The 70,995-nt window shown below is 53.0% G+C and overlaps 1 protein-coding gene across 1 annotated transcript; it reads right to left on the reverse strand.

The window, feature by feature from the left end:
- Positions 1-3,749: 3,749 nt before the first annotated feature.
- On the reverse strand, positions 3,750-46,371 carry LRFN2 (leucine rich repeat and fibronectin type III domain containing 2). Its single transcript, XM_081094682.1, has 2 exons — positions 44,953-46,371; positions 3,750-7,114 (listed from the first exon to the last, which is right to left on the reverse strand). Exons 1-2 carry the CDS (start codon positions 46,350-46,352, stop codon positions 6,130-6,132), a joined length of 2,385 nt encoding a protein of 794 aa, XP_080950808.1. The 5' UTR covers positions 46,353-46,371; the 3' UTR covers positions 3,750-6,129.
- Between the last annotated feature and the right edge of the window lie 24,624 nt (positions 46,372-70,995).

Raw genomic sequence — 70,995 nt, forward strand, 5'->3', positions numbered from 1 at the left:
ATTTGGTGTAACTGAGAACTTAATTCTCTTCTTCTTGGTCATATTCCTACTCAAATGGTGAGCAAGATACCTGCAGTGACCAGGATATGCCAGGTCAGTGATGGAGGGGACAGAGGCAGGGCTCTGAGATTTTCTTCATGAGAGGGTGGAAACAGTATCAGGAAGGTCACAGCAGGTAACCACAGCTTGGGTGACATCATGGATATGGCATAAGGGAGTCCAGGGAAAGAAAACTCACCCTTGCGAAGTATATAGATGGTAGAGTCATTGCTGGGTGTGCCAGGAGCACCAACAAGCACATGTTACAGAGGAGGTGGCAAAAGAAGGGGGCGGCCATCATCACTTCACCAGACAGGCAGCTGGACAGAGAGGCTGGACAGTGGGCCGACTGGGTGTGGGCCAGATGGGTGTGGGGATCCCGTGGAGATGGGTAAAATTCCAGCTTCACCCCCTCATCCATAGGAACCAAGCCGGTAACTGCAGGATGCAGTGACTTCTCAGAAAGGAACTAGAGAATGAGGCCTTTCTGGCTCCAGCCCCAGAGAAACTCCAGCACAAGATGGTGGAGGAGAATGCTATCAGGAGCCATTCGACTGTTGGCTAAAGGGACCAGATACTCAGTTATCTCAACAAGGAAAATCAGCAACCAAGAGCTTGCCATCCAGGCCCGTTTCCCCAGAGCTGGTGAGCAGAAGAAAGGCGCCGAACACTGTCTGAGATGAACACATGGGCACGGTCACTGCGCCTGTGGGAAGAGGCTGAAAGGACCACAGGACACAGGGCGGTCAGGGGCAGGGCCAGCTTCGCTTTGGTCTGTGGGAAGCTTGTCTGTTTCCCTCCGCTAGAGGCTGCAGTAAAGGGAAACCAATGAGCCTTGTTGCAAACATGGGCTGGCTGGGAGCTGGGGAACCTTAAATGAGGTCATGGGGCTCAGAAACTACGGTCTTTGGTTTAAAGACCGAAAGCACAGATATTTACACTGTGAAGGAGGCAGTGTTCCTTCTAGACACTGGGAGAGCAATCTGGACGGGTCGGCTCCTATTGTAACACCAAGGTAGGAACCTCAGGTATTTGCCTGGGAGCAGCCTTCTTGTCACAACAGATCTTCCTGGCTGCCAGCAGCGTGTCAGGGAATGGCTGGGGACCCAGGTGTGTCATGAGAACGGTGCCCAGGTCCTGACTGCTGCCTGTTCTCCTGAATAGCGTGTCTGTCCTCCCAGCAGCGGTTTGCAGAGATCCCAGTGGCTGCAAGCACAGAGGCAGTGCCCCCAGCTCGTGAAGCCCCGAGACCTTCGCTGCGACACGCTGAGAACAGAGAATAGAAGGCTCCGAAGTGCCGGGCTGTACTCCACACCCGCAAACATCAATGCCACAGACTCCGGGAGAAAGTCACTACTCATTTTGAAAGGACTGATTCTAAGACAGCGACCTTCCTCTTACGTGGCTGGAAATTAGGTCCCTCAAAAAAACAAAAACAAAAACAGATGTGTGTGTTTTAGTTCTTTGGGAATATCGACACTATCATAATAGGAAAGTGAAAAAAACATCTCCTGTGAGGAGAGCCTGAAGGCCGTGTCATTATTAAGAACTTGGAAACCGGGGAGTGAATGGTTCAAGCAGGCTCTGAGTGTGTGCGCTACCTGCTACTGCAAAAGATCAGAGGTGGACGGCTTCTTTCCATCAGCAAAGAGGGGCTGGGTGGGAAAACACCTTTCCTGTTGGGGACAAGGAGTTTGGAGCCGGAAGAGGTGGGAGATGGGTCTGGTCATGGCAGCAAGCTGGTATGAAGCTTCCTATCATTTTGTTTCTTTGTTAATCCTCACCCAGAGATACTTTCTCCATTGATTTTTAGAGAGAGTGGAAGGTAGGGAGGGAGAAAGAGAAAGAGATTGGCTGCCTCCCACACATGCCCCGACCAGGGCCTAGAGATTGAACCTGCAACCCAGGTTTGTGTCCTTGCACAGGATTCGAACCCATGACTCTTCAGTGCATGAGCTGATTCTCCACCCACTGAGCAACACTGGCCAGGGCTGAGGCTTTCTATCTTAAGGGGATGAAGTTACAGGCTATCGGGGCAGAGGGAACAGATGAGGCTGGAAGTGGAAAGCATTAAACAAGTCCTCAGGTTAGGAGAAGGGATGGCCAGCAGAGTGGTCTGGGCAGGGCTGTCTGAAGCCTGCAGGGAGCATCCTGGCCAAGGAGGCAATGTGCTACCAGCCAAGAAGGGCCAGAGCGGCCAGTGAGGCCACAAGGAACCACTGAAGCCCTGCGGAAGTCAACACTGAGATTCTTACCAGACCTGGAGGTCAAACCAAGGGCTTCTAGGTGGGGCTATACATTTGCAGACTTCAACCAGTGTGACTTGCCATCTGTAACTGGTTGAAGGGAGGAAGAAAGGCTACCAGAGGCAGCATTGATATTGTGGACCAATCTAAGGCATTGCAGCCAGACTTACTGTGTGACCTTGGGCAAGTGACTTAACCCCTCTGAGCCTAAATCCTTTCATTTGTAAAATGGGCATAACACTTCGGTAGAGAGGCTGCAGTGAGGACTCAGTGAGGAATGCGTGTGAAACCCCAGCACGGTCCCTGAAAATGCAGGTGCTCACCAACTGTAGTTTCTTCCCAGAAGCTGGGCTTCTGCGTCCATCATTGTATGTCCAGGGCTGTGCTGTCCAATGGGGCCCGTCTGAGCCACATATGCCTTCAAAAGTGGCTGGTCTGAACTGAGACGTGGCATGAGTGCAAAACATACAAAACTTTGTGCCACAAAAGTTAAACGTCTTATTAATAACTTTGTAGTGTCCTAACCGGTTTGGCTCAGTGGATAGAGCGTCGGCCTGCGGACTCAAGGGTCCCAGGTTCGATTCCGGTCAAGGGCATGTACCTTGGTTGCGGGCACATCCCCAGTGGGGAGTGTGCAGGAGGCAGCTGATCGATGTTTCTCTCTCATCGATGTTTCTAACTCTCTATCCCTCTCCCTTCCTCTCTGTAAAAAATCAATAAAATATATTTAAAAAAATAACTTTGTAGTGATTATGTGTTGAAATGATAATATTTTGGATAGATCCAGTTAGATAACATATATAATTAAAATTAATTTCACCTGTTTCTTAAACTTGCTTTAATGTGGCCACTGGACAATGTCAGAGGCCACTGTGGCTCCCACGTCATGCCTATTGTTCAGTGCTGATGTAGACGTTAGACGAAAGCAGGGCTGGGAAGCTGTGTTCCAGAAGCTCATTTGTGTCTGCGCTTTGGGTTTGTGCTTTGGGCTGCTGTACTGATTCCCCAGTAAAAGACCCTTTGTGAGAAAGTGCCCTCCAGCTCAACCAAAATGGGTGGAAGGCACACGTGCGCCCCTAGTGGCTCAGTGTGGTGGTGGCCACGGCCCAGGAAAGAAGAGGCAGGTGGTGTGTGAGAATCCCCTTCCCAGGTGGGACAGGCAGGGCAGCTGGGGATGGGCTAGTCTATTTTAACCCGGAGCTTCACTCCACACCCCTCTACTGCTCTGTACTCCGGAGGACGGCCTCGTTCTCTCTTTTTCAGGTTTCCGTCTTATACGTGAACTTGACAGGGAGCAGGCGCCCACCCGGCAGTGACAAGCACAGGTGTGCGGGCAAATGCCACTGCGAAGCCCGTTAGAAGACGGCAGCGTTTCCCGAGAAATGGACAGCAGACACTCACAGACAAGAGATTGCTCTTTTTCTCTCCCCCAAGAAGCGTGGTTGATTGGTTGTTTTTAAAACTGTACATTTTACTGTACATTTTTTTTTTTTTTAGCAAAGGAGAAGATTGGCATTTATATTCTGACCACAGGAATGATGCTTTTCTAACCCAAGTCAGAAACATGACAGACACACGCAAGTACATATCATGTCACGACAGAGCTCGGAGCCACTGACGGGAACAGACGCCTGGTTCCCCCTCCCCGTGTCCACCGCTTTCCCTCGGGTGTCTGAACCCAAAGGCAGAAAGAAAGGTGGTGTTTGGGGTCACTTCTTCAATGGCTACATTTTGAAAGGCTGAGTGAGAAAGGTGCAGAGAAGAGAGAGAGGAGGAAACGGGGCGGGGAGGAGGGAGGTGGGGGAGGTTTCAGGTCCCCTCTGTGGGTGCCTCCATGACGGGGGATGGCCTGTGCTCTGGCACAGGGACTGGCCTGGGAAACTAACGTATGGTCTCAGGAAGAGACTGGCCTCGTCGTGAATGACCTTGTCAGGACCGGAAAGGGACTGGGGAGGGCAGAGAGTCACAGGAAGAGTGAAAACAGGAGGTAGCGGGAAGGTGAGGCGAGAGGAAAGGGAGGGAGTGGGAAGGAAGGGTGAAGGCATGGGGTTCGGAGGCTCCTGGGCTGGAGCCAGAAGGCAATCCTGCATAGACAGTCCCCATCCTCCTGTGCGCTCTGGGCTGGGGTGGGGGCCACAGCTCAGCTCCAGGCCTGGGCCCATCAGGACTTTCCAGCCCCAGACAGACTCACCCGTATGCTCTGTATGCTGTGTGGTTGGCAAGTAGAAGAAGGAGGGAGAAGGACAAGAGAGCAATGGCGGAGGCATGGGGGTGGGGGGAGAATGAGTTGGGGAGACCAGTGAGAGGTAGTGCGTTGGCAATGCGGAGAGGCCTGGAACGGAGGCCGGGAGAGAGAGATGCGGCAAGTCCTTCCGAGTCTCCGAGGGCAGTGTCTCCCCGGCCACGTCTCTGTGGGAGGGTGGGGGTGGTCCCACGTGGAGGGAGCCCATGTGCCCCTCCCATCACCATCGTGTCATTTCCACACACGGGCCCTGCTCAAAGATGGCATCGAGGGAAGGCCCCCCACCCCCGACCCTGAGCCAGCTCCTTCAGGAACAAACAGAGGACAGACTCTATTCACAGACATGCCCTGGTCAGGGTGCAGACCTGGGAACAGACCCCCCACCTCCGGGAGGAAGGCTGCCTTGGCCTCTGTGCTGGCGTGGTCCCTAGCTCACAGTGTGACCTTGGGCAAGTCCCTTCTGCTCGGGGGGCGGGGAGAAAGGGTTATGGGGATAATTGCAAGCACCTCTTCCAGCTTCAAAACCACCACACTGGGAAGGCTCGGCTCTCCCTGCAAAGCCTCTAGGGTCCCCCATGCGCAGCAGGAGCGGGAGGGGCTGCTCCACCAGCCTGTGCGCCCTGGGGCGCCGAGCTGGAGACCCCACATTTAAAGCCATGGGAGCTCATGAGTCCTTGGAACTGGAATGGCCCAGTGCAACCCAGTATTTTGTGATTTAGGGACTGAAGTCCAAAGAGAGGAAAGGACCCCCAGCCCCCAGTGTTTTCAGCTGGTTGACTCGATGGTGGCTCTGGGACCCTGACTCAGAGTGTTGGACTCAAAGTCCAGCTCCTTATGGCAACCCACCCTGCCTTCCTTACGAAGTCCTCTTGGCCCACCACATGCTCATGGGGACTTCCTGTCCCAGCTCCCACCCAAAGAGGCACAAATCCCAAAGGAACTCCAAGAGCTTATATCCCTCAGGCCCGGAGCCTCAGAACCCCGGCCCCTCTCCTGGACACGGGGAGTCTTGGAAGCCACCTGGGGTTTAAGCTGATGTGATGGATGTGGACAGTCATGTGTGAGAGCAAGGGAAGCTGGGTCAGTTATGGGGGTCACTCAACCTTCCAACTGTGGGGACGGCTGTGAATAATAAGGGGTCTCCCCCAAACACGCGTGGAACCAGCATCCGCCTCTTCTCTCCATTGGCAGTGACGGCCAATACAGGGCCCCGGCACTGACTCTCAGATGGAGAGCAAACTCCCCGTTATCTGTGTGAGTGAAGAGGGGGTGCTTGGGGAGTGGGAGAAAATAAATTAACCAATAAAAACAACACCAGAACCGGAAGCATCCAACGCGCTTGCTTATCCGCTGCATTTGTGACTGGAGAGGCGAGCGTCGGCCTTTCCAAACCCTCAGGGCTCATCTGACACTTGGTGGTCAAGTCGCTTTCCCTGAGCACACCCTGCTGGGCAGGGGGTGGGGGGCAGGCCTGGGAGGTGCTGGGGGAGTTGACAGTGAGACTCAACTGTCCCTGGATGTAAACATCACCATGGAAACCCCACAAAGACTTGCCAGTAAAGATTCCCCTTCCACCTGCAGGAGGAGGAGGACACCCCGAGCCTACACCGTGCTCTCCATCACCCACTCGGAGCTGCCAAACGTGCCCCGGGCCCCCACAAGGTCACTCTCCTCAAAGGGCAAGAGCATGCCATTGACGGAGAGGCTGCGCTTCGTCCAGATGTTCGAGACCCTCCGAGGGGGGCTGTAGCCACCCGGGGCACCCCCTCCTGCTGCCACCGCTGCAGCTGCGAAGTCCCCCATGTCGAAGGAATGGCTGCGTTTGGCCTTGCCCTCCAGGGGCAGGGGGAGCAGGCTCCTGGCCCGGGCCGCAGGTGGTCCCAGCAGCGGCTCTCGGTCTGAGTGGTGGCCCCTGGCCGGTGTCTCAGACCCTCTCCCGCCAGGAGTCCTGGAGTCCAGCAGCTCCTCCCTTCTCTGACTCTTGAGGTCCAGGGAGGCGAAGGCCCCCATCAGGCGGTCAAGGTTGGGCTTGGGGCGCGGGGCAGGGGGAGGGAGCCTCCAGGGACCCCGCCCCAGCGCCCCGGCCTCCCCGCTGCCCAGGGAGCTGGAGGAAGAGGAGTCACTGGCTCGGGCCAGGCTGGGACTGAAGTCCAGCAGCTCATTGCGCACCACCACCTTGGGCGGCCCTGGGGCCGGGGCGGGGGCCCCGCTGGGCACGCCCCCCACAGCGGGCAGCTGCGCCCCATTGGTCTGTGAGTGCACGTTGCTGACTGTGGCAGCCACCATCTTGCCGGGGGCGTCATGGTTGCAGACCTTGTAGCGCACCAGGAGGATGATGATGAAGACCAGCAGCGTGGCGACGATGATGCCGCCGATGACCAGGATCATGGTGCCGCCCAGGATCTGGCTGTGCATGGACTGGCACTGCGGGTAGTCGGCCTTGGTGAAGAACTGGGCGCAGCCCACGATGTTGGTGGCCGTGAGCGTCGTGGCCGTGTCGTCCCACATGGCCAGCACACACAGGTCGTAGCCGGTCCCGGACACCAGGTTGTTGACCACGAAGGCCTTGTTGGAAGCTGGGATCATCCTGGGGTGGGTGGGGGGCACAGAGGGCAGCGGTGGCAGGGACAGGAGAGTGGTGGGGATCAGAGGCAGAAACAGAGGGGGGTTGACACAGGTCAGTCAGAGAAGTGGGGGCGAGAGAGACAGACAGACACAGGGACACAGTATGAGGCAGCGCAGGAGATGGACAGGTGAAGAGACAGGGAAGGGAGAGGTCGGGCAGGCAGGGGAGGGGAGCATAGGACATAGTGCAGGAGTCAGATGCGAGGAGAAGGCCCCAGGTAAGAACCAGGGAAAGACAGGCCGAGTGAAGAGGGAAGTGAGGGAGTCAAGGGTAGGCGTGCCGGAGGGAGATGTCCACAGACATCAGCCGTCAACGTGGGAACCACCCCGCAGAGGTGGGAGTAAAGGCAGGGGAGTGGAAAGCAGAGGCAGGGAAGGAGTTCAGAGATGGAGGCACAGAGAAGAAAGGAGAGAGCCAGCAGAGATGAGGGAGGAAGCACAGGGAGGGCAGAGGGAGACACAGAGGCAGAGGTTAAAGGCCTGAGAAGCAGCAGAAATTAAACAAAGGGACCCTCCCTCCTGCCTCCCGCCCCAGCCCGGCTTCTGCCATGTCTGCTGCAAATATCCCCGAGGCTCCTGGGAAGGGGAGGGAGTGAGAGTCAGGCCCTGGGCCAGGCCACCTGAAGCTTGATCCCCCCTTGTCCTGTCCTTGGAGGCTCATCAACATTGACAAAGCCTCCTCTCGGGGTCCTGAGCTGTACTCAGGGGTCCCTGAACCACAGACAAGGCCCTGACCTCAGGCCAGATGGCCGTCATGCCTGGGGAGGGGAAGGTGTGCGGGACAAAGTGGGAGCCGGGCAATGTTGAAGACTAGAGGGTGATTCTGCTTCCCAGAAGGAAGGACGGTCCTCCAGCACAGCCACAGCCGGCCGGGGGCATCTGACGAGACCTGCAGAAAGAGGTGCTCTGGCCGGGAAGGCCTCCAAGGGCCCCTCCACCGTAGGGGAGGGTCTGATGAGCAGCGGTCTCCCCACAGTGGGACCCTCTACGGTAACCTGGGCCGGTCCTACCTGGACGCCAACCCTGATCGCTGAGCCCTCGTTCAGGTATCACACCTGTGCTGTTTCCAGAGAGGATGCTGTTACCCATAAACCCTCCTGCAGGAATACACATTGCCCTCAGCTGAGGCTGCCCTGTCCCTCTCTGCAGCCTTCACAGAGCCCCCTGCTCCCAGGGGCCCTCCGTTCTCCTGCCTCTGCTATTCAAGGGCTCCATCAGCAGCCGTCAACTCCTCAAACCCAGAGCCAGGCAGCTTAATTGAGACCTCAACTATGAAATTCCAGGGCTGAGAACTTCTACCAGGGAAGCCCACATCGGGGAGGGGAGCTGACAGGCAGGTATTGACATCCCGTCAGCACAGCCTGGGAGCTCTGCCTCCCTCCTCACCTGCCCAGCTGCTCTGCTGGGGACACCAAATGGAGAGCCCTTCGTCCCCCCCTCACCCTGAGCCCATAGCTGAAGAGCTAGGGGCAAAAGGGGCAGGATCCAGCCTGAGCCTGGGACATTGGGGAACCCTGTGCTCTCATGTCAGGGAAGCGGAACGGCCGAGATTCAGAGAGGCTGTGTCTTGCCCGAGGTCACACAGCTGAGCGGGTAGGGTGGGGCAATTGGGACTTGAACACCAGCTAGTAGTTCCACAGTCTGGGCTTGCTCCTCACCACAGGACAGCCATGGGCATTGTTCCTCGTCTCTGAAAGCCATCTGCCTGCGGCCTGTCAGCCACCTCCTTCCCTGGATCAGCGTTCAGCGGCCCCTGTGCCTCACACTCCTCCACCAGCAGGTCTCGGGCTTGCGGGCAATCTCTGGGCAGAGCCGCAGGAGCCCTCTGTGGCCAGTGCTATGGGCCCACTTCCTTCCCCTCGGGGTCACGTTGCAAGTTAGAGAGGCGGGAACCACCACACCCAGAACAGGGGCAAAGGCCCAGGGTGGCTGGGGGCTAGGCTGTCAGTGCCCTGTGCCCGCCATTTCACTGAGTCCCGCAGCAACTTCCTGAGGTGGCCCCTGGTGGACTCCTCCTCCTGCAGATGGAACCGACTCTGGGGTCAGGAATCAACATAACTGGCAGAGCTGGCGCTCAAGCCCAGGCAGCCTGGCTCTTGTCCACTGAGTCACCGCACTCTGCCCCTCACTGGGCACGAGCAATGTGAGAGCAGGTCCCTTGGGGATGGGGATGGGCCAGGTGTTTATTGAACCCGTTATGTGACAAGGTTTCCACATTCTGTTGCATTTATTGTTCACAACAACCTCAGGACCCAGGAGGTGATCCGCGGGCCCAGAAATCATCTCACTGTTTAAACCATCTTCTCTTAGGAAGCAGGGCCTGATACTACTACTACTACTACTACTAATACCAATACTAATACCAACACCAATACCAATTCTAATATCAATACTAATACTAACGCTAATAGCAATACCAATACTAATACCAACACCAGCACCAATACCAATATCATTTCTAATACTAATACCAATACCAATACTAATGAAGAGGAGTAATTAACACTGAGGCCTGACTCTGTGCCAGGCAATTGTCTGAGATCTTTAAGAGGATTGATACTCATTTCATCCTCCCTACAGTTGTTGGGGAGGTCGTCCTGTTACTATCCTCTCCCTTTTACAGATAAAGAACCTGGACAGAAAGGCTACGCGTCTGCCTAGTGGCACTCCAGTAAGTGGCAGAGCTGGGATCTGGGCAGGCAGCCTGCCCCCAGCACCTCTGCTCCCGACTGCTGTGCCAGGCAGCCACCGCCCTGTTCTCTGCCTCCACAGGTAACTGCGAGGGGCTCTGCCTGGCCTCTCTCCCCGCTGCCTCCCAGTCAGGGAAAGCATGCCATGATGGAGCACAGCTGGGCTGTGCCACCAATGCTGGTGTGAGAGGGCTGACCCTTGGCACCCAGGTGAAGGTTCAGGCTTGGAAAAGCCTCACACAAGAATTGGCCTAAGAAGAAAGCTGCTCCTGGTTCGTGTGTGTGTGTGTGTGTGTGTGTGTGTGCGCGCGCACGCACCCTCACGCTTGCTTACAGGAGAGTGGCAGCCAGGTGGCTCACTACAGCCTCTGGCAGTCATGTTTGCCTTCACCAATAAGGGCACTAACCAGTGATGACAGGCGCCACGTGCTAACCTTGTGCTCTGAAGTTTACATGCTTTCCTCTCCCGACAACCCTGAGGAGGGACTCGTTCCCATTTAGGGGAGGAGGGAGCTCAGCAGCTCTCACTCTCTGGGGGCCCTGGTGCAGCTGAGGCAGCTCTGGATCCACTAGATCTCAGAGCCCACACACCTAGAAGCAAGACCACTCCCTCCTCCAGGCAGCAGAAAGAACGCACTGCACGAGAGAGCCGTGTGAAACGGGCACTACTCAGACTCCAGGACCGACCGCAACTCATCTCCTGCCCATGGGGTCTTGTCCACCCCCTCATGGGCCCCACTGGACCAACCACTGAATCCCAGGCCAGGTCTGGATCCTGGATCGACCTTCCTTCCCACCCACATCCCCCCGGCCCCCTTGCTGGCAGTCCCCCTCTGGGCTTCTCCACACTCACACTTTGGCTCAGGCCTCACGTCTCTGGTCTGGATGAATGCAGCAGCCTCCTAGCCAGCTTCGCCGCCTCTGGCTGTGCCCAGCACCATCTCCTCCAGAGAGCTGCATCTGACTGAAGCGCTCCTCCAGCCGTGCCCCTCGCCCATGGAGACCCCCTCCAAGGGCTGCCCATGACCTTGAAGGCACAGCCCAAGCCCCTCAGCTGAGCGCCCACACCTGGCTTCCCACCACATTCTTTAGGGAAACATTGCAGATCGATTAGGCTTTTCAGGGCAGGAGGCCCACTCCCAGAGCGATGCTAAGACTTTACTCACAAGAGGAATCATTACCAAGGGGTGGGTGGGGGTGGGGGACCACGAGGGAATGTGCAATAACTCATGGTTGGCAGCAGCCAAGCTGTTACCCTCTCTAGGCCCAAGCATACCAGGGGAGGTCACCCAACCCAGAAAAGAGAGAGAATCATGCAGCCCCATTCTACTCAGTGCAGCCCACAGCCAGATGCTGGTCCATGAGCTGTTATTTCCTGGTTCATGAACAGACAGGACAGAAATGGAGAGTAAGCACTGGGGAAGGGTCACTGCAAGTTGACACTGATGGTGACAGCCAAGTGCATGACCCTTTTCCCTGGTAGTTTATTTCTATTATTTCCTACAAGAGCACCGGTCTGCCCTGGACTGGGGAGGCAGCTCCAGCCCTTCACTGTGAGCAGCTGGAGCAGCACCTCTCTGGGCAGCGTTTCTCAGCCAGGGCACGATTGGTACCTCGGCTGAGTGATTCTTGGTCTTGGCGGCTGTCCTGTGCACTGGAGAATGTCTCAGCATCCCGGCCCCGCCCCACAGGAGGCCAGTAGCATCTCCAGTTGTGACAACCAGAGGTGTGTCCAGGCACTGCCCCATGTCGTCTGGGGGAGAATCACCCCTGTCAGGACACATTGGGGAATTTAGACCAGGGGCAGGGGCAGCCAGGGGCAACCTCAGAGCATGGGAACCAGACCAAGAGTACCCTGACCCCACCCTCTTCCCTCCGACCACTCCTCTGCTCCTGTCCCCAGGGCTGAACCCAGCCAGAAGCCAGAGTTCATGGCTGCACACTAGTCAGCCTCCCAGGGCACCCAGCAGGGTTGAGGAGGGGAGTGGACAGAGAGGCAAGCGATGATTTCTGGCACCACCGCTGTCACAGACTCAAATCACGAGAGGCCCCTTCCCGTCACACAAACGGGTGACATTTCTGTTAGCGGAAACCATGAATTGCTATTTTAAGTTGAGTTGCTCCGATGTGTTAAATTTAATTAAGCTCACATGCTCTAAAACACAATTTAAAACTGCAACCCCAAGACTTGCCCAGGGAAAACAACATGAGCGTAAGAGGCTGCTTCTGAGTGGCTTCCCACTCCCCCCCCCCCCCCCATTAATGTTCATTTGGCATTTCTTCATTCGATTTAACACTAGCAAACACATCTACAGATGAGATCTACAGCTGATACCAGAGGTTTAAGAAGAAATCACAGCATCCTGGCCATTCTACTGCTTGCTCTCAGACCCGGCTTCCTTTCACCTTCCCCATCTGCCTGATAAGGAACTACATTTCCCAGGCCCCCTTGCCTGTGCCCAGGATCCTTTGCCCTCAGGCTTCCAGATAGAGTTGGCCAGTGGAAGTCCAGGAGGAAGACTGGAGGAGGGTAGGAAGAGGGGGGCGGGTTCCCTGCTGGCTCCTGAAACTGTTCTGTGATCCCAGTTTCTGGGGTTCTTCCTCCTTCCAAATGGATTTGGAGCTCAGGCTCTGGTCACACCATCTCCTCCATGTCCCTCCATCCTCGGCGGGAGTGGTGGGTGTTGGTGGCTTTGGGCTGCAGTGATGTCCTCAGTGCTTCACTGTCCCCCTGGCTGACCCCTCAGCAATTCCATCCCCCATACAATCCAACCCCCGCACTGAGTCCCCCCTTAGATGTAGAGGGTCCTTTTATCCCGACTGCATCCTGGGTGACACAGGAGATAAACGTTACAGGACAAGAATATTCTACCTATTGCCCTAGCCAGGTTGTTAAGTGGTTAGAGCATCGGCCTCAGAGCTAAGGGTCTGGGGTTTGATTCCAGTCAAAGCATGTACTTCCGTTGTGGGTTTGATCCCCACCCTCAGTTGGGGCACGTGAGGGAGGCGGCCAATCAATGTGTCTCTCTCTCCCTCTGCCCCCCCCCCCCCCTTCCCTCCCTTCTACTCTGTGTGAAAATCAATGGGAAAAATATCCCTGGGTGAGGATTAAAAGAAAAAGGAGACTCTGCTACCTGTTAATTTATCCTCTTCTCTCCACACTCTGGGAAAAGACTGGCGTCACTTCCTGTCAGCAGCAGCCCATCCCGGCCTAACCTGGAGGCCTTAGGAAGCAGGCTGACGCCCTCTCTGAATCCCTCCTCACTCGCCAAACCACCCCTGGAGCCTTTGCACAGAGCAGCCCCTCTTCCTGGAAACCTCTGATCTCTCCTCCACCTGGTGACCTCATCCCTCCTTCGAGGCCTGACCCCGCCCAGACCTGCTCCTGCTCTCTCCTCCCGCAGCCATTGCCTTTGGCGGGGCCCTCGTCCATGCTGTGTCTCCCATGAGGCCACGCTCTGCGCCTTATTCATCCTTGTATCTCCACTGCCAATCACGATGTCTGACTAGGAGTCACTGCTGAGCAAATATTTACCCTGCGGTTGAGCACTGAATGAAGAGCGCTGTGTTAGACCTGAAGGCCTCTAGCATGTAAGAGGTCCTCATTTCAGCACGATGGCTGGCTAATGGTGACTCCCAGGCACTGCTGTGTGGAGGTCTTCCAGAGGCGGTTTTCTGTATCCCCGAGTTCACTGCAGGGGCTCCTGACAACATTTACGGATGTGATGTGGGTGTGTGGGGTGTGTGAGTGTGGGTGTGTAGATGAATGTGTGTGTATGTGGCACAGTGTGCGGTGGTATGTCTGTGTGTCTAAGTATCATTTGAGAGCTGAGTGTGTGTGTGTGAGAGAGAGAGAGAGAGAGAGAGAGAGAGAGAGAGAGAGAGAGAATGGATGTTGTGTTCACTTATATATGGTTGGGAAGGTTCGGACCCCAGGCAATGCTAGTCCCTGCTTTGCCCCTCTCCCACCCAGTCCCCTACCCCGCCCCCCAGGCTCCCATGCCTCTCCTGACACTTCTGAGGTGACTCCCCTTGTGACCTCTTCCAGAGACACCTGCAGGCCAAGCCTGCTCCTTCCTAATTGCTACCATTAAAGGCAGTTGGGGCTCCCGGAATGGGAACAGGAGAGGTTCTAGGAGTGGCCACCCGAAGCCTGTGAGCTGACTCCCAGGTCCACTCTCCCCTCTCCTGGGCTCACTCAGACCACATTCCCAGGCTCCCTTGCAGGTTGGGGTGCCCAAGCGCTGACTCCTGGCAAGTGGATGAGTGCCGGGGTCCAACCCCAGCAGGTCCAGGGGTTCCCAAAGGCGTAGACGGAGTCGGCGAAGAAAGAATGACACAGAGACAGCGTTCAGTTGATCAGCAGCCTAGCCAGGATATCCAGCCAAGTTCTGGTCTCGATCTCCAGAGAGGTTCTGCTTAGGATCTCCAGCCAGGTTCTGTGTCCATGGTCTCTTGCTAGGTTCTCCAGCCTGGTTCTCCAGGTTCTCCAGCCAGGTTCTGTAGCCATGTTCCCTCGCTAGGTTCTCCAGCCAGGTTCTGTCCAGGTTCTCCAGCCAGGTTCAGTCACCAGGTTCTAGTCAGGTTCTCTTGCCAATTTCTGTAGTCAGGTTCAGTCCAGGATCTTTTGCCATGTTCTCTCGCTAGTTCTGTCTCTAGGTTCTGAGGCCAGTTTCTGTCCAGGATCTTTTGCCATGTTTTCTCCAGCGAAGTTCTTCTGTCTCTAGAGAACGTTCTGTGTAGGTTCTGTGCCTAGGTTCTGTCTCCCTCTCTGTCTCCTAAGTTCTGTCTGCTGTTGTCTTGTTTCAACTGTATTTATACCAGTTGATTCCAATCCTATCAATCTCTATTACAAAGGTTAGGGAGTTTCTTATCTCCATTCCAGGGAGTAAAGATTATGTAGCTTAAGCATGATTATTCGTAGTTAAAGTGATTAATTACCCGCCTGGCACTTAGTTAAGGGATTTTATTCCCTCCCTAACTTCAGGGGAAAATCCCTACTTGGGGAAACAACCTTTCTCAGAAAGGCGACCTTGGTTAAAACACATAGTGCCAAGAAGGTGAGCAAACATATTAAGAACAGTATGCCATATATGCCAGGTCCCTTGAAACAGCAAGCATGGACCGGCTCCCGGCAGATGAGGTGGCAGCAGTGTGTGTGACCTCGAGCCAGGCCTTCAGAGAGAGGGAGCGCCTGCCTCTCCTCCTCCTTCCCCCCTGCTGGCTGCACCCTGGGCGTGTGACCCCCTGGCCACGCAGAGGACAAGGCCAAGGGGGTGGAAGCCTGGTGCCCGCGTCTCAGTGAGGAAGGCTTCCTGACTGCGGGTGTCCTGCTGGCTCCTAGGACCAAGGCTCGATTCGGTTGTGCTTCAGCCTTTATGCGCTCACAGCCATTAGCCTCTTCTGACTCACAGCCCCTGCAGATAAGACAGGGAACCTGCGGAGTTTGATGCACGAGGTGAGTGACGGATAGGAGCCGATGAGTGTGTATTCGTGGAAGAAATGGATGCCTACACAAGAAACGTAGTCAGCAAATGCCACCTCTGTCATCTCAGCCCCCACCCCCTCAGCTGCCCCAGCACAGCCACTTTGCAGGGCCCTCCCCTCCCCTCCCCATCAGGGACGCACCAGAGCTGCCCACTGCCCAGGCCCGAATTTGGAGAAGGCCCGTCCAGCTCCACCCACCCCCACCCCCACTTCCCCGGCTCTGCACCCTCATTACTGGCTCTTCAAGACGCTCAGGCCTGCCAAGCTCTTCGACCGGATGAGATCTCAGGGCACATGAAAGGGCCTCATTAGACCCAGGCACGGCCCAGGCTGGCCAGCCTGCCCTTTTCCTGAGAGCCCCGGAGGGCCTGCTCGTCCCTCAGGCTGCAGGAGGCGTGCAGACCTGGCCGGTCTGCCTTGCACACAGTTTATTGAGCTCTTCCCCTGTGCTGAGTGCTTGACCCACAGGCCTCTTTGCTTCCGCACCCTGTCTCTGAGGTAGGAATAATGACCCCACTTTACAGATGAAGAAACTGAGGCCAAGGCAGGTGGCTCACCGGCCCCAGTGCATGCTGGAACGGGGCTGAGCTAAGGCTGAAAGCCAGGTCTGCCAGGCGCGGAGCTGGGTCTCCCCGAGACTGGACTGCCTTGAACTGAATGGAGAGGAATCGGGTTTTAGCAGGAAGCAGGTCTCAGCGTTAGGCTAACTGTTTGATGGCGACTACAAATATTTATCTTCCTGCGATGACAGCTAAGATGTATCGAACTCTTACTATGTCAAGCAGCTTTGAGTAATCTGCATGTATCCACTAACTTAATCCTCACGGCAAATCTACCAGGGCTGGCCTCGCCCCGCCAGCAAGCAGAGGAGCCACACTCAGCACGTGGAGATGCGGAGGCAGCGCCCAGCTCCCCTCCCACAGGCCCAGGTCAGGCCTGCAGAGGAGCTCACTCACAGGAGGGTGCTGTATGAAGGAGAGGGCGCTCCTGAGCCAAAGGAAACACACCTCTGATCCTGGAGGTCCAGACCTCGGGCTTGAGGCTGGCAACCCTGAGCCAGCTAGACACGGGACGTGGGCAGCACCGGTCCAGGCTGCGCTGGACGGCATCGCGGCTTCACCCCCACAGCAGGACATGCTTTCTGCCCCGTGAGGGTGCGGAAGTCTCTCTCAGAAGACACGTGGCAACAGTGTTAGTGAATCCCTGGCTCACAGTAGACAGGAAGTCAGGCCTCAGGGAGCCATGCTGGCAGGCTGCCCGCTCACCTCCCAGTGAGGATTCCCTGGTGACAGGTGAGGAAGTGCCTGCAGAGGCACTGCCTGTGCTCCTGCCTCAGGCTGTGACAGATCTGGTGGCCTTGGGGGTGGGGGGTGGGGGAGGGGGTTGGAAAATGGCCAGCCCTGTGTGGCTGAGACAATAGTGTGGCTCCTGCATGGAGAGGATAACGCCAGGAGGTCAGAGCGTGCGTGCTGGAACTGACCGTAGGGTTCAAGGCCCAGAACACTCACTTACCAGCTATGTGACCTTGCAAGCCACGTGGTCTCTCTGTAAGGGGAAGAGGTGACGGGCCTCCCTCACAGTCGGTGCCTGGTCCACAGTGAGTGCTGTGTGTGCCAGTGACTGCGAGTGCGGAGTCACCTCGTCCCAACGAGCAGACAGGAGTCTAGCAGGCGTGAGGGTAAATAGGATTTTAACTAGCCAGGTGGGCACACAGGTGCCTGCCCAGCTCAGGGCAGCTGGCTGTGACCTGGCTGTGTATCTGGGCCGAGGCTGCAGCCCCGGCCTCCCCCAGCCCAGGTGCTGCCCTGCCTGACTCACCAGGAAGTCTACGGCTCTTTCCATTCTCTCTGCCACCTCCATTTACAGAGCACAGGGCACTGGGCTGCGAGGGCCCGCCAGTCCCTCCCTAACAGGCTCCTCTGGCTGTCAGGACGCCATCCACCTCCAGGGGCACGCCAGGCAGCCCACCCCAGCTGCACAAACCCCTTCTGGCTCAGAATCCCCGCTCACATGGGGCGGTGGTGACAGCTGCTGCCTCCTCCAACTCCCCAACCCAACCCCATGGGGATGCCCAGAACAAGGTGTTTCTTTCTTTAACACGTGTCGGTAGTTCCCACATTGCGCGCAGCAGCTCTCTCACCCCACTGCGAGCCTTCAGTTCTCCCCAGTTACCGCTCGCATCCCCCCCATCGTTCCTCAGGCTCAGCTCCCAGCCTGTGTCTCCTCTCATCACACACCAGTGTGTCTTTGGCCCTCCTTTCTGAGGAGATCTGAGCACAGAGAACTGAGTCAGACCCCACATTCCCCCAAGCAGACATCACATTTCCGGTGAGGCCCGCGGGAAGCTGCATCCCATCTGGGCTTCCACGGAGTGGGCTGTCAATGGACACGCCCTGGGGTTGCTATCCAGCCATTTGCAACCACTCTGTTCCTTGAGGGGCATTTCCACCACAGCAGGCGGAGAGACCCAGGGGAGCTCCCCACCCAAGGCATCGCTCGCGCTCTCTCTCTCTCTCTCTTACTCCCCCCCCCCCATCCAAGTTTCCACGAATGTGGAACTTTTCTCTGTATTTAACTGTCTTTAGCTCCCAGTCCCCAAGAACTGGGTCTGCAAGTCTCAGGGGAAGGGAGTGAGCCTTGCAATCAAACAAATCTCTCTGAAGGCTGATTCTGCCCCTGACGGCCCGCGTGCCTCGGGATCATTTTCCCTCTCTCTGAACCTCAGTTTGTTCACCTGTAAAATGGGGACAGCAGTGCCAACCTCCTAGGCCGAGTGTGAGAAATAGGTATAGTGGGGTGGACACGGCGGCCCCTTCTGTTCCCCTCCCAGGCCCACTTGGTGCCCCGACGACTGTGATGATGACAATGAGAGTTGTCATTTCTCTCCTTGAGGAGCTGAGAAAAGCCTGCTCGATAACAACTCATCACTTACAGGAAAAATGCAGAAGGTGTCAGACCAATTACACTGCCCGTCGTTGGAAACAGAGGAGGATGCAGAATAAAGATTCCCCACCAGCAGCATCCAGAACACACAGAGCCCGAGTCCCTGCACCCAATGACGAACCTGACCAGACAGCTCTCCCCAGTCAGCAGATCCATAATGCCGTGAGGGCGCCACCCAGGGGCAAACTCACCTGCAGCACCAACCTCCTCAAAACGCTCTCCCAGGCTCTCCCAGCTGCACACACACTAACATGAGAACAACACAGAGATTACAGGGCCCTGCACGTGGATCACAAGCAGAGTCCAGGAGCGTCCATATCCCATAATGCCGCGTTCTGACGCACGTCACAGCATTCGGAAAACTGGAGGACGTTGTGTGAAGTGACATAAGACAGACACAAAAGGACACGCGCTGTACGTCTCCACTTACCACCCTACAAGGCACCAGGGGCCATATTCATAGAGACAGAAAGGAGGGGACGGGGAGGGGGAGGGGAGTTGGTGTGTAATGGGCACCGAGTTTCAGTTTGGGAGGATGAGAAAGTCGTGGAGATGGATGGTGGTGATGGTGCCTAACAATGTGAATGAACTTAATGCCACTGAAACACACACTTAAGAATGGTTAAAACAGTAAAATTTATGTTCTGTACATTTTAGCACAACTTTCAAAATGGCAAAAAAAGTTCATCACAAAGCAAATTCTGCCAGGCGGGCAGGATGAGCAGAGGTTGCTGGAAACACATTTGCAGCTCAGTCACCCTCAGCAGGGGCTTCTTGGTCCTGCTGCCTGTGGGCTGGGTTGGGCCTGTCAGATTGGGGCTGCGAGGCAGCACTGGGGAGGGACAGGGGGCAGGGAGGGTGGCCCCTGGCCATATGCCTGTCCTCTTGGCTGAAGAACAGGGCAGTTCCGGAGCAGAGCGTGGCACGAGTCACATGCTCAGGCAAAGAGGTTGCGGGAAATAAAGCATGAGGGTTCGCAGCATCCGCGTGGTGCCAGCTGGGCCTGGGTTCAAATTCTGCTCTGCACATGACCATCGGTGTGGCCTGGGACAGAATACTCAGCCCTCTCTGCCTCAGTTACTAGGAACTCTAGGACCTACATGTAGGACTGTTGTCAGGATTATGAGGGAACGTGTGTTAAACACTTGGCACAATGCTTGGCAATCAGTGAGAGAGCACTAGGTTTTGTTTCAGTGACAACGGTAGAGTCACAGATTATCCCTATAGAAGAAACCAGCCAGGAGGAAACGAAGTCTTCGCTCATTTCAAGGATGCGTTTTGGGGGCCTGCCTTTTCCTGCAGTCATAATCCCCTCCTCCGTCAAATCAGAAGCGCCCTGAAGAAATGAATGGGGGCAACCCCGGGTTGAATTGTGCCATGGTGACACAAGCTTACGGACTGTGCGATGTAGGTAAGTCACCGTGCATCTCTGGGCCTCTCTCAGTTTTCTCGCCTGCAGAATGGGTTAATATCGACCACAGGGCATCCTTAGGGAAATGAAATAGGATACTTGTTCAGTCATGAGTTCAGAGCTTACAGCATGTTTATGCAAGAGAAAGCAGCCATGATGACGCTTGATTTGGTGTCTGAAAGACCAGATTCAAATCCATCCGGGCCCACCATCGGCCAGCTGAGCCATTTTGAACAAGGAGATGGCCTTCTCGGATTCTCAGCTCTCTCATCTGTCCAATGGGAGTGATGACACTGCTGCCCAGTCCATAGACTGGGTGGGAAAACCTGCACAGTGTGTGTCCTTGGACACAGTATGGAGGTAAAGCATTCACAGGTGGGAACTGTCATCTTTCATAACGGGGCACTCAGCACACGCATGAATGAGGGACCAAGACACTGACGGGCACTTCCCTGAGGGCTGCTCCATGCCTCGCATCTGGAGGCGGGACCCCCGGGGAGTGGCCTGCTGACGCCTGGTGCGCTGAGCGGGTCATTTGCCTGTCGCCTCACCAGCAGACAGAGCCCTTCCCGCCAGTGGTCAGAAGGTGCCTGATCAGCACTTCTCTGGGCTGTGCTTCTGCGGATCCTCAGGGCCTCCCCGAGCCGCTGGCCAGGAAGGGACGAATCTGGACCGGGGACAGGAATGACCTCGGTGAGAGGCCTCAGGTGGGCAGTGGGGAGGCTGCTCTGTCCCATCAAGTCAGGGCTCTGACCCGATCCCAACCCTGGCGCCTGAGGGAGGGAGGACGGCGGAGCAGAGCTGTGCTCACCCTCCAAATGTCCTCAGGTCCAAGCTGAAGGGATGAGGCTCCGGGCCCGGCTCTGTCCCAGACTTGCTGTGGCCATGGGCCAATCACTTCCTTCTCCATGCTTCTGTGCCCAATTCTGACATCTGAGAATGCCACCAAAGCATCACCTGAAGGGGGGAGGGGTGACAGGAGCAAGGGGGTGCAGCAGCAGGACAGGCGGGGGGCACAGCCATCAAATGGTTGAGGGAGTTGCAGCAGCGGGTCCCCAGCCCTCAGAGCACACAGGATCTGGCACCAGAGTGACCTGGGCTCTGGGCTCAACTCCTGACACGCAAGTTCCTGGTCTCGCCTGCATGACTCAATTTCCCAGGGATTCAGTCTCATTTGTAAAAGCAGTTTGCAAACCTAACTTTCAGATGCGTGTGAGGATTAGGAATGATGCCCGCGGAGCCCTGGCACGCGACATAGGCCCAATAAGTCACAGCTGTATGGCAGGTCATTGCAGAACGCTGCTTCCTCTAATGCTGCTTCGCGCTCTAACGTTCATGAGGTGCTGCAGGGACTTAACTCTTTATTTATATCCACTCGCCTGTGGGGAAATTGGATTGTTATGCATCATTTCACTCGTTGCAGAACCCATCGACAACGTTAAGCGAGGGCTTACTGTACACGGTGAATGTTTACCTACTTTATCACCCATCATCTGCCTGCCTGTCTGTCTGTCTATTGGTCATCTATCCATCATGACCGGCATCTTTTTAGTAGGGAACACTAACACCATCCGACCCCCATCTCCTGGCAAGATCTCCTGCAGGGCAGGTGAGCTGCCTGGGGGCACCGGTCGGTCGCCTTGGGGTTCAGGGTGTCTGTGAGGCACAGGAAGTGGAGCCTCACTATGGGACTTACTTGTTAGCCAGGAGCTGCAGGTGAGGCTGGCCTGGCCTGGAGGTGCCTTGTCCTGGTTTTGACGGAGAATAACTTAAAATAGCAGTTTTACTCTCTTCCCCTTTCCTCGCCCCTCCAAGCCCGAGGACAGCCAGCTCCTGTGGGGACAACCAGCACAGGGAGGAGCCACTCCGCGCACTCAGTGTCCCTGCAGGATGGCCACGTGGGCCTGGGAGCCTAGTGTGGACGTAATCGTGTGAGCCAGTCACATGTGCGTAAACCCCATGTGAGTAAACCACGTGTGACTCAGTCACAGAGCCTCGCATGTGTGCTTTCTGGGAGTCTCTCCAGCACTTTGCTGGGGGGCGTGGATCTGAGGCCTCAGGACTGGCCTGCTCTTCTGCTCCCGGTCGGGCTGGGAGAGGCCATGCCGGAATCACAGGGAGCAGGGGTGAGGAGGACCGCCCCTGTCCCTCCCCACACAGGCAGGTGGAGGGTGAAGCCCAGCAGGAGCCACTGGCCAGCGTGTGAGTGAGTTCCGTGTGTGTGTATGAGTGAGTGCCCATTGGCCAGTGTGTGTGAGTATGAGCGGGTGCCTATTGGCCAGAGTGAGTGAGTGTAGTGTGTGTGAGTATGAGTAGAAGCAACCCTGGTGTGTGAGCAAGGCCGAGAGCAGGGTGTTGGCCGGAGGCTGTGAGTGTATGCAAGCCCTGTAATGAGGGGAGCATCTGAACGAGTCCGTGTGCTGGAGAAAATGTCCTTGCAGGGGCCTGCATGGCTGTGATCGGCCCCCCACCCCCGCCCCATCTCCTAGACTGCCCCTTGCCCTCTCTGCTGCAGCCACCCTGACCCTTGCTGCTCCTTAGACACACTCCAGCTTGGGGCCTCGCCTTGGCTGTTCCTTCTGCCTCGAATGCCCTCCCCACAGAGCTCTGCTTAGCTCACCTCCTTCAAGTCTTTGCCAAGTCTCCCCTCAGTGAGGCCTGCCCAGCCCACTGTGTAAAACTGCCATTTGCTCGCCACCCCGAGCCTGACTCCCGCTTCTGTGTCTTCTTTGCATGGGCGTATTGCCTCCCCACCCCTCTGTAATTTACTCACTCATGGGGCCCGCGCCCGTTTCCCACAGGACGAGGTTCTCCACGTTATTCTGTTCACGGATGCGTCCCGAGCTCCCAGAATGGCAGCACTTACTCATTTTGCAGCATATCTGCCTCTGGTTTCACATTTCTAACGTGGAGACGAGAATAGAAGCCATCCACTCCACCGAGTTGCTGGGCAGATTAAGCGAATGAATACTGAGAGCGCCGAGAACGGTGCCTGGCACGCAGGTCCATACTGTTGGTTGTTACTACCGCCCCCCCCCCCTCCCCGACAGCCTTGCGTGGGGATTCAGTGCGTGATCCGTGGGGAGGCCCAGCACCGGCCGGTCAGGCGGGTGGCGGTGCCTCATAAACACGTCTGACCTCACTCCCATCCCAGCCCCTCAGTTCCTGGGAAGGAACATGCCCTGACCTCCCCAGTCCTGGAACCCATCTTCCTGGATGCCCTTGGGGTTAGGAAGTTGGTAACAGGACATGTATTACTTTTTAAAAAAATCAGGAGGCCCAGTCAGTGTGGCTCAGTGGTTGAGCCTCAACCTATGAACCAGGAGGTCACGGTTTGATTCCCGGTCAGGGCACATGCCCAGGTTGTGGGCTCCGTCTCCATCAATCATTCTCTCTCATCATTAATGTCTCTATCTCTCTTTCCCTTTCCCTTCCTCCCTGAAATCAATAAATATATGTATTTAAAAAATCAGGGAGGAAGCAAGCCCCCAGCCTGCCCCACCCAGGGCTGCACAGCTTCCTGGTCCTCTAGGTAGTTAATGGAACATGACCCTGACCGATAAACATATTCTTTAGGGGGCGGGAGGTGGGGTGGGATGAGATGACTGCAGCTTGGACTGCACAGGGCTGAGCTCTGGCCTGGGACTCCAGTGCCTGATTCTCCCCCCAGCTCTGCAGCTTCCAACACCAACAGGCTGTATGACCTGGCGCAAGTTCTGTCCCCGTCTGGGTCCCTGCTCTTCCTGGGTGAGGGGCTGGGATTAGTCCATTCTAAGTTTTCTCCAGGCTCATCCATTCATCCACGAAGTCTCCATGGAGCCCCTCTTGTGTCTCAGTGCTGCCTTAGGTATGGGACACAGCAATGACCATGAGACGCAAGTTCCTGCCCCCTGAGCTGACCTTGGTGGGGAGAGTGGGGGACAGCAAATGAGAACCACATCAGTAAATTATGAAGTATGTGGAAAAGCGGGGCGCGCTACGGACAAAAAGAAAAGCATCATGGGGTGAGAGAGGGTGAACGTGCTGAGGCGTAGGAGGGCAGGCCCAGCTCTAAGTGGGGTGGTCGGGGGTAACCTCATTAAAAGGGTGACTTATTTATTTATTTATTATTTTTTAAATCCTCACCCAAATATGTTTTTTATTGACTTTAGAGAGAAGAAAGGGGAGAGGGAGGAAGAGAGAGAGAGAGAGAGAGAGAGAGAGAGAGAGAGAGAGAGAAGAAAATATGGATGTGAGAGAGAAACATCGATTAGTTGCCTCCTTTATACATCCTGAGCAGGGATCAAACCCCCACCTAGTATGTGCCCTGACTGGGAACCGAACCTGCAATCTTTTGGTATAGGTCCAGGAGGACACTCCAACCAACTGAGCCCCCCGGCCAGGCTAAAAGGGCGACATTTGAGGTGAGGGCCTACATTCTAGGAACCTGTGACTCCTGTCCCATTCCAGAGAGAGCACGTGGGGGCCCGGGGAGTCCCGGGGTCTTCCTTCGCTGCGTCCTGAGCACCCTGATCCCAGCTGCCCAGCAGGTGACGGGGCCGGAAGACAGATCAGCCATGCTCCCAGGCGTGGGGAGTATCTGCCACTGTCCTTATTCACACTCCGATATTTCACGGCTCCCGGGGCTCTGATGGAAGAAATATGGCCTCTTATTCTTCACTTTATTTAAGACTCAAGGTCAACGGCCCAGCTGTGATCTATCAGCTGCTCCCTCCACCGGACATCCGTGAGCCAGGGAGCCCGGTGGCTGTCAGAGATTCAGGTGCACCCTCCAGCCCTGCTCACCTGCCTGCCCCTCGGCATTGGGCCTGGGATCTGCTGGCCGGGCGGTGAGGGTCACGGCGGCCCTGGGGGATGGTGGCTCAGTGAGGGCAGAGACCAAGACATACAGCTCTCCTCTCTCCCCTGAACACACTCCACCCCTGGGATTGAACCCATGACCCAGGTTTCATTTCAGTCCTGGGAGCAGGCAGCCGTGGGGAGGCTGGGCAGCTAGGTTTCAAATGGCAGTGTGTAAATTAGAACGCCCAGCGCATGGCCATCAGTTTTCTCAGCGTGGGAAAGGGAGGAAAGACACGCGTCAGCCCGCCCACCTCCATGGAGTCCCGCAGGCCTGCAGGCAACCGAGCCTGCCTCTTTCAGAGAAGCCGTGGTTTTGTTCATCAGACGTTGCCTGCACTGCCGGGAGGTTCTCCCACTGTCCACTGTGACCCCTCCCCACGCACCCACTGTTTCCTCTTGCTCCCCCTTCCGTGTGGGCTGGTTCCCACTTCTGTGTCCTTACGGGGGTTCTGAGTGACAGTGGCTGACCGTGTGGTTTCCTTAATAGACGAGGCAGCTGGGAAGGGGCAGGCGGCATCTCTCTCCTCTCCATGTTGGGAGGAAGAGGAGTGGTCAAGAGCTCTCTCTGGAGCACGGCGAGCCTGGGTTTGGGATCTGGTCCTGCCACTTCCAAGCTGGGAGACCTAGTGTAGCTGACCCACCTTCCTGAACCCAGAGATTCCCACCCTGTAGAGAGGGCTTAAGAGTAACAGCTGCCTCCCCAGGGTGTGTGTGTGGCTGGTGCCCTGGGAAAACGCACAGGAAGCACTCAGACGCTAAGGTACATGACCAGTGTGTCAAGGTGCTGACCCTGGAGCCAGCCAGCCTGGCTTCAAATCCCAGGCAGGACACCCCGGGCAGCCACGTAACCAGTTTCCACCTCAGCTTCCTCATCCCCCAAATCAAAATAATAACTGCATCTTCTTGATCAGGATGCGGAAAGAATTAAATGAGTTAATAAATGGCAGCCACTCAGCGTAGAGCCTGACACGTGCTAACTTCTCAGAAAGACTGGCTCTTATCAGCATCCTCCCTAGGGTAGGAGAAACCCCCTGCATTCACTTGGCTCTTTGACCTAATTCCCATCCATTGGTTTGTGATTTATAATCCATTTACTTTCAGCCAAAGATAGGAAGTGACTTGCAACATACAAACCTGTATAAAATGAGACAAGTTTTTAAAATGTTATAGGACAGATCGCGCACACACACAAAGAATAAAGAAAGAAGAAAGTGGGAACTAAAGGCCCTGGGCCCCAGGCGGGTTAGTTGTGACATCCACGCGCTAAGTTCAGTTATAACTCCCACCTGCCCACTAGGCTGCTACGCAGTCTTGCCACTCCATCTAGGGAGCAGTGGAGGCAGGAGGCATGATGGCCTTAGAGCAGTGGTTCTCAACCTTCCTAATGCCGTGACCCTTTACAGATTGAACCTAATTAAAGCATAGTGATTAATCATAAAACAATATGTAATCATATATGTGTTTTCCGATGGTCTTAGGCGACCCCTGTGAAAGGGTCGTTCGACCTCCAAAGGGGTCGCGACCCATAGGTTGAGAACTGCTGCCTTAGAGCCATGCGAAGGGGGCCACTTTGCTAGAGGCACACTGTCTTTGCCGGACTAGGATGGCAGAGTGGACTGAGCTGCCTTCACCTGAAGGGCCCCCTCCGCCCAGGAGGGATGGCCTCAGGCCACTTTGCTCTGGCCAGGCCACACCCAGCACACTGTCCACTGATGGACCCCACATGCGCAGAGGGATGGCAAGCCTGGCACATCTGAGGCACCGGGCCAGGAGATGCACCATAGGACACACCCTTTTCTGCTCCAGAGAGAAGCATAGCAGCCCTGTGCATGCAGCGCCTCTCACATCTCTCCACTGATTAAGCTCCTTCTCTACCTTCCGAGTCACCTCCTCCAGGAAGACTTCCCTGATCTTCTGGTCTAGGTCAGGCCCCAGGACCTCTCTCTCTCTCTCTCTCTCTCTCTCTCTCTCTCTCTCTCTCTCTCACACACACACACACACACACACACACACACCACTTATCACAGCTGCAGGTACTGAATCATTCACTAGTCAAGTACATTTCACTAGTCAAGCACATAGCCCTTTAAAGTCTGCCTCCCCGGGAAATGGGAGCTGCAGGAGGCCAGGCCTGTCCTGTTCAGGGCCATCTTCCCTGAGTGGCCCCGCCCTGACATTATAAACATAAAATAAATACCTCCTGAATGACTAAAGGTGAAAGGCAAGAATGGAGGAAGGCAGGAAGGGAGGATGTTGAATATGGAAAAAATATACAGCATTAGATGAGCCATGAGAATCATCTGCGAAAATTACATGGCCACACTATGGAAGAAGAATTTGGCTTCTTCCTGAAGAGAGGGAAGGCAGAATTGAAGGGAGGGGGTGGAGCCAGATGGATCTGGGCTCTGTGATAAGGAAACCTTCTCAGCGAGAGCACCCAGCATGGTGTAGGCTCTGGGAAAACAGGAGGGGGAGTGTCTTGTGTCTGGAAGTTATCTCCACATGGGGCCAGTCGGCATCGCAGGGAAGGCGGTGGGGGTGATGGGTAAGAGGTGTGTGGGCATCATAAGATTCACAAAGAAAGGAGAGGGCGGGCCTGGGTGACCTGGATCTGTCTCTTTCTCACTCCTGATCTTTTTTTCAATCTGAGAGAGTAGCAAGAAGGGGGCCCATTTTAAAGATCGAAGAACAGAGTCCAAGAGCTTTGTGATGAGTGAAATAGCTGGACTGGTCCCAAGACCTTGGCTTCCCCTCCCTCTCCCTGAGCTCTCTCAAGCCCTTGGCCATGTCAACACAGGGGAACTGGGCTTGGAGACAGACTTGCGGCCCCTTCCTAACCCCTCCCTCCTGACTTGGGGACCTTCCTTATGTGCTCCATCATGTATACCCTCTGTTGGACAGTCCCAGAGGAAACCACTTCGGCAGCTCCCTGGTCTCTACCCATGACAGATGCAAAGAACTGCACCTGTAATGGTAGAATCTCAGGCCCTCTAATCCTCTGGGAAGGAAGTACTAGGGCTGGAGTCCTGGCCCTAGGGCCCCTCTAGGCAGGATGGCGGAGAGCGGGTGTGGGTGTGAACCTGGGCCTGGGTGCTTTCCCAGTATCAGGGAGGCAGCTGCCACCCACTCTGGCTGCACGGCAAGCATCCTTCCAGGCCCTGCCGAGCCACCCCAGGAATTTTAAATGTCCCCCTTGGTCCACTCAGACCTTGTTTTGAGTGACAGTCAAAGCCACCTTGAGAGCAGCCGTTGGCACTGTCTCACACACAGTGGCATTTGAAGGGCGGGAAAAATCTCTGTGTTCAATGCCAGCTGCTGCCACCGTCTCAGCTTCTAGGTCCTGCCTCCATGCCAGGGCCTCGGCAGCTTTGTCACCTGCCTGCCCACATGGAGAGAGAGAGAGAGAGAGAGAGAGAGAGAGAGAGAGAGAGAGAGAGAGAGAGAGAAAGAGAGACGAGAGACTGCAGGTCACCAAGCCCACGAACACCAGCCACTCTCACACCCACTGCCACCTCCGTCGTCATGGCCACGGGCAGCAAACACACTGAGAGTCACAGGGGAAGGAAACACCGCAGCACATGTCTAATGAGCTCGTTAAACAAGAGCATAAATAACTGCTCCCATCAGAGTAAGAGGGCTTGGGGCAGAGTGTGGGGCCTGACTGAGGAGCGGGGCCATGATGGGTGGCAGGTGCTGCGCTGAGAGGGAGATGGACCTCCTCTCCACTCCTGGCTGTGGGCTGTGGGCTTCTCGAGCCAGACAGATGCAGGTCTAAACATTCTGCCGGCAAAACCTTCACCGGCTGCTTTGATCTTTACCTGAGTCCTGCCTGCTCCTCACAGGCCCCGCCCTGACCTTCTTCTGCTCCTGCTCTCATAATGAGCCTGAGGGGGAAGATTAGAGGGGCCCTCTCCCACTTTATGGATGTGGACAGGAAGGAGCAGGAGGGTCTCCATAGGTAAGACCCCTGCAACCCCCTGTAACTGGTCTCCCTGCTTCCACTCCTCTGCCCCTGCAGTCTGTTCTTCATCCAGAGCCAGAATCTTCCTTTTGAGCACATCCTGCCACTCTCCTGTGTTCAACCTCCTACTAGCCCCCATTGCATTCAGGATAAAATCCAAGGCCTCCTCATGGCCTACAGGGCCCTGCACGATCCAGCCCTGTCCATTATTCGACCCTCATTTCCTGATATTTTCCTCCAGATGCACTGGATTCCTTGCTGCTTCTCCAACAAGAGCAGCCTGTGTCTACCCCAGGGCCTTTGCACATGCTTCTTCCCCTGCCTGGCTCTTTCTTTCATTCCATCCAATGTCACTCCTCAGAGGGGCCATCCCTGACCACAGATATAAAACAGTAGACCTCCCCTCCCCCTAGTCTCTGTCTCCTTACACTAATTATTTGTTATACGTAGTGTACATTTTAAAATGAGAAACCCTCTCCCTAGTAAGAATGTAAGCTCCTTGAAGGCAAGGGCTTTGCCTATCTTATTCTAACCCTAGGTTTTGGACCAGAGCCTATCCCAAAGCAAACACTCAATACATATTTGTCGACTGGGTAAATGAAAACCTAGCTACCAAAAGTCAAAGTGTGGTCGGCGCCTAAGAGCATCCGGTTCCAAATCCAGAGTTTTTTCCTCCACAGATGACGCCTGCCCTCATAACTCGACCCTGACGCCCCACGGCCACAGAGGGAAGCACTGGCTGCCAGCTCCATTCCCAACACCTCCAAGCTGTGGGGCCTCCTGAGTCACGGCACCCACCCCCACCCCCATGGCTCAGAGTCCATATCTGTCCAGTCCCAACACCTCACAGGGTTGACTTGCCAACTAGGAGAACACACAGAATGCTTTTAAAGCAATAACTGAGGTGTAGGAAGGGCTCTGTGAGTATAGCTATTTAATTTGACATTCAAAGCCACCCACAGGCTGCCCTCGCCCATCCTCTCTGAGCAAGACTCCTATCATTTCCCTAGACCAGAGGTTCTCAAAGTGTGGTCCCCAGACAGACAGTATCTGCTCAGCGATGAGAACAGCAGCAACTCAGACCCCACGCCACACAGACAGAGCCAGCAACCCAGGCATCTGTGCGCTAACAAGCCCGCCAGGTTGCAGGTCATGCTCAGGCCTGAGCGCCACACCCGAGAGGTAGCCTTTCCACCAGGTAAGCCAGGTGTGGCAGAGAGCTGGTGGGCCTGCTTCTTCACTCCCTGTAATAAAACGGTACCAGATGCCATAAAGGGGACTGATGGGGTGAGCGGTACATGCCCTGCCCCTTAACTTCGGGCTTGGCCATGTCACTCACTTGGGCAACTGGGAGTTAGCGACATGATGCCAGCAGAGGCCTGGCATCGGCTTGTTCAGTTGGGCTCACCCTCCTACCTTCCTGCTGTCACCAATGGAAGAACATACTCCGCATAGCCACGCCCCTCTGTCTAGGCTCCGAATGAGAAGCACAGAGAAGATCTAAACCAACCTGTAGCCCGGAGCCCAGCCCAGCCCAGCCCAGCCCAGCCCAGCCCAGCCGAGTCCAGTTGAACTCCAACCAACCTGCAGACCCACAAATAAGAAAATTAAATATCAGTGGCTGTGAGCTACCTAGATCTCGAGGTTGCTTGTCATGCAGCATTATTGTGGCAGGTCCCGACCAGGCCTGTTCCTTTCTGCCTCTGCCTCTTTCTTCTGCCCAATGCAGCCACCTCTTCCTCTGCCTTCCAAACCCCACTGGCACGCAGGACACAGCTTATAGTCCACCCAACCTGGGCCAGGAAGCCCCAGAGCATGCCCCTCCTGCCCAGGCCTGTGAATTAGCTTCACTCAGCCTATGAAAAAGCTCACCTGAGTGGAGTTCACCAAACAATTCATTTACATTTTAACCTTTTAGGTGGCTAATTACTCAACTGAAAAGCCCTTTAACTTACTACTCTCACTAGCTAATTAGCTAGTTAGAGGTTAAGTGTTAAATAGTTCCCTGTGATGTTTAATTTCCGACCACTTATCTTCTTTTCCATGCATTGGAAGTTGCTGCCCACATCTGGATCCGTTCTCCCACCCACGGCATCAGCCCCACAGCCACAGAGCAAGTCGGAGCCCATCCCCACAGCCCGCCCCAGCTCAAAATAGCTCTCCTTCGTAAATAGTTAATGAGCGCATCCATCCATATCACACTCCTCTGTGGCCCTGCTCTCACCCTGGGCTCGCCCATCCCTCTGTGGTTTTGTATGAGTCTGCCCACCTACCCTCCACCCCGGAGACAATGAAGATGATGGACTTTAATTGACTTCACGTCCTGAACCCTTCTGTCACCCACCGGGTGCCCAGTGCCATCGCAGGCTTAATTGGCAACAACTAACACATCCCTCTTGGCTGCTCTGTGCCTCCAGAGGTGAGAACAGAGCCCTGGGTGAGGCAGAGGAGCAGCCTGGAACGGCATCCTTCCCCGCTGGCCTTGGTGCCAGGCTTGGACTGTGCGGCAGGTGCCAAGAAATGTTATGACTGACGCTTTTGCCACAGCTCAGTGGTAGCTGCACACCTGCAACGTCCATCCTCCTCCCCTACCTTCCAGCGGAGCACTAATTGTACTTGAGGAGGCAACACGCCTGAACAAACGACCCCGTCTCAGCCTCCAGTGCAGCTGGAGGAAGTGCAGGGAGAGGGAAGCGGACCCTGGGAGGCGCCTGAAGGGGCTGGCCCATCTGGAAGGCTGGGCCTGGTTCAGTCTGGGTTCCCCAGAGGCAGACCTTGAGACGAGGATTCCAGGACCAGTGTTTGATGTGGGGAGGTGAACTCAGGACCCGCTGGTAAGGGCATGGGGACAGAAACCCATACCAGCTGTTTTGCTAAGCCAGTTGCCATTGTGGGCAAATGGGGTTCAATTCCCCTGGGATCCTCTGGGAAACAGCACAGAACATGGCTCATTGTCCTCCTCTTTCTTCCCCGCAAGGGGAGGAAGGGGGAGTATTAACCCTCCATCTTCCTCTGTCATAGGCTGGGGCTGCTCCTGGGGACATCAAGTCCTCCTGTGGGTTGGGCAACCCAGAAAACGTCCCCGACTGGGAGTAGTGAGCCCCACTTAACGACGGTGCAGTTGACCTGCAGAAGGAGCCTTGGTCCCTCAAGTCCACGGAGAAATCATACCAGCCCTGAATTACCTCCCTCTGGGGTTGTGTCACATGACAGAAACCTACCCCCAGACGTGGCTAAGGTTTGTAGTCAGATCTCTGCTGCTAGAAACACCTCACACGTTATAGGCAGGACAGTTATCATTACCCCCATTCTGCAGGTAAGAAGCCTGAGGCTCAGAGACGCAAAGGACAGGGAGGTAACAGCAGCTCCTGTCTGGAGCCCCTGATTCCATCCTCCTTGTACAGGTCTGCCTTGGAGCTACTGTGGGCTTGGTTCCAGACCATTGCAATAAACCGAGTTGCACGGGTTTTTTTGGTTGGACTCAACATCTTCCAAACTTCTGTTACTGTTAATATTTCCGCCTCTTCCCATGATTCACACATGGGCTCAATGGCATCTAGAATGGTAATTTCTTCCAGAGGTTTTCAATTTACTTTGCTCAGATCCATCAGAGGAATCACTATCTGTGGCAGCTGTAGCCGTACGAAATGTATTTCTTAAATAAGAAGACTTGAAAATCAAAATTACTCCTTGATCCATAGGCTGCGGAATGGATGTTGTGTTAGCAGGCATGAAAACAACATTCATCTCATTGAACATCTCCATCGGAGCTCTTGGCTGCATTGTCAATGAGCAGTAATATTTTGCAAGGAATCTTTTTTTCTGAGTACTAGGTCTCCACAGTGGGTTTAAAATATTCAGGAAACCATGTTGTAAACAGATGTGCTGTCATCCAGGCTTTGTTGTGCCATCTATAGAGCACAGGCAGAGTAGATTTAGCATAATTCTAAGGGCCCTATGGATTTCAGATGGTCAATGAGTATTGGCTTCAACTTAAAGTCAGCAGGTGCATTAGTCTCTAACAAGAGAGTCAGCCTGTCCTTTGAAGCTTTGAGGCCCGGCATGGACCTCTCCTCTCTGGCTAGGAAAGTCCCAGATGGAAGTCCGGTAGTACTGGGGTTCTTGTTTCAGCATCTAAGAAGGGTTCAGCAATCTGGAGAAGGCTGTGAGTAGATTAAATAGGTTTCCAGAGATGAAATATAGTTTTGAAAGGCATTTGGGGGTCAGAGGAGCTTAGCTTAAAAGAAACTAAGATCTAATTTTTAAGGTCTAAGTTCTCAAGATCTCCTCATCCCAGGACCCCATGCTTTTTATTAACACAAATTGTCCTGAGGCGAGGTGGAGATATACACTTCAAAGGGTATACATAAGCATTGTCAGAATGGGGGAATTAGCCTACGGGCTGTTCAGGTGTTTGGGCAGTAAGAGGCAATAACATGTAGATTAAGATGCCCTTTAGCTGTCTGGCAGCCAAGCAATCATTTTAATGTATCCTATTCAGGTTTGGGGAAATGCCTTCAGCCATTCCCAACAGGGGACTACATGAGCAACTCAACCCTGTTGAGTCCCCAAGTTCCATCAACCTTTTGATGAAACTCTTGCAATTATGACATGATTCTGGAATTGGTTTCGGCCCAATAGAAGGCTGGTCCATCTACATTGGAAACCTGTGGTTTCGTGTAGCCACTTCATTGATAATCTTAGCCGGATCTTCTGGATGACTTGCTGCAGCTTCTACATCAGCACTTGCTGCTTCTCCTTGCACTTTTATGTAATGGAGATGGCTCTTTCCTTAAACCAACCCCTGCCAGCTTCAGATTTTCCTTCTGCAGCTGCCTCGCCCACCTCAGCCCTCATAGAATTGAGGAGAGTTGGGGCCTTGCTCTCCGAATTAGCCTTTGGCTTGAGGGAATGTTGTGGCTGGTGTATTTGATCTTCTCTCCAGACCACTAAGACGTTCTCCATCTCAGCAGTAAGGCCGTGTCACTTGCTTACTGTTCACTGGAGCCGCACCCTCAGTTTCCTTCAAGAACTTGCCCTTTGCATTCGCAACTTGGCTAATTGGTGCAGAAGCCTAGCTTTGGGCCTGTCTTGGCTTTTGACACGCCTTCCCCCACTCAGCTTACTTATTTCTGGCCTTCGGTTTAAAGTGAGAGACATGTGACTTTTTCATTTGAACACTCAGGCCATTGTAAGGATATTAATTGGCCTAATTAATAATCATCAATATAACTGAGTCTCAGGGATTAGGGAGGCCGGAGGGAAGGGAAAGAGATGGGTGAACAGCTGCTCGGTGGAATAGTCAGAACACACACAACATTTATTGACTAAACTTGCCATCTTTTATGGGTGCGGTTTGTGGTGCCCAAAACAATTATGATAGTAACATCGAAGATCACTGATCACAGATCGCAATAACATATAATAATAATGAAAATGCTGAAATACTGTGAGAATTACCAACATGCGACACAGAGGCAGGAAGCGAGCAGATGCTGGTGGAAAACTGGCGCCTCTGGACTTGCTCGAGGCAGGGTTGCCACAGACCTTCCACCTGTGAAAAGCGCAGTGTCTGCAAAGCACAATGAAACCATGCCGTCGCCATCACCCAGGCTCAGTGGGGCATAAGGAAAATGGCTCCCGCAAATAAATGCACAAGATGCTTGTGTTTCCCACACTTTATCTCTTGGGAATTATCCCCACTGGGAGGGGTTTTATTTCAATGCCACAGATGGAACAAAGCCTCTGAGAGGTGAGGGGGCTAGTGCATGGTACAGCGGGACTAGAATCCAGACCTCCGGCTTCTCCCCTCACCAGAAGTCCAGAGACCAAACCCCAGCTGTGGGATGTGCAGGGTCTGCCCACCAGGGCTCCCACATACCTGCCTCCACTGGTGTGTGGTACAGTGGCATGATGTTGAATGCGCGCCAGAATCCCTGGGGTGCTTTAAAATCCCGGGTGCTCCGGCGGGCACCATCCCATGCTGATCGGGGTCTCCCGGAGGGAGCACACAGCTCCCCAGGGATTGCAGTAGGAAACTGCAAAGCCAGGCTGGGAAATGTCGGGCTGGTGGGAAATGCCGGGCTTGGTCTCAGAGCCTGGCTTCAGCCCTTGCCCACCTAGGTCCACTTGAGCTCTACTGAGGCTGCCAGGAGCTGGCTGCCCGGAACACACTAGGAAAAGGCTAGTTGCCAGAGGGTATTTGCTGTCATTCTGATGGCCGCCACCACGAGCCCGGACGCCCAAGTCCCAGACACTCCTCCCCCAGGCCCCTCTCTGTAAACCTTCCTTGGTGTTTTTCTGGTTTGAAACAAACACTATCCCAACCCCACCTGCACACTAACCAAACATATACAAAGTCAACAGGGGGCCGGCCCTCTGGCTCTCCCCTACTCGAAGGAAGCAGCCACATTTCAGAAGAAAGGCAGGCCTGATGCACACGAATCCCTTTGCGCTGCTAATTATTTCTATCTTGGGAGCTGTCTCCCGCTGAGCTTTCTGAGAGTGATGAGGAAATGACAAGTGGAGAAATTAGTCACCTCTAAACAGACGCCCTGAGGCTTTTGAATCCGAGTAGTGTCATCTTCTTGTGCAGAGCAAGAGGGCAGGAAAGAAGGTAGTGCTACAATTTGTAGCACCCCTGGGGAGGCACCCCTTAAAAACGTCTCTCTTAGACACAAACCTGCTGAGTTTTGAAATCCCACCATTAGAGATTCATGCTCTTGGGACCTACAGAGTTCCCAGTTGAACTACAACATTTCTGGAAGGGGTTGCACCTTACCCCTTGATCTCTTAAAACCCTCTCAGATCATTTTCCTGGTGGACAGGAAAATGGGAGTAAGGCGTTGAAGAATGCGCCACACGAGGCAGCCTGGAGAACAGCGACAAGAACAGGGAAGGGAGAGGGGGTGGTCTCCTCATCACAGTAAGTACTTATATGTACTTACATGTATCCAGTCCTTCAGAGTTGACTATGAAAGATGTACCTTCAAATACCTGATCCCATTCAGTTTATACCGCAATGTGTGAAATAGGCAGAAAGGAATCTCTGCTCCCACCTTACAGATGAGAAAACGGAGGCTGAGAGCAGTGACATGATTCACCCAGGACACAAGGACGAGTAGATGGTGGAGCTGGGTGCAAACTTGAATTCTAGGGCTGCTGGCTGCCTCCCTTTTTCTCTGTATCTCTGGCAGTGTCTTATGCCTACCTTTAAAAAAATCACATTTCCCACCTTCCTTGCAGACAGGGGTGGCCGATTAGACATGAGACAAAGTTATTGGTAGAGCTTCTGATTCGCCCTGTTGCCCTTCGCTGTCCATAGCTCCTGATGTGCAAGAATGAGATGGCATCGCTAGAGCTCCAGCAGCCCCTTTTACACTATGAGGTGACCGTAAGGACAGGGACTGAGCTGAGGATGGCAGAGCAGAAAGATAGGTGTGTCCCCTGGGGGTCATGCTGCCCAGAAGACGAGACCTAAACTCTCTCCCACTGGACGTCTTTCCCCTGAGAGACATGCCCGCTGTGCGTGTAAGTCACGATGGGCTTCCCCCTCCGCCTCCAGGCCCTTTCTCCCTGTGAGGCCTCTGACAGCATGGGTTGCACAGCGGCTCGCTGGGTGAGACATGCAACCCCAGGGATCCTCACCCCGACCGTCTTTTCTGCCAGCTGGTCCCGGGGGACTAGTTCTGAGTGGGACCCAAGGTACTCACTGGCACCCCCGCTCCCCTTTTCTCTAACGTCGCTGGAACTTAAAAGGTGAGTGAAGCAACTCAAGCTGAAAGAGAAATCCCATCAGACACCGGGTGGCCTTACCCATCTTCCCCAAGGAGAAATGACAGCTAGTGCCTCAGCCTGAGCCGACAGTCTTCACAAAGCCTCGTGGGGTGTCAGTGGGATGTGCTCCCAGCGTGGCAGCTGGGTTGGGAGACTGATCTCCAGTCTGTGTTGTAGAACCTTAGGAAATCAACTCAGTTCATGTGAGACCTAGTTTTACCAACCATGCAATGGGTATGCTGTCATATTTGCCCTGTCTATCCCCACTTGAGGATGTCAGGTTCCAATAATCAAACAGTATGAAAGAAAAAAACACCTTAGAAGTATTAGAAAAATAAAATCCAAGGCAGGGTGATTTTGATTTTGGCTCCAACCACGGAACTGCTGGGGAGTTCCCCCCCCCCCCCGCCCCATCCACCCCAATTTCCTCCTTTGTACCTTTGCCTTCCTCTGCCTGTGGAGGCTCAATCCACCCTTTCAGTAGAAGTTGGGGTGTCTGGGGAAGTAGCTGAGTCAAAGAATCTTCCAGAATAGGAGCAGGTCCTGGACCTGGCCTGCCCCCTCCCTTAGGGAACACCTGTCCCTATCATTTCTCCGCGTATCCACAAGATTCCGGGTTCATCGGTAAATTTCCCTCCACCCCATGGAAGAGATGTACAGTCAGATCTCAGTTCTCAAACGTCTCCCATCTCAAACAGTTCAGTGCTCGAACAAATGGTTCACGGAAAAATGTATCAGCTGTCAAACAAAACTACAGTTCTTGACCTGACAACCCTTTTATGCCAATACCTGTATCATCAGTCACACATCTCTCAGGGAACAAAGGAGAGAGCACGTGAGTATGAGTCAGTTTACTGCTAAACTGAGCTTTACTAACATCTTAGGAAATTGTGCTATGAATATTTTTGTTTTTTGCTTATGTTGCTGCTAATTATTATTATTAAACTAGAGGCCCAATGCATGAAATTTGTGTACGAGTAGGCCTTCCTTCCCCCAGCTGCTGCACCGGTTTCCCTCTGGCACCTGGGACCAGGGCTTCCTCCCACCCCCCTGGCTTTGGAAGTCTGGTCTAATTAGCATATTGCCTTTTTATTATTATAGATACATACATACACCATGGATCCTAAGGAGGTTAGTGGTAGCAGCAAAGTGAAAAGGAAAGTTGTATGAACAATAGAAATAATTGCGAAGTATGAGAGAGTGTTCACATGTCTGATCTGGTTACTGAGTATGGCATGGCGAAATCAATGATTAGCACAATTTTAAAACATAAAGAGGCCATCAAAAGTGCTGATGGTGCTAACGGTGTGAAACTGCTCACAAAACAGCAATCATAGGCAATTGAGAAAGGTTAAAACAGGGAATCATTTGGGGGTCTGGAACGGATTACTCAATTTACATTATTTATAATGGGGGAAAATGACTCAGTTTTCGAACAATTCACTTCTCGAACAGCCTTCTGGAATGAATTAACTTCGAGAACCAAGGCTTGACTGTATGTATTTTCCAAGGGAGGAGCAGATCTCCCCTGAAATGTGGATTGACAAGATGCTGATGGGGTGGGAGCTGGCTCTGCCCTCTTATCCTTTCCCCAGTCAGGAGATGTAGCTGCAGTAAAGCTGCTTCCCCACAGCCCTGCGAAGCTCAGTGGGTAGCTCAGTCCCCCAGGGTGAGGGGCGTGCCTGGGAATCATGGAAGAACGTGGCCTGGAAAGGGGCCTGCAGCTAGATCAGGGGGCATGGAGTGCTGCTATCTCCCCCACCCGCAGGTTCCTCTTCCCATAATCCCTCGCTCTCCTGATGTGGAGACGATGGCATGTAATAGGCACCACGAGGGTTAATCGTGGCTAATCCCACCCTGTGCTGTGGAAGCCAGCTTGCCGGGCCCCGGCCCTCCTGGGGACCGTTCCAACATCATGCCTGCTGACAGATGTTCCCTATGACTCCTGGAGACAAGTGTTTGTGAATGTCACTTGGACTGATAATGACATGCAGGCCACTAATTTCCATGTCGCATCAGGAGGGAGGCTGAGCTGGACGGGCTGTTGCTTTTCCTGGGTGGGTAGGGGGGACCTCTTCTTTCTGACTCCATTCTCGCCACCCTTCCTCTTCCCCTTATTGGCCCCTCCTCCCTCTGGCACTGCCCCCACTAATGCTGGCCACTTCCTGCAAGGACAGGTTCTGGGGCTGAGAGATGGGGCAGTCCACCCTCCCTGCTCATATGGGAAACAGGCTCCACCTGAGGATTGTCTGGGTCCCGTGTGCCAGGCCTGCCTGCAGGGCTCATCTGGGTGCACTCAGGGAAGGTGAAAGCCTTGGGAAGTCAGCAAGAACCCTCAGAGCATGAGAGAGCTAATTATCTGCTAAAAGCAGGGCACTATTTCATAGCCGGATTCAAACCCGAGTTTCCCATGACTTGGGGGCCGCTCCCCCTTCCTGCAGCGAAACAGAACCTGATGCCTTCAGACGCTGCTCGCAGCTCCCAGGCTTCTGTGGGGCCTTGGCGTGGGTCGTGGTGGCCTGTCAGTGACTACTGTCCAGGTCTGATGGGACAGCCTGAGCCGATGCCAAAGTCCCTGTCTGTGACCTCAGGTCCGGGGACGCAAAGCCTGGTGAGACAGGGCCGCCTAACCCTGAGAGGCAAGAGGCTTAGTGGTCCCAACCATGGTCACCATATTGTCTTGGTCCTGGGATTATAAAAGTCTCAGAGTCATAGACTATCAGGGCTGGACTCATTTAATCACATGTTAAAGTCAGGCTGCCCACCAGTTAGCCCTGGACAGAGTCAGCCAGGTTCTGCCTGAACCCTCCTGGCATGGGCAGGTCATGGCTCAGTGGCAGCTCTGACTTATTCTGCTGCTGGACAGCCCTGATGCTCATTTCCATTCTGTTCAGTTCACCAAATGCTGACTTGATAGCTGTTGTGGGCCAGGACTTACTAGGAGCTGCAGGCCCAGAGATGAGGAGCACATGAATAGCACATGCTGGAGAGGGAGCAAGACCCAAAGCCGAGCATCCCACAGCCAGAGAGGCTATGGGAGAGGCATGGACAGCTGTTGCTGCGGGAATTTTTTCTTTAATATATTTTTATTGATTTCAGAGAGGAAGAGGAGAAGGAGAGACACAGAAACATCAATGATGAGAGGGAATCATTGACTGGCTGCCTCCCGCACGCCCCCTACTGGGGATTGAGCCTGCAACCTGGGCATGTGCCCTTGACCAGGAATCAAACCTGGGACCCTTCAGTCCACAGGCTGACGCTCTATCCATTGAGCCAAACCGGCGGCTAGGAATTTTTTTGTGTTGGGCCAATGGCTACGTGTGTGTGTGTGTGTGTGTGTGTGTGTGTGTGTGTGTGTCTTCTCATGTAAGCTCTTTGAATAAGTTAGGGTGCTATGACATTTTTTCTAAGTCCTCTTGTCTCCAAGGCAACCTTTGCCCATCACACACAAGCTTCTGGAACCCCATCCTCATCACCTGATCGCTGGGTACACTGCAGTTGGGAAAATGACTCCTAAGACTGTGTCTTCTGTGTGAAACATATCACAGCCTGCTGGGATGACTCAGTGATCAGAACGGTAACGTCCCTCCCATGATCTGAACACTTTACTCAGTTAACACAACTGAACACTACAGGCGTCTCTTCGCAGCTCCATTACTTTGTAGCCATAATGCCTTTGAGATCAACTGAAACTGAACCGGCCACACAAAATTCCAGTTAAGCCCGATTTCCTCCACCTAGAACTCAGGCAGTTGCGTCCTTGAACCAAGGAATACACTTTCTCTGTGCTGTCATCCACGCCGACAGGAAATACACTGAGCAGCACGGGAATGGAGGGCAGGTCCCGAGGCACAAGGCATGCTCACGTCCATTTATTGATCATTCTGCTTCTCCGGCCAGCTGTAAGCCCACCACCCCTTTCCATTTCATTCCAAAAACAGTGTGAGATTTTGTCAGCCGCCCCACACAGTGGGGATGTGCTCCGTTTATGGCCGTGAGTCACGACCACTGGAAACTCCTAGGACATTTTCCAAGTTTATTTATCACCCAGAGCATCCGGCCCACCTCCTTGGGCAGACGCACGGGGACAGGGCCTCGCGGAGAATCACAGAGGCAGGAGGGACGTCACTGAGCAGGCCGCCCTCCTGAATGACGAGGAGGCAGACTGAAAGGTTGGGAACTCCTGGCCACAGCGTCCCCTGAAGACAGCTCGAGAACTTGGCAGGATTTGCTCCCTGTGAACCCACATGGGATCCCGGCAATCAGCCTTCTTTTCCAGGGGCTGACAGCACCTGCTGACAAGTTCTTCCTGGAATTCAGAATGCCCGCGCCCAGCCTGCATGCCCTGGCTTTCTGGGCCTGTTCTGTGGAAAGTGGAGTCCGTGCCCCTTCCCCATCTTAGGCACTTCCCTTTCTGGGTCTGCTGTCTCAGGACCACTCCCCCAGGCTTGGGAACCTCATCCAGCTTCCTTTAGTCCTGGATGCGCCCCCTGGGGCCTGAGGCCAGTCCCCCGCGTGATGCGTCTCTGCTGGGCTTGGTGCCCTCTCCTTAGTGTCGGTCTTGTCCTTCCCAAGTTGCCTCGATTTGAATTCCGTCTCTGCGGCTTACCCCATGTGTACACCTGGAGCAAGTTTCTCACGTGAAATGTGGGATAAGCGCAGTCCTGGTCTCCGGGGGCAGGGAGGAGGGAGGGAGCGGGGTCTGAGAAAACTAAAGGAGTTAGTATGCCTAATGCCCTTAGAAGAGTAAGTGCCGGTGCCAGTCAGCTCTCCACGTAGATCCTCCAGTAATAATGTCGTTTCGTTATCACGTTGATGGATGTGGGAGGAACTTGTGTGTATCCATTCGCCTAGGGGGAAATTGGCTTGGTTATGTGTCCTATTGCTCAAAGTCGCAGAACCTGCGGATGACGTTAAGTGAGGACTGATTATATTGTTGCTATTGTGCTTGCTGGGGAGGGTGGAGGCAAATTGGAAATTGCTCAGCTTTGCCTGCTGGCTCCTGTCCAGTCTTCCTGCAACTTCTTTCCCAAACAGCAGACCTTCGTCATTTTTCTCTTTTTGCTCTGGTCATGGATTAAAAGCCCTTGTTGGCCGCCTTAAGCTCTCTTGTACAGTGTGTGCCCCTCTTTAATAGTCACTTTTGCGTACAATCCTTCCTTCCCTTCTTTTGTACACTTTCCTGTCCAAGTCTGAGCACACCACAGGGCCACTGTGCAGCCGCTGGTGTCTTTTCTTTCTCATGGGTTCACTTCTTTCTAAAAATCTTCAGTTTCAGCCTGGGCTGGTGTGGCTCATGGTTGAGCATCAACCCATGAACCAAGAGGTCACAGGTTCGATTCCTCGATTTCTGGTCAGGGCACATGCCCCCAGTAGAGGGCGTGCAGGAGGCAGCCCATCAATGATTCTCTCTCATCATTGATGTTTCTCTCTCTCTCTCCCCCTTCCTTTCTGAAATCAATAAAAATATATTTTAAAAAATAAATAAATAAATAAAAATCCACAGTTTCTTTTGTTGAGTCTCCTGTTTCTCTGGAGTCAGATTCATGGTCAGGGCAGTGCCACCAGGGCTGGAGCCAGAAGGCCTGGGCTCAAGTCAGTCCTGCCTCTCTCTGGCTGTGTGACCTCGGAGAGTTGTCTAATTCTCTCAACCTCCATACTTCTTGGTATATCCAGGAGAACTAAATGAGATATTGCCTCTAGAGCTACACATCATATGCATATAAGTGGCAGTGATGTTGGCTAGTGACTGTTACTATTATTATCTGGCTACATATGCACCTTGACCTTCTGCTCTAAAATTTTGGAAAACTGTCTTCTTAAAGACCGAATTGTGTACCTCACCCTCCTCTTCCATTTCCTTCCCCAGGTTGGAGACGGGAAATGGTCTTACTCTCACTCTTACCGTGGTTACTGTTGCTACCAACAACAGTCACGATTTGTGTTCCGTGAGCACCCACTGTGTGTCCACACTGTTTGGAGAGCATGCCGTGCTGTGTCTCATCTAATCCTCATGACGCCCTAAAAGGAACTCAGCATTTTTTTTTTTTAATTCCAAGGCTGCTGATGCTTCCATTTTATTTATATTTATAAACCGAATGTCTCCAGGATGACAATCACCAAATAGAAGCAGGTTGAATTCCCACCTTAAGTGACTGCAGGAGTGTTGCCTCAGCGCCTCTGGTGACCCTCCCGGAGTTTGTGAGACCCTCAGCTTGCTGCCACCTTGATGCAGCGTCACCGCCTCACAGACTTCAGGTCCCCTCATCCCGGGCCCGTGCAAGCCCCAGCGCTGGGAGCTGTCACCTTTACACTCTTTATCAAAGTCAGACCATATAATAAATGCACAAGGGAAGAAATAGTACATATTTTTCAAAGGTCAATCTCAGAAGTTATCAAAGAAATGCAAATGAAAACAAGTTCCATTTTCCACTTAAAATTGGCAAAGAGGCAAGTAATTAGATATTCAATAACTGGCAAAGAAGTGGTCAAAGTGGCCACTGTCACCTTCCCCTGGTGAGAGGGTAAATAAATATTCATATGCAACATATAAAGGTTATGCTTTACTCGTTGAGCCAGTAATTCAATTCCTAGGAAAATATGCTAAGGAAATCACTGAAGCTGCACCAATAAATTAATATACAAAGATAGTCATTGCAGCATTACTTTCCATATTAAAAAATGGCAAATGACTTAAATGTCCAACAATAGAAGATTGGTTAAGTAAATTATGGGGCAGCAAGTGAAAAATACTTGAATACCATGGGAACTAAGAAGCTATAATGTTGAGTGGAGAAATTAAGAAACAAAAACACACGCTAGAATGATCATAAATAGTGTTTGGAATTGAAATAAAATGGAGAGGCCAAAGGCCTCGGGTCAATTTTGAGTGGTAACAGATAATTTTTATTTCCCTCTTTATCATTTCTCTTATTTTCCAAATTTTCTATAAAGACTATTACTTTTTATAATTAGAAAAATACGCATATGCATATTTAAGTTTAATTATATATCTCTGTCTATATATCTTTGTATACATACACATATGCGTATGTTTGTCCTAATGCCTTCTCTCCATCCCAAGAAATGAAGCTGCTCTCCAGATAAAACAGGTAAAGGAAATTCCAGGTAAGCATGTGCCAGGTAAGGGAACCTCGACTTCCCTCCCACACCTTCCCAGGCAGAGACTCATCAACTCAGCAGTCAGAGCTGGAAGAAACCTCAACGCTAGATCAAGGGTACTTGACCGCTTGACCCATGGACCCCTCGGCTGTAGGTGAAGCCTACAGGATTTCTTCCCAGAATGCCCGTTTTCCATGCATAAAAGGTAACACAGGATTTCAAAGAAACCATGCATTCCTTGAGTGGTAAGATTCTAGGCCAGGGGTGGGCAAACTTTTTGACTCGAGGGCCACAATGGGTTCTTAAACTGGACCGGAGGGCCGGAACAAAAGCATGGATGGAGTGTTTGTGTGAACTAATATAAATTCAAAGTAAACATCATTACATAAAAGGGTACGGTCTTTTTTTTCAATAGTTTTATTCATTTCAAACGGGCCGGATCCGGCCCGCGGGCCGTAGTTTGCCCACTGCTGTTCGAGGCCGTGTCCCTCATGTGTAGCACAAACGAGGCACAGACCGAGAAGGGAGCTCCTGTGGAGTCAGACCTCCAGCCCCTTGGGTTGTGCCCATCATGCTGTAAGCTCCTCCCTTCCTCTGAATGGCTCAGGCAATTCTGTGCAGCCTTTTGGTCCCTTCGTTCCAGGCCTGGGCAATGGCCCCTAGATTCTCACAGCCAATTTACAAGGTCAACATCAGTGTCTCCATTTCCAGGTGAGGAGACTGACACCAGAGAGGTCAGTACAGGTGGGCAGGATTCTCTTGGTGTCACATGACCCGCTCTAGCCAATCAAAGCTCACCAGGACTTCAGTGGGACAAACTGAGAAAAAGGCATAAATCCTTCTACTGCTTAGGGAAAGCGGCTGCCTGCCGGTGAAGCCAACCCAGAAGTGGAACTTAGGGGAGGGAAGGAACTCTGAGAATGCAGGTGGTTGTGGGGCTTTTGGTCTACCTGAGCCTGAAGCAACATGACCCAACACATTGGTTTTTTCTTTTAAAGCCTGTTTGACTTGGGTTCGATGACCTGCAACCAAGTGTCCAGACTAAGTTATGTATGGATTACCCCCATTTTCCAGATGAGGAAAGCTGAGGCAGCTCAGGAGAATTGCATAGCTAGCAAGTGGCCAGGCCATGAATTCTACCCATCCTGACCTCAAAGCCTTAATCACGACTTCATCTGAGTCCAGGTGAGGCCAGACCTGCTCCTCCTTGGAGGAGTCAGATCGTTCACCAAGAGGCCCCTCATTGTTCTTGCATGTCCTCCAGCTGTGGCTAAAACTAGAAAGTTCTGAGGCTCACAGCCATATGACCACCTACCCCTGCCACCCCCCTAGGGGCCTGGTCCTCCTACACACACATCTCCTGGGGCTGCCCATGTGGGTTCCTCTCTTCTTCAACGTGCAGATGATGTTCTTTCATCTCTTCTTACCTGCACGAATGGCACGGTTTGCCCATGATCCCCTCAGGCACCTTTGGGGAGGAGGGCTTCAGGTGGAACAGCTCAAAGCCCTGCCATCATTCCCTCCTCCCCTAGCCAGACCCCTCCCTGCCTCGCGCAGCCCTGGCTCACCTGTAAATCAGTACCTCATCGTCGGAGCAGTTGTACTGCAGCTGATACATCTTCACCCGGGGCGCTGACTTGCTGACCGACCACTTGACCAGGGCCGAGGTGGTGGTCACATCAGACACAAGCACAGCCCGTTCTGGGGGGCTCTTGGGAGGCTCCCCACCCTCGCTGCCTGCCCCTCCCCGGCTGGTCTTGCTGGAGCCAGTGATGTCCGAGAGGCGGGACTTGGGAGGCGCCGTGCGGCTGGTGCTGTTGCTGAGGTGTGGCAGCTGGACGATGGAGACCTCCACCGTGGCTGTGGCCTCCCCGGCGGCATTGGCGGCGATGCAGGTGAAGGCACCGCTGTCCTGAGACGTGGTGATGAGGATGTCCAGGGTGCCGTTGTCGTACACGGCGGTCCTTGAGGAGTTCCCCACCAGGCGGTCATCCGGGGCCACCCAGTGGATGAGGGGGCTGGGGTCCCCAATGGCCTTGCACTTGAGTGTGGCCGCCTGGCCCTCCAGAACCAACAGCCTGTGCGTGTGCTGGGTGATGAGAGGCGGCTCGCACACAAACTCCTCCTCGCGCACGTGCCAGAAGTAGCGGCCCTTGAGGCCCCCCGGGGAGCCACAGGTCTCCAGGTCATCGTCCCGCTCCAGCCTCCGCAGCCAGAGGAGCTCACAGTTGCAGTGCAGGGGATTCCCCCCAAAACTGAAGGACAAGGGTGGGGCAAAGGGCGTGGCGGCCAGCGCGGAGGCCTGGGAGCGGGCGAAGATGGGGTCCGGGGGCAGCTTCTGCAGCCGGTTGGAGGTGAGGTCCAGGCGGGCCAGCTTCTGCAGGTCGGCGAAGGTGCCCTCGGCGATGTGGTCCAGCAGGTTGTGGTCCAGGCTCAGCTGGTGCAGGTTGACCATGCGGCGCACGGAGTCCCAGGGCAGGCCGTGGAGGTTGTTGTAGGAGAGGTCCAGGTCCTCCAGCGTCAGCAGGAAGTCCTCGAAGGCCTCATCGGCGACGCCGCCCAGCTGGTTGTTGTTCACGATGAGGTGCTGCAGGTTGACCAGGCCGCGCAGCGTGTCCTCCCCGAGGCTGGGCAGCCGGTTGCTGTCGAGGTGCAGGGAGCGGAGGCTCTCGAGGTCCAGGAAGGAGAAGGGCTGGATGTGGCTGATGGTGTTCCTGGACAGGGTCAGGTCCACCAGCCCCGTCATGTTGGCGAAGTCCTGGCGGCCGATGTGGATGATGAAGTTGCCACCCAGGCGCAGCTCCACCGTCCTCCGGTCGATGTCCGGGGGCACGAAGAGCAGCCCCTTGGACGGGCACAGGGTCCCCAGCGACTCAGACAGGTTCTGGCAGACGCAGTACTTGGGGCAGGCGTCGACCACGGCAAACGCCATGCCAAACGCCAGCAGGCCACCAAGCAGGGTCTCCATGGTCTGGTCACTCAGGCTGCAGCGCCTGGAAGGGAGGGACACAGGTCAGGGTCAAAAGGTGACTTCCCAAGGACCCCGTCCAGAGCTTCCTCCCTCCCATGACCGTGGCCTTGGGGAGCAGCCATGAATGGCATCTGCTCATTGCAAGGTGCATTCTCTCCTACCAACCCCCCTAATACAGTTCTACTTTTTCTTCTTTCCCTAGCTCTTATCACCTTCTAACAGACTACTGCATTCACTTATTAACTGTGGCCATGGGATGCTTCCTCTCTCCCCAGTAGGATGTCAGCTCCAAGAGGGCAGGTCCTCTTGTCTTCTTTGAACATTGCTACATCCCACGCATCTAGCACAGGGCCTGGGGCACAGTAGCTGCTCAGTACATATTTTTAAGATGGGTGGGTGGATGGATAATCTCACACTAGTGGTTCCTTTGTGATGACTGGGTTTGAAAAGTGTGTTATGGCTGCGCTTTGGAGCAGTTTCACCTTCTTAATTGGTTTAGACTGGGCATGAAATGAAATAGGACCAGCATTCCTTATGAACAAGGACGCGGGCCAGGAGAGAGTTGGCTCTGAGAGACACCACGGTTAGTCGGGAACCGGCTTTGGATAAATGCTTCACCATGGAGAACCCAGAGGGCACATGCCTCTTTGGGAGCTCAGGGAAGCAGAGAAGGTGGTGGGACATGAACTTCTGAGTATTCGCAGGTGCTGGGTCCTCTGCCCGGAACTTCAGACATGTCATCTTATCTGGGCTTCAGGTACAGCCTTCACAGGAAGGGCTTATCTGTGTGTAGATGAGGACTTGTCCATGGCCTCATGCTCAGGTCTTTACTCAAAAGTCACCTCCTCCCCCAGGCCCCACCGGACTGTGCATTCCCTCTTCCCTGTTTAGTGTTTTCTCCTTGAAATTGACCGCTACCTAACTACTGTATATATTTCACCTCCTTGTCTTATTTATTGTTTCTTTTTCCATTTTACTTTTAACTTATCTTTATGTATTTTTTTGGTGTTGCAGCATAGTTTGTAAGTGGCCAACACTGGAAACAACCTAAATGTCTACACATAGGAAAGTGCTGGAATAAATGATGCCGCATCAGCACAATGGGGTGTTATACTGCTGTAAGAAAGAATGAGGAAGATCTCTGTGAACTGATGAGGGGGGATTTCTGTCACATGCTACCCAAGTGGAAGAAAGCCAACTTCACGGGGGCACATCCAGAATGACAGAGTAAGGGCTTCTATCTTTCCATTAGAGTTCGAATACAATATTATATTAGTTTCAGGTGTACAACCTAGAGATTAGGCATTTATATACCTCACGGAGGGATCCCCCTGGTAAGTGTAGTGCCCATCTGCCACCATGCATAGTTATTACAATATCACTGACTCGGTTCCCTATGCTGTACCCCGGCATCCTATTGTTTGTCTTCTGTACCAGCAACAAAGCCCAAAGAGGTCGGGACTTGTTTTCATTCACCGTTCTATTCTCAAAGTCTAAAGCACCCCCTGACACATAGGAGGTGTTTTCACATGAAGGAATATCTGGAAAGGGAAGGAGCAGGAATTTGGCTTGGGTCCTTGTGCCTCTAATCTGACAGTTTTCTCACTATCCATGCTGGACTGACTGTGGCTCTATTTATGGAGTGCCAAGACTCACATCAATTGAGTTGAACTTTTGGAAAATCACACACTCTGGTTATGTAGCGTCACGCAGACCAGCAGCTCTCAAACTGCCTTCTAGGGGTGCTAGTCAGAGGCCTGCAGAAGAGGCTTCTGAGGCCGGGGAGCTGGGGAAGCGCTGCCTGCTCTCACTCACTCTTGCAAAAGCTCTAGACGCATGGTCAGTTCAGAAGGGCTGAGAAATTCTGTTGCAGGAGAGAAACTGGGTTAATGTTTAATTCTGCATTGACTCCCTTTTGCTGTTTTAGCTGAAGATGCTCGCTTTCCTGAGCAGCAGCTATTAATATCTTGAGGAAGTAGAGCTCCATAGCTCCCACGTTGAGGCACACAGATACAGACAAAACAACCAGCTAATAAAACGAAGGTATGTTGTAAATTTAAAAACCTATTCCAATCAGGTACTATTTTATTGTAAAGGTTTAAATTCCCTTACGGTGTCTCTTTAAGGGTAAATCTCTCACCTGAGAGCCTTCAGGGCCAGAGACTTGCCCTGTATTTCATCTGTAAAGAATGTTATTTCTGAGCAGCGCTGTCCACTAGAAATATAATACTAGCCATAAATGTAATTGTAAATTTTCTAGTGGCCATATTTTTTTTAAAAAAAGTAAAAGGAAACAGGTGAAATCAATTTGGATAATATATTTTATGTAAACCGCCATATCCAAAATAAGATTTCAACAAGCAGTCGACACAAGCAATTGTTAATGAGGAAGTTAATATTCTTTTATTTGTTCTACATTTTCAAAATCAGCGTGTATTTAACACCCAGAGCGCATTTCAAGTGCTCACTCGGCACCCGTGGCCACTGGCTACCCTGTTGGACTGAGCCTCGAGAGCAGGTGTTGGCTACCTACAGCCTGAGGGCCAAATCCAGTCTGCTGCCTGTTTTTGTAAATAAAGTTTTCTTAGAACATGGCCATGCTCATTGAGTTACATGCTGTCTATGGCTTTTGTGGTGCAGAGGTGAGGAGTTCCAGCAAATACGATGTGGCCAGCAAAGCCTAAATAAAACATTTGCTATTTTGCCCTTTACAGAAAAAGTCGGCTGACTTCTGTTCTGGAAGATGTTTTTTTCTTTTTATCTTCTTCATTATAGTCATTGTCATTAAAAGCCTTTGCCAATGTGCTGATTCCACATAGTTCTACTCTGGGTTCCCAGCAGTGGCCAGGCCATCCCTCCCTGGCCGGCCCCTGCTCTCACCAACCTCCTACCTGAGGGTCCCAGCCCAGCTGACCCAGGTCCCAGCAGGAGCATCATCCCAGGGGAAGCCCCCATCGGCCCCCTCCCCCCCACCCCACATGCCCAGGTGCATTCTGGCCCCTGGGACCACATTTAGCTGGGCGGGGCCAGATGAGACAAACAGGACTCTTCTACATTTGCATGGAACCTTCTCTTATTTTTTTAGCACAAGAACAAGTCTTTGCAAGAGCTGTACCCGCCCCCCCCCCCATAGCCCAGCTTATCTCTTACCACTCTGTCCCCCCCATTGCCCATCCTGTCCCAGCTACACTCAACCTCTGTCTTATAATCCACACTTGCTGGTCCTCCAGGACTTCTGACAAGCTCTGTGTTCATCCTGGCTTCTCCCCACCTCCACTCCTGCCTGACCAAGCTGATTCCAAAGATTCCAGGGAGCCTCTGCGACACCTGGACCAAACCAGGCCCTGTACCCTGCCATTCACCCCCAGCCCCTGTGCTTGTCCTGCACATTGATCATGACGCTTTGAGTTACACTGAGTGGCCAGATTATTATGACCACCCCAGCAGTACAATGAAGTGAATTAGTTATGCAAATAATAACAATAAAACCTTGAGAGTATTTGCTTAGGAAGTTTTCCATATTCAGTATTTTTGGAAGTGTCAATGAAGTACTGAGGGGGTGGTCATAGTAATCTGGCCACTCAGTGTATACTTTCTTAATTACTTACCTGTCTGCCTTCCTGGTCTGTAAACTCCAAAATCCAACAGGGAACTTACCTGTCTTGTCCACCCATCACAGTATCCCCAGCACCCAGCACCACACCTGACTTACTAGTATAGTAAGTACCCAGGAAATATGAACTGAATGAATGAGACACAGTACTGAGCAAAGGGAGTTTCTGGCATTGGCACTGAGGCTGGGTTCTGTCTCAGCACTGTCTAGAGTGCATTTGGCTAATCAGCTGAGAAAACCATCTTGACAGAGTGGGCTGGTCATGGCAGAAGCTTCCAGAGCATTGCCCGCTAAGCATCCATTGTATTTTCCAGCCTGGCTCACTGCTGCAGTGTGTCAAGGAGCCATGTTTCTCCGGCCCCTCATCTGCTCAAGTAGGGGTGAGTGGTACCCCTACACCCGCCCAAGACACAGGGCCAAACACACCTAAGGATGCCCCCTTGTTAGTTAAGCTGGAGGTGACTGGTGCACACACACATATATGTGTGTGCACATGTGCACATGTGTGTGCATGCATACAGGTATGAGCGTGTGCATGGCGGGGGTGGAGGAAGGCAGTGTTCTGAGAGCCCACAGCCCCAGGAGAAAGGTGCCTCCATGCGCTCTTGTCAGTCAGCACTGCAGTGATTAGTGATCTCGGGTTATCAGTGCTTCCCGACCCTCTCACATCACCGCACCCGTAGGAAGTGCTGAGACTTGGCGGGCACAGCTGAGTCCAGGGCTGGGCTGTCGGCGGCCTGTGCTGGGTAGCTTCCGTCCGCCCCTCCAGATCTTCTCTCTGCCCTCCCAGCCCTGCCCTGTGTCCTGGGAGGCTGCCCAGTATGAGCTGCATCAGCACAATATGGGCCCACTGCCTGCCTGTCGCATCCTGGGGCCTTTCCATCCTCGGCCTGTCGCCTGCTCACAGACAACCTTGGCCGTGGTGGCAGTGGGAGACCGGACACGTTGGGATGCACACCCTGCACAGGGCCCATGGTTTTAAACAGTTTGTCCTTGTAAATCATGCTAAACAAATCACATTAAAAAAGTTTGTGGCGGATTAGCAAATGTCTAATGAATTCCAATCTGTGACATAATAGAGCTGGGTAAATATGTTTTAAGTAATCAGCATGGAAGATTACTGACGGAGAAGTGACTATTGAATCTCAATTAAAATTGTATTGTGAGAACTGTCACTTAAAATATTACTCTCACAGCCCAAGGAAAAGCGGCTTAAGCCCCGAGGTGGGAGGGGAGGAGGGGAGGGTATGGCAGCTCATCACTGGTACCAATGGGCAGAGGCACTCTCTTCTGAGCAGGAACTTAAGCAAATGCTGGAAGGAGCAGCCTTGTAGGTGCTGGAGGAGCAGGAGGAGAGGGGGAGGGAGCTGGAGGGGCTGGTATCAGAACAAAGAGCCCGATCCAAGTGGCAGGAGGGCCACCGGATTGCTGGGGGGCAGAGCTGAGAGGGTGCGTGGGGATCAGAGGCCAGGCAGTGAAGTGGCCGCTGGCAGCAATGTCAGAGTCCGTCCAGAGGAGCCTTTGCTTGTCTGTAGAGTGTCTAGGAGCCGGGCTGGGGAGGGCAGGAGGGGGGGCGGTGCCAGGAGAGACAGCAACAGCGGGGCTGGGAGAGGAAGAGAAACCTTGCCCTGGACCTCAGGGCCCTGGAGTCTCTGGGAGCTGACCCAGGGAGGAGCCTGTCTCTCTGCCCTCGGCCTCTCCATGCAGCCTTCCCAGCAACTCTTCAAGGTGAGTGCTGCCACCGTCCACACGGGGTCACCCGCTGGGCGCTCCTCTCCCCGGAGAAGGGGTCACCTGCTGGGTGTTTGCAGGCCCCTGATCTGAACAGCCTTGTGCAGTGAGCAACCTGCCCTATGTACCCTGAGATCCTGAGTGTTTACCCCCATCTCAACCACGGGGAAGTGAGGTCCAAAGCAGGTGGCCTGCCCAACCTTTCCCAGCTCCCAGAGAAGAAGCACCATTTGAACTCAGGACTGCCCGTCTTCGGCCGTCCTGGGAGTAGAGGAGGCCCCGAAGCTTCCATGCCTCAGTTACTCTGAGAAAGCTGCCGCCTCCGCAGGGATTGCTTGGTAACCAGTGACGCCCAGCTGCTCCGCTAAATGTGGGCACTTGTGTTTCCTTCTTGGGGACGGGCCTGGAAGGAACGCAGGTTTTCTCCGAAGCAGAGGCCTAATTGGCTCAGAAATATCCACCTGTCAGGCCCTGATGGTGGTGAGTCACACACACACACACACACACACACACACACACACACACACACATGCGCACGCACGCACACACGCACACGCACACACACTTTTATACACTGGCAATATATATAGTTGTGGAAACAGGCTGGCGGTTTGTAATCAGAGTCAACAGATGGAATTTCATATGTAAAACAAAAGACAAAAAAGGAAGACAGGGACAGAAAGTGGAAAGTGAGGACATTTCGGCAGAAAAGGACAGTTCCTATTCCTCCACCTGAGGATGAGGCCAGAGACGTCCCCTCCCTCCCCCAGCCTGGGCCTGCCTCCCTGTCAGAGCCTCCTCTAGCTGCTCCAGACAGAAGCAGCAACATTTAGCAGATGGCTGGCAAGATCTATGTGCTATCTCTCCACCCTGATTTCCATTTAAAAGATACCCTAGCAACCAGCCAGGAGCCACCCGCCCCTGGAGCCTGTAAATCAAGTAAGATGCCTGTCTCTGCTTCAGGTACAAAGAAATGGCCCCTCCAGGGGGCTCCCGGCTGGGGAAGTGTGAATTAATGAGGGAGGGAGGGGTTCCAGCTGCCAGGAGAGGCAGCCCTGCACCTGCTGGCAGGCTTGCCCTCCAGAGCACTCCCTGCTCCCATACATCACACCGAGGGTGCCAGCGGGTGCAGGAAGGAACCTGGACTTCAGACTCCACTGATGGGGCTGCCTTTCTGGTCCTGGAGTTGCCAGGTGATGGTTCTGCAGCCCCAGGTGCAGCTCCAGGAGGCGGCTCCAGCCCTGCCCTGCCATCTGCAGGCCTCTGCCTCCCAGACCCTCCAGAAATTACAGTCTGAGGCTTCTTCTAAGGGGAAGAGAAAGCAGTCGCATCAGGCAGCTGGTTTTCCAAGCGCCCGCCCGGTGCTGCCCTGCACAGGGTCCACGGAGCATCCCGAGAAAGAGGCAGGGCCAGGCTCAGGGGGAGTGTTGGAGAAGGAGGTAGCCCCCGACCTCAAAGAGCTCCCAGTGCCACAGGGAGGGCAGAGCTTTGACCTCAGGCAGCTATTTTACTTTTTTTTTTTTTTAAGGGGGAGGCTAAACAATAGCAATCTCTTGTCTCATAGCTCCAGAGGGGAGAAGCACAGGAGGCTGGAGGCCTCAGCAGGGTTGCTTTCTTCTGAGAGCACTCTCTCCTTGGCCACTCTCTCACTGAGCCCTCACCTGGCCTCCCCCTGGGCATGTGCTCCTGCTGGTGCCCTGTGTGTCCACATTTCCCCTTCTTATAAGGAGACTAGTCAGCATGCATTGGGGCCCACCCTAATGGCTTCATTTTAATGCAATCGCCTCTTTTTAAATGTATCTTTATTGTTGAAAGTATTACAGATGTCCCCCTTTTCCCCCATGGGCCCCCTCCACCCCACCCCTGCCCCTCCCAGGCCCTCACCACGCTATTGCCTGTGTCCATTGGTTATGCATATATGCATACAAGGTCTTCGGTTAATCTTCTTCCCCCTTGCCCCCCTCACCACCTTCCCTCTGAGATTCATCGATTTGGTGTTTTGAGTTTCTTAGGATATATTCCTAGAAGCAGGGTCACTGGGTCAAATGGCAGTTCTGTTTGTAATCACCTCTTTAAAGGTTTGGTCTCTAAACATGGCCACATTCTGAGGTACTGGGGTTAGGGCTTCAACATATGAATTTGGAGGGCACACAATTCAGCACAACATGTTCCCCTCTGCCCACTCCCCAACCTCATGTTCTTATATGCAACATCCATTTAGCTCCATCCCACAAGTCTTAACCCATTCATTCCAGCATCATCGCTATGTCCAAAATCTCATCAAAATATCACCTAAATCCACGAGAGTGAGAATTGAAGAATTGAGGCAAAATTCCCTTCCAGGTGAACATGTGAAATCAGACAAGTTATCTGCGTCCAGAACACAGTGGTGAGACAGGCATAGGGCATGTTCCCATTCCAGAGGGACAAGCCAGAGAGGCGGCGGGAACAGGACAGTCATTCCCATTCCAGAGGGAGAAGCGAGGGAGGAGGCAGGGATGGCTGGTCCCAGGCAGGTCTAAGCCTAGAGCGGGGCAAATGCATTCGATGTTAAGGCTCAAAACTCATCCTCTTTGGCTTGATGCTCGGCCTTCTGAGCTCATTGTGGTGTCTGTGCCATCCTCTGGGACCTGGTAGCAGTCCTACAGTCGGCTTCCAGTTTAACAGCAGAGAGAGAGAGAGAGAGAGAGAGAGAGAGAGAGAGAGAGAGAGAGAGAAGCCAAATTCCCAAAGGAGCCACTGCCCTCAGGAGGCCCCTAGCTCCGTGGTTACAGAATGACACCCAGGCAGGATGAACAAAAACATCCCCTGTGTGGCCCCCAAACAAAACCACCTCCCAAGACGCCAAGCGTCTTCACACACCAGCTAAGAGATTCTCTGTAGAGCAGAGGTAACAGGAAAGAAAAGGGGAAACAATGCCTCAAACATCAAAAGGATAGAATGAAGCCGTTTAGGCTGCGTCTAAATGTCTGGTGAGAGATAAACAGTTGTTATCGCAAGTTATTAAGCTTAAGCTCGGAGCAGCTTCCTCTCTGTTCTCCACGACAGCATTATGCCTCCTCGTTAATGCAACCATGATAGCTTTTATTGTGCTGCAATGTAAGTGTGTGTTTCCCTGTCTGCTGCCCCATTCACCTGGGAACCCCATCTTGGCAGGGACCGCATTCTATTCATCTCTGAGTCCCCAGGAGAAGCCCAGTCCCTGACACAGAGCAGGCACCTGGGGCAGGATCGATACCAAAATGAGTGAAGGAATGAATGGATAAGGGCTCCAGCTTGGAGAGTCAGACCCTTCCGCACCTTAGTCAGCCTGTGCCGGCCGCCTTTCCGCAGGAGCAGGCTCGCCTCTGGGGCAGGCCGGGCTGCTGGAGAGGTGAGGCCCAGAGAGCAGGACTAGTGAGGGGATGGAGGATAAATACCTCAGCCTCCTCACCTCTTGGTGGGATGACTCTGAGGCACCCTACCCTGTACAGCCCCCTGGAGGTCCTGAGTGGCACTGAGCTCAGGGGCCCCTAACACACCCTGCACTGGCTGCCTTCCCTTCCTCACTCCTCTCCTCTCCTTTCTCCCCTCCTCTCCCTTCCCCTCCTTTCTCCTCCCCTCCCCTCCCTTCTCCCCTCTCCTCCCTGTGAGTTCTGTCATCATCAGCCCCATAAGCCACTTACATTCAAGTTCTCATCCCAGGTCCACCTCTGGGAGACCCAGCCTCGGGCACACTTCTTCATCCTAACTCTCATCACATACAGTCCCACCTGGGCCTGGGCCACCATGGAAATGGCAGATGCATCAAAGAAAAAAGTGATCTGAAAACCGTGCACACTCTCGTCGATGATTAACAAAAACTAGCAACTTGGTGGAGGAAGGAGACCTCATGTCCCGCATTAATGATCGGCAGTGACCGTTGAATGAAATGTCTCTGACTAATGCACTTACGGCCGGGCTGCAGAGCACTGACTCTCGGTGTGTTGAGATGTCTGAGAGCCAGTGTGTGAGGGAGTGTGTGCGCGAGTGAGGGGGGCCCCTGCCTGGATCGTGTGGAGTGTGATGGAGGGTGGGCGTGAATGGAGAGGTGTGTGTGAGGAAGCAGGTGTCTGATGGCAGGTGCCTGTGTGGGTGAGGGGATGTTGCCTACATTGAGGTGAGTGAGTGAGTTAATGAGTGAGTGAGTGCGTGAATGGGGTATTTGTGTGAATGGAGGTTGTGGGGTGAGGGTGTCACCTGCATGAAGGTGAGTGAGTGAGTGGGTGGGTGTGTTTGTGTGAATGGAGGCTGTGGGGTGAGGGGGTGTCACTTGCCTGCATGGAGGTGAGTGAGTGAGTGTGCGTGTGTGTGAATATGCATGGAGGCTGTGGGGTAAGGGGATGTTGCCTGCATGGAGGTGAGTGAGTGTGCGTGTGTGTGTATATGCATGGAGGCTGTGGGGTAAGGGGATGTTGCCTGCATGGAGGTGAGTAAGGGAATGAGTGAGTGTGTGTGTGAATGGAGGCTGTGGAGTGAAAGGGTGTCCCTGAATGGAAGTGAGTGAGTAAGGGAGGGAGTGAGTGGGTGTGTATGTGTGTGTGTGTGTGTGTGTGTGTGTGTGTGTGAATGGAGATGAGTAAGTGAGTGTGTGAATGGAGGCTGTGGGGTGAGAGTGTCCCTGAATGGAAGTGAGTGAGTAAGGGAATGAGTGAGTGTGTGTGTGTATGGAGGTTGTGGAGTGAGAGGGTGCCCCTGAATGGAGGTGAGTAGGGAGTGAGTGGGTGTGTATGTGAATGGAGGCTGTGGGGGGAGTGTCACTGAATGGAGATGAGTGAGTAAGGGAGTGAGTGAGTGGGTGTGTGTGTGAATGGAGGCTGTGGGTGAGGGGGTGGCACTTGCCTGCCTAGAGGTGAGTGAGTGTGTGTGTGTGTGAATGTGTGTGTGTGTGTGTGTGTGTGTGTGTGTGTGTGTGAATGTAGGCTGTGGGGGAGGGAGGGCCTGGCTTTATGAACCGGCCTGGCTGTGAATGAGGCTGCCGGCGAGCCCGGGTGTGTGGGGAAGGGAGCAGCAAGCTTGTTTGCTCAGCTTTGATGGAAACAAATGCTGTTGCTGCCTGTTGTCCACCACAAATGCCGTCATCTCCCGGTGCCTGTGATCTGCCCCACGGGGCTGGCAGCTCTCAGCATCCCTTCGGGGCGGGCTCCTCCCGTCCACCTGTCACCTCCACTGCAGCTTCCGTGTGAGCATGGGGGCTCTGGCTTCACACAGAGAGATGTTTGCTTTAATTTAATTATGACTTTCACAATTCTCTCTCTACCCCCCCCCCCCCCCCGATTCCAAGCATCTTTGAGGTTCTCCCACCTGTGACTCTAGCAAGCACTCAGCTCTGGAACCTGGGGGGCCACTCCCTTCCCCCTCAGGGGACGTGTGGGTGTGGAGATGACACAGAGGCATGCACTACCAGCCACCAGCCTTCCTCGTCCTCTCCCGTCCTGAGCTCTGCCCCAGCGATGCAGGTCTGGGGACCCAGCCCTCCATCCTCACCCTCCATCCTTCCTGCTCTGGACCACGGGCTCCCCAGCCTCACTGACTCCTCAGCACACCCCTCCCAGCACCCTGTGCCCACAGGCAGGGGGCAGCCCCAGTGCCGGCCCCCCAGGGCTGTGCTCATGAGGGGAGCACTGGGGCGGGTAATTCAAAGCGGCAGATCATCCGAAACTCATTTCCATTTGGCTGGGGACTGTTCGCGCTATGATTTACTCTCCTCATTATGTCTGGCTCAGGCTAAAATTAAAATTGGCTTTTCGTTATCAAGTCACCTAGGCTACAGGGAAGGCAATGGCCAGGTAGCATTCAAGTTCACTCCGCTGGAGGACATAATTAGGGGTCATCATCCGAACAGGGTATCAGATGCAGAAGCTGCTAGGCCTGGGGGTTACATCTCCCCTCAGAGGGGGGCTCCCTGAGGCAGGGCCCTGCCTAGTCTCTATACCCAGGCAGCAGCCATAGTCCTGCCTCCGGGCTCTAAGGCTGACATGAGTGGTGTCCTCCTCTCCTCACCGCACACCTTTGGGGGCCCAGGTGGGGGCCACGCCTCCCTGTCACAGTCCTCCCCACATACGCAGAAGGGCCTGGGCCCAGGCAGCCGGGGGAGTGTCACCGAGGCTCACAGGCCACTCTGAGGGCAGTGTCACTGCAGAGGCCTGGGGTTGCCATCCTGCCCCGTGATGTGTTCAGTATGACGTCAAGCTTCTGACCATTAAACAAAAGGAACCTAAGAAAGCAAATTGGCTTATTTGGTTGTTTGAGCTTCCTGTTTATGGATGGTGGGAGGAGCTGCTGTGATGAACGATACAACCCCAGGGAGGAGGGAGGACACAGCCCCAGGGAGGAGGGAGGACACAGCCCCAGGGAGGAGGGAGCACACAGCCCCAGGGAGGAGGGAGGACACAGCCCCAGGGAGGAGGGAGCACACAGCCCCAGGGAGGAGGGAGCACAGGGCCCCAGGGAGGAGGGAGGACACAGCCCCAGGGAGGAGGGAGCACACAGTCCCAGGGAGGAAACCCTTGCTGCCCCTCCCACGTCCGGTCTACACTTGGCCAGGGAACAGAATGCTCCCGTTAGCCACCCCTGACAAGCAGGGTGACACACAAAAGCAAGAGGACTCCCAGTGCGGCACCTGCCACACAAGGGAACAGTCTGTATGTGGGGTCCCACCACAGCTGTCCCATCTCACAGGCCTCAGCAAAGCGGCACTAAAGGGGTCAGCAGGGAGGTGGGTGGCAGGACCATCTGGCCGTTGGGGGTCGGGTGTGAGGCCGCATGCCAGCTCTGCCCAGCTCTGCCTAATGCACAGCCGCAGCCCTGCCCGCAGAGCCTGTCTGGCCCAGCCTGCAGCTGCTCCCATCCTGTGCTGAGCACAGGGAACCGGCCCTCCTGCTCCTTCACTGCGTTGCTCTCTCCTGTCCTCTCAGGTCTGGGGAGGGGACACAGATGTCATCACTCAGGGTCCTGGGAGGAGACAGGACAGAGTGGGAGGGGTCCTTGAAGGGAGTTCAGGGAGGGGACCATGTATGGCCCTGTGGGTAGGTTAGGAAGTAGGCGGGTGGGGCCCGGGGCTGGGACAGGGGGAGCTCTACCCCTCCACCCTCGGGCCTAAAGGAGTGCTGCCTCAGTAGCTGGATGGATGTAACACACTAGCAACTACTGCCAAGGGGTAGGCCCCTCGCTGTCATCCTGCTGGGCCCTTCAAAGCCAAAGGTCCCGGGAAGCCAGGGGGGCAGGGGAAGGGAGCCTGCAAGGCACATCCCAACCAGCTGCCTGGGGTGAGGGCGGGTGGATGGATGTGGAGCCTGTACTTGGAGGAGCAAATGGGAAAGAACCCACACAGAGCACCTGCTCTCTCAGCTTTCCAGCGAGTTGTTGGATAAGAAAACCATCTGAAAGGAGAGAGAGAGAGAGAGAAAGAAAGAGAGAGAGAAGAAGAAGGAGGAGGAAGAGGAGAGAGATTAATCCACTGGAAACCACAAACCCCACAGACTCAAGGGCAGTAAATATGAATTCAATTTGGTTTTGCATTTACACAACCCGCCTGCTTAAGCGCTGACGGTCGGATCAGATCAAAGTCGCTGTTGCCACCAGGACAGCACATTTAAATTTTTATTGCAAACACCAGGCTCCATTACCCCGAGATCTGCTCTCTGCATTCCTAATATTGTCTTTCTTCGTGTTGGAATGTGAGTCCGACTCCCAGCACTAGCCTGACTCAGCAGGGACAGCTGCTGGGGGCTCCGTGACCTGGACCTCCACCCTGGCCCGCCCTGGGCCTCAGCAAGCCAGTTCTCCTTGTGCCTCAGTTTCCTCAGGTGGGCAATGTGTGTGTGTGTGTGCGCGCGTGTGTGTGTGTGTGTGTGTGTGTGTGTAGGTGGGTGGTATGAGGGGGTTCCTCTATTCAAGTCCATTCCCAGCCCCAGTTTGATGAGACTTGGGGTGACAGCAATGAAGACCCAGAATGCGTAGCACAGGTGCTAGGGTTGTTCATTAGGCTTCCGGCACGTGGGTTACAGTGTTAACTGTGCCCATTCATTAGCAACGACACGCACTTACTGGTACTGAGCGGCGGCTGTGCTGGGCGCCATACAGTCTGATTAACAAGTTCCCTTCTGTCCTCTGAAGACTGCAGCCTATTAGAGCCAGCACAGGGGGAGGCCGGGGTGTGCAGCCAAGGGACAGGGACATGCAACACTGCCCTGCCCCCCTCCTCAGGCTGGAACCCTCAGAAGTGGGGCCCTGTCTCCCTTCGGAAGGGGGCTCCCTGGGGACAGGGCCATGTCCCCCTCAGACTGGGGGTCCCTGAGGGCAGGGCCGTGTCCCCCCTTAGACTGGGGCTCCCTGGTAACAAAGTCCTGTATTTACTCATCATGGTAGTTCCTGTGAGCAGTGAACACCATATTTACACTTGCTCTGCACGGGGATACAGACCCCTCTGACCTTCTTATTGACCTTAGGCCCCACCTGTGCCTCAGTTTCCCCCATGAAAACATGCCCATTGATTCATTTTAAAGCTGCTGTGATGTTAACCACAGATGCAGGAGTGTGCCTCACCCCCAGGCTCCCTCCTCTCCCCAGATGTGACTACCTTTTGGCATCACCTGGGCGCACCTGCCTCTGCCTGCTGGTCCGCTTCCACCTCCACTAACCGGGGGCCTGAGGTCCATCTTTACAAGCTTGGCCCCAAACCTACATTTGACTGTGACCTTCTCAGAAGGCAGAAGCCTTGAGTTCGGCTTCAATAATTCCTGCTCTTTGTCACTTCAAAGGTCGATGACCTGGCCATCTCTGTCACCGTCATCTCGGGGGGACGCCTGCAGGGTGGGGACTGCGTGGTGTGTGATGATGCTCCCTGCTTTATAGGGGAGGCAAGCGAGGCTCAGAGAGGCGTTTAGGCGACTTGACCAGAGTCCTTCTGCTAGTGCGTGACCACTCGCCCCTCTGGCTCTGAGAGCTCAGAGATACCGTCAGCACGCGGACAAGAGGCTCACCTATGTTCTTCTCCAGCACAGTCAACCAACAGAATGTACAGATGGCTCTCCCCGAACAGTATTCACACTCACTTTATGATCGAGCGCTTAATTGGGAGAGAATGGGAGCTCACCGCTGAGTTTCCAGGTGAGGAGGCATGACGTGTTGAAGGCCAGAGTGCTCCCTTGTCTAAGGCCAAAGTGCTCCCAGTGTTAGAACACAAACAGGTGAGAGATCGGGGCTGGGGGCCCTGAGTGGTGTCCTTCATACCACCCAGTGGGGGAGGGAGTGTGAGCCCTCTCCACTCACACCGTCTGAGGCCTCAGGACTTGGGGGCCTGGCTGATTTGGGGAAGGGGCTCCCACCTTCCCATGTGAATGAAGAAACAGGATCAGTGCTCAGCTGACGCAGTGAGCTTTGTTCTCCTGCACCCTCCCCCTCGGGGGTGGGGGTGGGGGAGGGGTTAGTGCTCAGCCAGCAAGCATTCCCCTCCAGACCCCATCTCAACCAACCTCTGGTGGAGTGAAAAAATTATTCTACTGGTCAGCAGATCAGGGTGAGCTTGAAGCTAACTGGCATGATCTCAATGGCCTCAAATGTACAGAGGTGGGTGGTTAGGGGCAGTGAGATCTCTGGATCCTCTTGCCACCCTAACCTTTCAGGATCCTTATCTTGCTGTCACACTCAAAAAGAACAAATCAAGCAACAGTTAATATATTAATGGCTGATTAGATTACATGAGTTTTTTTTTTTTTTTTTTTTGGCGCCACCTTAACGAAGGAGCTGAATCCCTAATGAAATTGTAGGCACTGTCCCCTGACTTGTGGGGGTGGTATCTGGAGAGACTGCCAGGCTGGGAGCATATAATCACTTCTCCTAATTCACATCACATAAGTGCCTCCTGCAGTTGAACATAAAGCAGAGCCGGGAAGATGAATGCCTCTGGCTTACTTTCCCACACAGAGGAGCCGGGAAATTGGCTGGAGGATCCCTAAGCCAGTGAAGGAGGACTGAGCCTATTTGCTAAAGGAAGGAAACAGGGCACCACCTGCTGTAGTTGGGATAATGGGGACTCGGGCGGGAGAGCTGGGTAGGCAATCACATCAATCAGCTCTTCCTCGACACCCGCATCCTGCTCTTTCTCCAACAGGTGACAGTACACAGAGCCTCCTGATAGTCCTGTAATGTCCATTCCCCCCTTCTTCCCCAGCAGGAATCCCCAAGTATTATTTGGCCACAAGGCTGCACAGAAAAAGACTACATTTCCCAGCCTCCCTTGTACCTAGGTGTGGTCATATGACTATGTTCTAGCCAATAGGCCGTAGGTAAAGTCTTAGTAGGGGATACTCTAGAAATGTCCTTAAAGAAAGAGTGTGCCTTTATTTAGGAAGAGATCCACGTTTCTTCTTCTTCTTCTTCTTCTTTTTTTAAATATGTTTTATTGATTTTTTACAGAGAGGAAGGGAGAGGGATAGAGAGTTAGAAACATCGATGAGAGAGAAACATCGATCAGCTGCCTCCTGCACACCCCCTACTGGGGATGTGCCTGCAACCAAGGTACATGCCATTGACCGGAATCGAACCTGGGACCCTTCAGTCCTTAGGCTGATGCTCTACGCACTGAGCCAAACCAGTTAGTGCAGGATCCATCTTTCTTAATGACTCACCACCTACCTACCCAGAGCTCTGCACCCTCCTGCTAATTCATGGAAACCTGAGATGCTCATTAGTGTTGCTGGCTCCTGGCCCTTCGAAGTCACACGTCTGGAGAGGGAAGTGAAGGCAGGTGACATTTGTTGGTATTTTCAGTGCAGGTAAAAACAAACAAATTGCACTGGAGTTAAATGTCAAAGGCCCCCAAGCGTATTGCAAGGGAGGGAGGAAGGAGCATCTCCTCTTGGGGAGAGCCTTCCCCGTGCCCCTGAGTGGGTGTGGGGGGAGCTGCCGCTGTGCTGGGAGTCTGTGAGGAAGCCCACGTGCAGTGCCGGTCAATGCCCAGCTTCATCCCGCTGTGGGCACTGGGCAGTCCCCAATTGAGGACACTCATTCATCACTGATCTATTCATCCAGAGAACATTACTAGCACTCCCTACAGACAAAAATGCTGCAGGAGGCGCTGAGGGCAACCAGCGGCGGAACAAATATGGCTGCTCCTCACCTCCTGGGAAAGGCTCCCGCTAGAGAGGACAGGAAGTGTGCAAACATATAATGTAAGAAGAAAATGACCGTCATCATTTGGTGTAGAAGTTCTTTGAGGTCTCAGAATAAGGAAAGGAAAAAGGGCAAGGGACACATTTCAGAGACTTTGTTATGAAGCCTGAAGGATGGACATGCACAGATGTGGGTTGAAGGTGCCCTTCATCTCAAAGGCAGCAAGTATCGGGCATCTTTACCCCCATTACTGTGAGCTTTACTATCATTATTTCCCCCAAACTGGAGGGAAGTGCACCTCAAGGAGCAAGACATGTGACATAATCTGGCACAAGAAGGGTTTCTGGGGTCTGTGGACTTACTGAAATTTTGTGCTGAGTTTTGTGTGATCATGCATTTTTCTAGGAAGAATGCCACAGCTTTCATCAAATTCTTCAAGGTGGAGGTGATTTCTCCCAAAGTTGAACCCCTAGCCTAGAAGTTGGTGAGACGTGAGGCCTTGTTGGACCTGGGACTGTGACTGTGTGAGTGAATCTGCTTCATGAAGAGAAGTTGGAGACTTTACATGTGGCTCTTTCCTGCACAAACTCTGATTCCTCCGACCTGTGTTACTGCCTAATATGTGGAGACTCAACCAGCCCCAGCTCAAGAGGGTGGGGTAGGAGGCAGAGAACTGGGAGGGAGGGCGAGACAATCTCTTCCCTGGGGAAGCAGCATCCTCTGCTTATGCCTGGCTCTGTGGTGATTGAATCACCAGCCCTTTCACTTAATGAGCATCTCTCTGGCCTGGCCACGAGCCTGTGTTGGGGCGAGCAGACATTTCATTACCAGGATTCAGTGGCGCTGTGTTGATCTTGGTTTCCTGACAATTATGAGAAGGAGCCAGAGTGCCGAGTGGCATCCTTATGTGAGCCTCACCGTGTTCAAAACATCATACACTGTCTCCCACTCCCTAGTAGCACATGTAACTCTATGTGACCAGGGGAAGCCAGAGGCCCCTTACAGGGGATCCCAAAGTACAAGAGGGGGGCCTTGTTGGCATGTGCCCCTGGGGTGGACCACCCTGGCTGCAGAGATGATGAGAAGACATATCACTGCTCCCTGCCAGATTAGGAGTGAAAATGAACTCCACATGATGCTGGTGGACAATCTTCTAGGAACCATCTCTCCATCTTGTCCCTTCGAGGGTACCTCTTCCAATTAAACGGATACTATGGACACCCCAGGTCACTACTGGGATCACCATTGTCATCTCTCCTACATGAGGAGAAAAAAGGCACGGGATAAAGGCTAGGGGAGCTAGTAGAAGACTCTGGGAGGACTTCCACAGTTTCCAATCTTACCTCCCCAGTGAGTGTTTTCTGGAAACAAAGGGCGAAGCATGGGCCAGCTTTGCTGTGTAAGGTGACAATGCTCGTCAGAGTTTCTCTAGGTCCAGCTGCTTGACATCCATGGTGTCAGCAGGTCTCAAAGCCACAATTATGGCTTTGACTCTGAATCAACATCATACGTCCAAGGCCAACCGCATCCTGGGTCAACCATGCCATTGGTTTGCTTCCATGTTGCAATGGACACCTGAAACTAACAATGATCCAGAATCAACCACAGCTGTCAAAGCCAAACTAGCCAATGGTGCCACCAGCCGGGATTATAATGTCACTGTCTGCAGCCCTGGCCAGTCCTGAGCTCACTCCCTTATTACCCGGCGGGCGCATCCTGACATGGGGAGAGAAGTGCATTTGTGTTTGTGGTGTGGGAGTGCAGCCCTCGCTAAATTCTCCTTGTCAGAAGCTAGAACTGAGGGGCTAGACCCACCTGATTGTTCCATCAGGTTTAGAAAAGCGGTGGGTGGCAGGGCCCTGAGAGGAGCCACAAAGACCATGAACAAGAGAGAAATGACTCACTGACAATGTTTGGGAGATGCCCTGGAGCGAATTGTGTGAACAATATGAGATAATTCTTCCCTCAACACTTCCTTCTCACAGGAAAGAAAACCAGACACAGAGAGAGGAGTGGGGAGAGGGAGAAAGAGGAAGAGAGAGAAAGGGAAAGAGGGAGGGAGGAGAGAGAGGAGAGAAAGAAAGAAAGAAAGAGAGAAAGAAAGAAAGAAAGACAGAAAGAAAGAAAGAAAGAAAGAAAGAAAGAAAGAAAGAAAGAAAAAGAAAGAGAGAAAAAGAAAGAGAGAGAGAAAGAAAGAAAGAGAGAGAGAAAGAAAGAAAGAGAGAGAGAAAGAAAGAAAGAGAGAGAGAAAGAGTTGGAATTTTAGAAACAGATACTCCAGTATTTCACATTAGCCCCCTTAAGGCAAGAGACTTGGTTGTAGCCTTGAACTACTTATGCAAAATAAGAGTGACCCCTTGCCAAGTATCGGAGATGACACAGTAGGTGACTTCTTTCCCAGGGGGGATGTGCTGTGGCCCTGCCCCACGGTGATCACCACTGCGGGGGAAGACTCCAGGTCACTCCAGCAGGCAACCGGCAGTGGTCCCTCTGTGTCCTGTAAAGCCTGCCACCCTGGAAACATCATTGGTTGTGTCAATAGGTTGGAAAGAAGTGGCAAGAGGGGAAAAGGAGGATTGGGGAGTGAGGATGCGGAGCACTGTTGAGGGAAAGGGAAACGGACTGGCTGGCATCGATGAGCTTATCTGCATCCCACTGTGGAGGGATGGATGAATGCTCTCCCATCCCTTTCTAGCTTTAAAGACATAAGAGGGAAGCATCATCAAGATGAGCATCACCCCACAACACCCATGACTCCCACCCTCAGCAATGCCACTCCCACCATAACACCCACAATAGTAGGGGACCCACCGTTCCCCGCACCTGGGCATACACAGAGCTCTCTGAGTTGGCTTTGATGTTCTGATGTTTCTTCCCTCTGGGTTCAAACACCATCTTTTCCCCCAAAGGTATTTCTCTGAAGGAAGTGTGGTCAGGACTGGGTGTCTCACAAACCTCTCACGGGGTCTTTGATTTGCTGAGAGCAAGTTTCATGACCAGAAAGTCACTCATACTGACCATCCTCTACAGCAAACTAATGCTGAGGTTTTCCCAGACAAGCCAACACTCAAAGCAAATGTACCCACAAATAGCCAGCCTGTCCATGGCGCATCAGGTTCAAGATTCCAGCCAGCCTCTCCCACTCAGGGTGAACCTCAGTTCAACTGTGTGCTTTTGTGTTGGACTCTCTCTTGGCTCCACTCGTCCTGTGAGGAGTGACCCCAGGGTTCCTGAAGTAGGGTTCCCTGTGCAGCTGGGGTGCCCCCAACCAAGGTGACAGACTGACAGATTCAGTGAGCAAGTAAAAAGCCATAATTTCATTATTTTAAAGCTCCCTCAATGTCTAACAGGCTCAATCTTACTCATAATTAAAGAAATGCAAATGAAAACACTTTGATGTTTTTCATTAAGAGGTTGGTAAAGACTAGTAATACCCAGTGTGGGTGGGGCTGTAGGTAAACGAGAAGAACCAAGTACCATTGGGGTTGCAGAGAGGGGGTTACAAGTTAGGACAGACTTGTTGGAAGACACTTTGGCAATATCTGTAGCAATTTAAATAACACCCACTGTTCCACATTTAGAAAGTTATTCTACAGCGATACTTATGCATATGCACAAAGATAAAGATAAAAGGAATTCATTGCAGCATTGTTTACAATAGCCAACGACTGTTTATAGCTTCCATGTTCACCTACACTATACCAGAATATGACAAAACCTAGTGTATCGTGGGAGCATACATGTACACTTGAAAAGGACACACACACACACACACACACACACACACACACACACACACACTCTATCTGTCTATATAACACCTACCTTTGATTTATAAAGCAGAAAGTTTTTGAAAGGGCACAGAAAAATTTGTGGTTTCTCTGGAAACCATAACTGGGAATTGAGAGCATATAAATGACTTTCATTTCATTATACACACTTTTGTACTGTTTTCATTTTTTATTTAAATGTACTGCCTTTATAATAAGAAAGCCATTATGAATATCTTAAATAAATGAATTCACCTAGATTCTTCTCCCTCATTCATATTCCCATTTTCCCTGCCTTCGAGCCATTTCTTCCACTTGGTGATGGCAGGGGCTCTCTCGTGCCCCTTTCTACAATTGCTTGATGTGTGGTTGCTTTGTTTCACCATGAGATTAGTTCACGTCCCTCTACCTACTGACCACACTGTAATCTCTTGGCCTCACTGCTTCCAAGATCATCAGCAACATGCAGAACACTTTCATGCAGACAAGCATGGCCTGGAATAAGACTCCACATCCCAGGACATGGGATCTGGCTTCTAGAGCAGCTCCATAAAGGGGCCAATGACACAACCTGTAAGTGCAGGGCAATTAACTTGCACTGGGGTCAAACTATGGCCAATGGAATACAGGAGAGAGGAGGAAGCCAGGCAGATTGCTTCATTTCTTCTCCCTTCCAAGACAGGAATTCTCCATACCACCTCACCAGAGAAGTTTGCTTGGCTGAGTGGGTGCACTGATAAATGATCAGCTCTACCTTCTTGTGGCTTTGGTGGAGCAGGGGCCATCACAATAACCAATGACACATGACCATGCAGGTCTGCCCATCCTTACCTTTCTTTCGCCCCTTTGCCCTCACGCTCACTGCCCTGGGACTTTACCTCCCAATTATGCATCAGCACTCAATGCCTGCCCCAGGCTCCCATGTCTAGGACTCCAGGCTAAGACCACCGCTCAGATAGTCTACTTGTTCCTAGGCCTCTTTTTGTCGTGCACCTTTAGGTACCAGAAGAGACTCAGTCTTTGGACTGGAGCCCAGCTTGGCCTGAGAGAAGAATTGAGGACCAGAAACAGAAACTTCCTGGATACTTGGATAAAGAAACCTCTTAGTAGGAAGAACTCTATGATGATCTCCAAGAGTCCTACCCCATGCAGAATTCCCTCACACTGAGTGTGAGAACGGGATATCACTCCTGTGATTAGGTTACTTTATATGGCAGAAAGCGTTGCAGATGTTATTAAGGAAGGTTTTGAGTTAATCAAAAGGGAGATTATTAAGGAAGGCTTTGAGTTCATCAAAATAGTGACTTCATCAGGCTTTTAAAAGGGATTCAGCCTTTCCTAAAATCAAAGAATGGGTTTTCCTCCTAGCCTTGGAAAAGAAAATGACCAAGTGTAGAGAGGGCAGTGTGGCAGGTGATAGGTGGCTGCCTCTAAGAGTTAAGGGAGACCCCCAGGTGACAACCAACAAGGGAGCAGGGCCTCAGTCCTACAACCACAAGGAGCTGAATTCTGCCAACATTCTGAGAGCTGAGGAGTGGATATTTCCATAGATGGGCCTCTAGACACAGATGCCTTGATTTCAACCATATGAGATACCGAGCAAAGAATCAATAGAAGCAGTGAAGCAATATATCTGTCTTGTTTTAAGCCACGATGTCTGTGGCAATTTATTATGCAGCAATATAAAACCAATACAGATGTCCAGAAGTGTGAATTCACTTCAGACTAAAAGGAGGAGGCAGTTCACTGCACAGAGAGCCAGAGGAAAAAGACACTGGCATTATGGAGAAGTAGGTCTAGGAAAGAGAGACTGAGCAAAACTAGACCCAGATATGCCAACAAGATTTGTTTCCTAAGTTGGAAATAGCCTGATTCTGTAGCCACTCTAGTTACTTATAATTGCTCCTATCGTTGTATCTTGTGTTCTCATGTGTGGAATAAAATAACGATGATGATGATGATGATGAAGATGATGGCGATGGCGATGATGACGAAGGTGATGATAATGATGGGGATGATGATGATACAATAGTAAGACCTTGGTCCTTTATAATTAACGAAACTGGTATATTTACTGGCATGTTTGATTCTCCAAGAACCCTGGAGAGAATCTTTTTTATCTCTACTTTATAAATAAATAAAATAAAAACAGATCATCGAAGCCTCTCCACAGTTAACAGCTATTCCGTGTCCAGGACCCAGACCTAAGGCTCATGGCTCCCTCCAAGGAGGGACAGAAAAGAGAAGAATGAAAGAGGAGCAGCTGTTCCTTGGATTAAAGCTACAAAAACAAGCCTCAAATGCAGGCTTACTCATACTTATAGTAATTTGGCACCTGGGGAAAATGGCATTCCAGGATTCCCCTCACCCCATACACACTTTTATCTAACCCATAACAGGTCAACCGTACAGCTCTTCAGCTTTTTACTCTGTGAAAAATTAGGCTGGTCATCATCCCTTCCATCCAGCCATCCCATACTCTCCCCTCTGTATCTCCTCCTACCACCCTTTCCTTCCCCCCCCCCCCCCCGCTCCTCCTTCTTTCCTCTATTGAAAGGGACATGTTCTAATTCCCAGTTTCTGCCCACTAAGAATACCACCGCCATATGGAAGTATGAATGAGTAATGATGGCTGTACATTTCTGTCTCCAAGCCAAGAGAAAGTGTGCATTTTAAGAGGGTTTTCCCACAGCCTGAATCCAAAGGAGGGATACTAATTATGTGGGTTTGGGCCCTTGAAATATAAGGAGCTGCCTACTCTGGAAGAAAGCCCAGCATCTCACAAGGAGGCTCTGGGTATGAGATTAGCCTTCCTCTCCCCAAAATGACTATCACATCAGTCACATAAGTAAATATTTGTTGGTCTTCCTGGGGAGAAGGAGGTGGAGCTTGCCTGTCAGTTTAGGGTTACACCAGAAATGAGAAACCTCTTTAAAAAGCTTAAGGTGCTATGGGTTGCCATGGATCTTGAGCAAAACATTTGAGGCGATATATCAGGTATTCACCGATATCCAGCTCTCCCCTCTGCCCCTTCCAGACAACACTTGTCAGCCCCTGCTGGTTTGTGAGCTCTGTGACTCCGTCTAGCCAATGACGTGTGAGCAGACAATGTGTGTCATAGCCAGACGTGATTATCCAGCCGCTCTCTTGCCCTGACATGAGGACCCAGGAGCCTGCATGTGCCAGATGGTGAGGCTACAGGAAGACAGAGTATCATTAGCCTGGATCTTTGAGGATGATGTGGAGGACAGTTGCCCTGAATAAGTCCCCCAGTGGATTTAGTGTGGGTGAGAAGTAAACCTTTGTTGTGCTGTGGTACTGAGATTGGGGTCTGCTTGTTACTAAATCAAAACTAGCTCATTGTAACTAACACATCATTTAACATCACTGAGCTTGTCTTCTCTTCAATAACATGTGGGAAAACCTGCCAGCCTTCATCCTGGGGTGGGCCCTGATGCTCAGCTTCTCCTACCAGTTCCCATCTGTTGGAAAGCAGATGTGCAGCCACACAGCTCCACCCACACAGATAAGCACAACACCCAAGGGGAGTATGGAACCACAAGAGAGAAGGAACCTGGGTCTGAATGACTGTCAATCACAGCTTCCTCAACAGCCTGAACTAGCTACCCTGCTACGTAAAAGTAAAATACGCTCCCATCTTATTTAAACTAATCTTTTTTGGGACTCTGTTACAGAAATTTCACCTTTACCCTAATTAATGCACTGGATAAAAAGATGCTGCTGCAAATGTTTTCGTTTATTTCACACATTCTTCCCAAGAACCTGAAGGACCCACAACAACAAAAGCAATCTTTCTTGATTGTAAGCCTGGCTAATGATCTCTGCCTTTCCTAGGAAGGACAACCAAGTCCCTGTCCTGGGCAGGCAGGCTGGGAGTCCTAAGGGTCTAGCAATCTGTTGCTGCCACCATTTAATATTCCTTATTTTCTCCAATAATCCAAGGCAATTGTCTTCTACCTTGGCCACCACATTCTCAACAAAGTGCACAAAGTCTATGATAGTCACAGGAGTAAAACCTTGTACCAGAGTAGCTGTCAGTGAAGGGGATACAGGTTCCCCTAGTCACCCTGCCCAGGGGGTGATGGAATAACATAAGGGGAGACTGTGTGTAATGCATAACTCCCTTGTAAATTGCAGTTAGACTGTAAACTGTCTTTATATATAAACTAGAGGTACGGTGCACAAATTCGTGCACAATTGGGGTCCCTCTGCCTGGCCTGTGGGATCGGGTTGAAACCAGCTCTCCAACATCCCCTGAGGGGTCCTGGATTGGGAGAAGGTGCAGGCCAGGCTGAGGGACCCCACCGGTGCACATTCGGGGCTGGGGAGGGATGCAGGAGGTTGGTCAGCCAGGGAGGGGACATGGGAGGGC

Source organism: Myotis nattereri (assembly GCF_964212035.1).
Source record: "Myotis nattereri genome assembly, chromosome: 6".
NCBI lineage: Eukaryota > Metazoa > Chordata > Mammalia > Chiroptera > Vespertilionidae > Myotis > Myotis nattereri.

Coding starts and splice junctions, on each gene's coding strand:
- LRFN2 (XM_081094682.1), bottom strand. CDS start 46,352: ATGGAGACCCTGCTTGGTGGCCTGCTGGCGTTTGGCATGGCGTTTGCC. Junction 7,115..44,952: donor GATGAGGTACTGATTTACAG/GTGAGCCAGGGC, acceptor CACCCACCCCAG/GATGATCCCAGCTTCCAACA.